A 72,089-nucleotide genomic window follows, 5' to 3' on the forward strand; every position below is an offset into this window, starting at 1 on the left:
TGGAGGAGCTAACCAGGAGGTGCCTACAAGGCAGGGACAGGATGTGCCTCCACTCACAGCACCTTAGACGCCATCCTCTGTCCCATGGACAGTCAGCCCTAGACAGAAAAGCTGCCCTAAGTGAGCTTTCTTGAAGAGGACCTCTTGGCCTTTTTTCCTACCATGATTGACAAGACTATAGAAACCGTGGACCTGCTTTTAGATAAGTGCTTTATTAATTAGTTAATCTACCCATCAATTTTCATTTATTGATGCCTAGTCCTGGGCTAGGCTGTGGGAAGAGAGAGTCACATAAGTTGCTCCACATCTGGCTCGAATGCAGAGGAGGAGGAACAAAGAGTGAAGCTTCCTTTCACTAAGAGGCCGATAGCAACAAGCAGCTGTGGAGGTGGCCACGCAGTGCTGTGGGGCAACTGAGGTGGTACCATCACCAAAGCAGGGGTCGGGGAAAGTTTTCATGGAGTGAACTGGGATGTCGATCAGGCTGGAGGTCGGAAGGATGTCCCAGCAGAAGGATCAGTTTGAAGGAAATCAGAAACCTGAGCATTAGTGGGTTGATGCGACTGACCTTGACTTCTTAGTGGTGAGTGACAGAAAGAGGCCATGGAGATGGACTGAGGTGAGAAGGTGAGGGGTCCTAAAAACTAGAGTAGGTCTGGACTTTATGCAGAGGCAGGTGAGAATCACTGCGAGGGTGGTGATACAGGCAATTATAATAGTAATTAAAATTTTTTTTTTGCTGCAGCATGGAGGATGAGTTAGAGGGAAACAAGACTTCAGGATGTAGCAGTTGGAAGACGAAGGCTAAAACTTGGGTACTGTCAGAAACTGTGGGCGAGGACAGGAATGCATTTGAGAGGTGGTTAGCAGAGAGAATTGACACGAGTAGAGATAGATTTGGTGTGTCGATGGGTGAGAGGGGGACAACTCTAGGCTAATATCCTGTTCCTGGTCAAGGGAAAGATATTGCCACTCATGAGAAGGAAGGCATGCAAGATGAATCTAGTTAGGCCAGGTAAGTCAGAGGGCCCTGTGGTGGCATTTAACAGGCAGAAGGGAATAACAGTGCAGTGTTTGAGCACAGGTGCACACTTCCAGCCCTGAAGGAACCTCTTGCTGCCTCTCTACCCCTCTTGCAATATCAGCTCGAGATCTGAGAGAGGATGTGGATTAGCACCGAGGAGGTGTTCTCAGCTGCCCTGCCAACCTCTGTCTTCGTGCTTCAGGACCTTCATCTCATGAGCTTAAAAGGTCTGCTTAGGCAAGAAGGGGAGAGAAAAGAGAGGAGCGACTTGCAAAGCAGCTACAATTAAAATCAAGAATTAAAGACTAATGCCCTTGCCTGGCCTGCCAAGGGAAAAGAGGAATAAGTTCAAATTAAACCTCAGTTGATCCGGATCTGAAATAGATTTCAACAAACCAGGGCAGGTTTTTAAATCAAAACCTGTGCTTCGAGTCATTTTTGTTAAAGAAATGCCCTTATTTGATGAAACACCAAAACCTCATTAAATTGCAAACACTGGACTATAAAAGATGGAGAATGAGCAATTCCACTTAAACGCTGCAGCTCTCCACACGTTGCCCCAGAAGGACAATGAGTTGTAAAGGTCAGGATTACACATGGCATGGTAAGTGTTTTTCTCCTTCTAACACTCAACAGGCTTGGAAAGTGGCCAATGCAAGGGGGAGGTGGAGAGAGAGAGAGAGAGAGAGAGAGAGAGGGAGGACGCACACAGGAGAGAGGAAAGAGAGTCTGCAGTGAGTCTCCTTCAAGAGTGAAAAAATAAACTTTTTCTCCCCTGCAGAAAAAAAACAAAAATAAAAAAACCCCTGAAGAAAAGCAGACAGCTGCTAACTAGTTGTCTAGCTGTCTATTTGTGGATATTTCCTTTCATCTTGTCATATCTTTTGTGCTGTTTGAAATGTTTGGAGCTTAAGAGTGGAAGAGCACTCAGTGGAATCCAAACTTCTATTAAAAGACAGGGAAAAGGAGACAGCAAAGTTCTGACCACAAGTGTGTGTTTAAACGTCGGGGCCACGTTTGCCCAAGTACCAAGCAGAGGAGTGAGTTATTTTTAGCGAAACGAAGCCCAAAAAACACACTTCCTTTAAAAAGTACACAAGAAGATAATAGAAAACCAACCTATTTTGTGGGGAGGCTGCAGAGAGATACAAATGGACCTTAAGCAGGGGCAGGAGGAAAGGGGCCTCCTTCCCTGGCTTGGCCAAGGTCCCTTTGTGCTGGTTCATTGGAATGCTAATTTCTGCTCCATTGTCCCCTGAGAAGCCACTCTGCTTTCTCTCACTGGAAGCCCTTTCTGACTCTCTTGTCTTTGGTGGTCTTCACCAGCTGCTCCCATTAGCTTAGAGCCTCAGGAGACTCTATTTCCATGAATGTCGTTTTGCCCAGACCTCTTTCCTTTTGATTGATTCCTCGATTTGATTTTCATTCCTTCTTGCTCTTCGTCAGGGGTTAGACCACCAGATTATGGTTTCCTTGTCAAAATTAGAAACCCAAAGTGGACTGTCACAAAGATCCTGGGGTTTTTGCCTTTGACATCCATTTCGGAGGAAATAGAGATTGAAATCTTAGCAGGAGAATCTCTTCAGGGACTCTTTGATTTTCCTTTAAAAGGAACCAAGTCCTGAATTAAAATAAATACCTAGGCTTCAGATGCGGCCGCGGTGAATCAACAGAGGGCCCAAGCCTTTGTTTCTCTGGCTGTCTGTGTGCACCATAATTAGGGGGAAAGAGCTTAGGGAATTATCTACAGCTCAGCTTTCACAGCCAGTTTTCTTTTCAAACTGATCCTTACCACAACGCTCAGAAAATGTATTTGAAGGACTTCTCTGGGTGCCCATGATATGCTGCAGCAATGACAGATGGTCAGAAGCAGGAAAGATGGGCTCTGCTTGTTCATGTCCTGAAATACCAACAGCTTTCGGTCTGCACACCTCTGCGGTACTTACAGCTTTCCCCTGGCATGAGAATGAGTCATGCTCCTCTCTAATTTCATCTATTGCACCTGGAGGCAGCTGGTAGAGGGTGACAACGTGATATGATGGGAAGTGCCAGGACAAGGGTCAGCCAGATCTGGCTTCTGCCACACCTCCTCGCTGACTCTCAGTCTCCTCATCTGTAGAATGGGGGTGATCTACTCTGTGCTTGTAAGGATTCTACGAGATCACATATGTAAAGTTCCAGGGACATGGAAGGCATTCAAGAAATATTAACCATGCCTTTGCTGATGTGGCTCATTTGGTTGGAGTATTGCTTCATATACCAAAAGGGTGGGGATTTGATTCCAGGTCAGGGCACATACCTAGGTTGCAGGTTTGATTCCCGGTTGGGATGTGTATGGTGGGCAACCAATTGATGTTTCTCTCTCACATTGATGTTTCTCTCTCTCTCCCTTCCTTCTTCTCTAGCTAAAACCAATAAACATATTAAAAAAGAAAAAATTAATCATATTCTCCTCTGTTCTCCCACACCGCCCCCATGGAAGATTGAGGTATGCTTCCAAACTTAATAAATGGTTTGTTCCTGTTCCTTAAATGTGCTAGGCTTCTTCATGTTTCAGTGATTTATTGAACATGGCTGCCCTTCTGACTGGAGTGGTCTTCCCCAAATCCTCCCATGGCTGGCTCCTACGTTTCACTGAAGCCTTAGCTCAAAGGTTAGCTTTTTCAGAGACCTTTCTTGACCTGGCTAAGGAAACCCTCACTGGTCCCTTTGGAATAGATTTATTTATTTATTTATTTATTTATTTATTTAATAGCACATACAGCTATCTGAAACATTCTTATTCTTTTGTTTGGCCTTGATGTGAATTATCTATTTCCCTCTACTAGAACCTGTAAGAACCACAAGGATATGAACTTCATCTGGTTTCCTAGAATACTACCGGCATAGAAGTTGATTCTTTGGTCTAATGCTGGCTGGGTATATAGGAATGAATGCGATTCAGATCCTGCTTGGCAGGAACTCACAGGCATGGAAGCGAGTAACTACAATGTGCACAGGATTCTTGTGACAACCTGTTTTTGGCTTTCACGGAGGAGACTGACGTATACATCCACAACTGTTTAGTATTCTATGGTCAGTGTGTCGGTAAAAGTGTGTTCCAGGTATTGTTGTGACACAAAAGAAAGATCTGATGATTCTGCCTGGGTGTTCCAGGTAAGGATTCCAAGGGGGGAAGATAATTCAGGGGGAATTTGTAGGATAAACAGCCCATCCTGGCTAGGCTGGCTCATGTGGAAGGCATTCTACTCAGGGGAATAGCCTGAAACATGGAGCTACAAAGCAGTGTACAGCTTATATTGGGGCATACCTTATTCAGGCTTTTATGTTAAACCTGTAAAGTGTCATCATGTTGGCTTCTGCTCTGAATTCCAAACAGTTAGGGTTATTTCCAATTCTTCATCTCAACATCTGTGATATTAATAATCTCTTCTGACTTAGAATCATATGGAATATGACCATAAAGCTCTATGAAACTGACCAGCAGGGGGAGATTTGCCCAGGAAAGGGATAAAAATGAGCCAATCACAGTGAGGTGGAAGGGGCGGTGGGAGGAGCCCAAGACCTGCAATTGGAAGACTTGGAATGGATCTCTTTTCTGCCACTTCTTGTGTAGTCTGAGATGGATCATTTAATCCCTCTAAACTTGTTTCTTCATCTGTAAGAAAAAAAAGGTATAGCTACTAATACCTAGTAAAAACTGGGAATCATAGAAAAAACTTTGAGCTTCCAAAGAATCTTCACCACAATGGAAGTGGTGCCAATGGCTAGGAGAACCCCTGGGGGTGCCAGGATTCCCCAGGCTTTCAAAGCTGCTCTTCTCATTTAGTTGCTTCTCTCCCCAACCACTTCCAGGTTTAGGTTTATATGGCATGTTTACTTCCTTTTTCCCCCAATCTCCCCTACATTCATTTGTAACCCAGAGTACTGGTGATTTTTTCCACTGTATTAATCAACAGTTCAGCCATGGGCAGATTTCTATCTCAGAGACTTCTCTAAGAAGCAGATCAAATAAGACTCATTTTTTGCACATCTTCTCATGGAGATGTGGGTGGGGGTTTGAGAGAGTCACTAAGCATCTTTCCTTAGGTCAGCATGTTAAATCTATTTTTCAGATTGCTCAGGGTGTGGGTCTCTCTGTTGCTGTATGAGCTGGGATTTTGCCCTCCACTGGCTGTGCCATCAGCGTGTACCTGTGAGCTTTAAGGAACCTTGGGCATCATCTAACCTGTCTCCCTTGTTTTATAGAAGAGGAAACTGAGGTCCCAAGAGATGAAAGGATTTTTTCAAACTTTGATATTCAGTGAATGAGCCAAAACAAAATAGACAACAAATGAAAGAAAAATCACCTGTGGTACAAACCTTACTATTCTATTCATATTTAAAATCTATGTGAAAACTATCAATATACTAATTTATCTCAAAAAGAATCACTTTTAAAAACATACACTACAAAAATATTTCTATAAAGTAATTGAGAATGAGAAGAGAAGCCATGGATCGGGAGAAAAATATATGAAAAAGACATTTCTGATAAAGGACTATTATCCAGGAATACACAAAAACTCTTAAAACTCAAAACTGAGAAAACAGAAAACCCAACTAAAAAATGGGCAGAAGATCTGAACAAACATTTTACCAAAGAAGATATACAGATGGCAAATAAGTATATGCAAATTACTCAACATTATATGTCATTAGGAAATTGTAAATTACAATAACAATGAGATGTCCCTACATACCTACTAGAATGGCTGAAATCCAAACCACTGAGAAGATCCAATGCTGGACAAGATGTAGAGTAACATTGACAGTGGAAGTGCAGAATGGTGCAGTCTCATTAGAAAACAGCTGGAGATTTCTTTCAAAACTAATGTACTCTTAGCTTAAAGTCCAACAATTCCACTCCTTGGTCTTTACCCAAAGGAGGTGAAATCTTATGTCCAACAAAACCTTACACACAGATGTTTATAGTAGCTTTACTGAGAATTGCCAAAATTTGGAAGCAACCATCATGTTCTAGATATTCATAGTGGGTGAATGGATACATAAACTGTTGTACATGTAGACAATGGAATAGTACTCTGTGCTAAGTAATAATGAGTTATTAGGCCATGAAAAGTCTTTACATGCACATACTAAGTGAAAGAAGCCACTCTGAAAAGGCCATATATTGTATGGCTCTAACTATATGCTGTTCTGGAAAAAGCAAATCTATGGAGACATAGTAAAAGTATCAGTGGGTGCTAGGGTTTGGGGGTTGGTAGGATGAATAGGTGGAACGCTTTGATAAATATCTTTAGGGCAGTGAAACTGTTCTGTATGAAACTAAAATGGTGGGTGCATGACATTATACATTTGTCCAAACCCATAGGACATATGATATTGAGAGTGGATGCTATTGTAAAGTGATTTTGGGTAACACTAACATGTTAATGTGGATTCTTAGATTATAATGATTTGCCATTCTGGTGAGTGATGTAGATGATGGGGAAGACTGTGCCTGTGTGGGGGAAAGAAATACATGGGAATTCTCTACTTCCTGCTCAGTTTTGTTGTGAACCCAGAATGACTGTAAAACATAAAGTCTATACATAAAAAATAGCTGAGGAAATGATGGCAAAAGAAAAACAATGACAGGGAAACGAGTTTGGAACCTGGCTGAGGTTAATAGACAGAATGTAGGTCTTAAACTTTTGTACATTTCCGAGAGGTGGGGGTGCATATTTAAGTTCTGAGCAACTAATCCAAAAAGAGGAGTTGTAGTTTGTATCCATAAGTGAGAAACAGTTTAACACAGTTAATCCTGGGACTAAGAGCACAGAAGAATGTCTGTTGGGTTTCTTTGTACAGGGACAGGGTGAAGCAGTGGATAATATTCCCAACAACAGGATTCATGGGTCAGAGGTTTTGGCTTCCTCCTGCAGTTCCCCCAAAGGGTGTCTAGTCCCAGTGACCACTTGGGGTGATGTGGCCTGGAGGTGTGGGTTGACATGAATAAGAGGTTGGCAGGTGTCCTGAAAGATGTGGCCAACATAAGTGCTGGGGTGCTTGTCTAGGAAGAAGAGGATGTCCTCAAGTTCTCAGACAGTGGACTGGACTGAAGATTGTATGAGGATTGGCATTGACCCGCCATTCCTTCAACACCAGGATGGCAGAGTGTTGGTTATGGGATTGTGATTGTGTTGGCCTCCTTTCCTCTAAGGAACTTGTTTTAGTTTTGGAAAAAATATTGAACAAAATTGAAAGAATGAGGAAATTTTTAAAAATCAACTTTATGGAGGTGTAATTTGCATATAATGAAGTGCATGCTAGAGTATAGGTGACTGGCCTAGGTAACTACCACCTAGAGAAGATATAACACATTTCCCTTAGACAGTTCTCTTTATGTCTCAGTTTTCAGTCGATCTCTTCCTCCTGCCTCCCTGCCCTGCTCCCCACCCTAGTCAAATGCTGATTTGATTTATATTACTAGGATTGTTCTTGTCTGGCTAGTAGCTTATATAAATGGAATCATATATAATAAGTGTTCTTTTTTGTGTCTCATTTCTTGCCCTTCGTGTAATGACTGCAAGGTTCACCTGTATCACCGTGTTTATCAGCAGCATGTTCCTTTTTATTGCTGACTACGATTTCATTCAATATCCCACCATTTATTTACCCATTCACACATTGATGAACATTTCTGTTGTTTCCAGTGTTGGGATGTTCTGTATAATGCTTCTATGAAATTCGTATACAAGTGTTTGTGTGGATGAGCGCTGTCATTTCTACTATCATTGTCACTAGTGGGTGGTGTCGTGTGTTAAAGATACTTACTGCTCATGTGCAGTATCTCTTCCTGCCTGTTCCTTGCTTCCTTTTTACCTTTTTTTGAGCTCAACTAAAAGGGCTCCTCTTGTGTTCTTATTCCCAGGTGGTAACACACGCTCAGGTAGTGCCTCTCCTTCATGGGTATACTTGCTATTCTCTCTGTTCCACCTGTGATGGACTTTTTCATTGAAGCTCCAGCGTGATCTCTGGAGGCACGCCTGAGCATGCAAATCCTCAATTTTGGCTTTAGGGCAAACCTTGTTCTGAAACAGCTTTTCCCAGGGAGAACAACACTGGGGGTTTGTAGAGCTTGCGCTGTTTAATAAACCCACCCTCCTGAATTTTCTGTTATGAAATCCAGTTACTCGCCTTCATGGCAATTATCACAGTTGATAATTATATACAGTTTATTTGTGGTTTATTGATTAATGCTTGTGTCTTCCACTAGATTGCTATTTTATTAACCACTGTGTACCCAGCACTTGGCATGGTGCTTGAATTGAGTAGGCACTCAAAAATGTTTGTTGAATGGATACAGGGGTTCTAACCATCACCCTGATCAGCCTTTGATAAATGTGTCTATGTTCCAATCTCTATTATTGCACATTTCAGGCTAGGGTGGCTAAAGGTCTGTCACTACATGTAGGTGTCACTTCCCTGACCCTGGGGGAAGGTTTGCCTGAGTTGTTAAAGGCGTTCAGATCTTTCACTCACTCTGTACAGGGCTGAAGTCTTCAGAGCACCCCTGGCTGATGTGATGTAGCTTAGTCCTTGTGTTGTTGGGGACTCGAGACCCAGAGGGGTTTTTCTAAGACATCAAGACCTGTTCATTTCATACGTCAGTGGGATTTGGGATTTAAAGTGATGAGACTTGAGTTTGAATTCCAACTCTACCACCAAGTCACCATGTGATTTTGATCAAGCAACTTAACCTTCCTGAACCTCAGTTTCTAGTCTGATGGGCTCTTTGATATTGACTGCAGCTCTTACATCACTTCGAACCACCTCCAGTTCTTGTGCCCTGAGTCTGAGCTTGCTTACGCTATGGGTACTTTCAGCTGAACACATCTGGGTTTTATATTCTTTTCTTAGAATGTGGGGTTCAGAGCTGAGAGCAGGTGCCAGTCAAAGTGTGGCCTGACTACTGCAGAGATGGGCAGGGCTGTTTTTCCCTTGTTCTGGGTATGTGTGTATCTTCACAACTGAAGGTCATGGCAACCTTCATGGCAGACACATTGTTCTGCTGATTCAGGTCTAGCTCTTCATTAGCAAATACCCCTACTTCCTCTCTTCATGTGGGCCACTATTAATACTGTTATTATCTAAAATTTTTAAAGTCCCTTGTCCCCTTGCAATCCTGGTCAGTCTAGAGATAGAGTCAAACCTCATTGGTTGTTTTTTGGTTGGTCCGCAGTTTATCCTACTGGCTATAGGTGAAAGCAGAAGCCCACATTATTGCCCTGATGTCCATAAAAATAAGACCAAACCATTAAATTGTATTATTCTCCCTCTCCCCCTACACACACACTTTAAAAAAATTTTGCCCTTTTATCTCCATGGGAGATCCCTCAGGGCAAGATCACTTAACAACATTCTTGAGTTCTTACCATGTGCCAAGTACTGTGTCACATTCTCTAGGGAAGATAGAGAGGTGGGACAATACACTGTGGCATAATAAGTTCATTGATAGAGGGAAGTGCAGGGGCTCAAACCACAGAGAAGGGACTTCAAACCATGAAGCCTGAACAGCAAGCCCACAGTTCAGTGTGCAGGCTAGAGAGGTATTAACAGTTGATCCCTGAGGGATTCACGTCTAGTTCTCCAAATCCTTTGCATTTTGAGGCCTGTGCTTCCCAGTCTTCCCATGCCACAAGCCAGCACCACATAAAAGAGGAATTGTACACCCTGATAATTCATCCATTTATTCATTCAGGGGACACTGGAGGACCTTCCAGGTGCAGGGTTATATAAGGGAACAAAAGAAACAAAAGAAACAAAATCTCTGTCTCATGGAGATGGTGTTTGTCGTCTTTGCCCTGAACTGCTTGCTTTATGCCATTTTGCTCCTCTATTCCTGACTTGTTCCCAATATCCTGGGTTTCTGACATCATGGTTATTTGTCTATTTATTGTTTCACTCTATCCTTATAGCAGAGACTTAACACTACTTCTGGAGTTTCCCCATTGATATGACTCATACTCTTTCTCTGGCTGTACATATGAGGTCTGAAAAAAAATTGGCTTGGTCAGAGCGCTGAGACCTGTTACCCTCACACACATGCCTCTGGGTGCCAGTGGGTGGCACAAAGCATTGGGTGTGTTTTAGCTACAGAAGGCACAGTTAGACAACTGAGAAGCTGAGGGGGTTCAATCAAGGGTGATTCTTGATGTCTGAGTGTGGTGTGTGTGGTTCCCAGGGATGGGAGCAAAGAGAATAAGTTGAACCTTACTGGGAAAGGGACCTGGCAAGAGCCTTGCCCCATCTAAATCTGGTCAGATGGGCTGAGACTTTGGGCAGAGATCTAGGAGGGAAATGCTAGAAGCCCTTCATATAGCCTATGAAGAGTGGTAAGGTGATAGGAAAAAATAATAATAGTAAAAAAATAACTTATTTACTAATTTAATCTGGAACTAATTTGGTTTGGGACTTTTCTGGGGATCCTATAAGGATGCCATTCAAAGGGAGCTCAGGTCACTAGATGGTACCAGTGAGGACAGATATCTCCACATTGAGAGGAGCTAAGGGCTCTCAGTGTTCCTTCTATTTCTCCTGAAAACATACCTATGCTTATCATGCTTGACTGCTACGATGCTGGGTGAGGATATGGGAAAAATGTCATTATGGTGTAGTATAGTGGGAAGCAGGTATGAACTACTGTAAACCTTTGTTACAGCTGCTCCTGGCAACCTGGCAGGAGGCTGGCATGACCAGCTGCTATCATGCCAAAAAGCATAATGAATCCAATCAGAATTCTTAACAGCCCATGAGCCAGACTAGTTTTTGCTCTTCTCTTTGTTGTCCTGGAACCCCAGGGAGGCCATTGCAGCCAGAGGCAGAGCTGGTAGTGGAAATGCTAGGAAAGGCATAATGTGAGCTGATGCGGCTGCTTTTACGCATGTGCAAGGGGTCCTACATTTACATCCTGCAGCATCTTAACCTCCTGGAGAACAAGGGCCAGGGCTTATGCTTCTTGGTATCTTCCATGGTATCTTGACTGCAGGAAATATTTGTTAACTTGAGTTGAAGAGTGGGCTGCTCCTCCACGTGGGAATGAGTAAGATGACCTGAGGGATTCTATGAATTTCTCTGAGACTGAGTTCAGGTGGGTGAATGAAATGAAACCTAACACTCAGCACATGGTAGGGAGTCATTAAATACTTGCTGAATAAAAGCCCTTTTCCTGACTGGATGTTAAATGATAAAATCAGGGTAAAAAGGAGCTCTGAGAATTCTAATGTTGAAGCAGTATTACTTTTAGCATTTTTTAGACAATGAGGAGAATCCTAAATCCTTCTAGCAAGCAGTCACACAATCTGAGAAACTGGGCCCCTGGCATCAAAGCACGTGGGCAGGGTTCTTCTTGTGAGCAGGGATCCTTGTAAGCAGAGCTGCTTCTTGTAAGCAGGGGTGCTTGAGGACCTTCCCAAGGATGTCTGGACCAGCCCATCAGTAGAGTTCCTACTACAGAAAAAGGCGCATACACAAAGACGTTGCCCACAGAGGCTTAACTCTCTCCCTTTATTCCTTGTTGAACTGTGAATCCCCCAGGCTTCCTGACTTGAGGGAAGCATACACTGAATCCGCAATCAGCTCTTCATTCACAGGTCTACAGTTATGGTCTTTACTGATCTAAGAACCCCTTTTTCCTTAACGAACATTAGCCTCAATATTTTGTACCTTCGGGACAACTGCCTTGCTATGTTCAAGAGGTTTGGGCATGGAGTTGGACATATCTACCTCTGAATCTGGTGCAATGTGACTTTGAGCGAATTATCCTTTGTGAGCCTTCATTTTATTATCTCAAAAAGTGGAACCTTTACCATCTTACTGAATTGCTGGGGAGAAAAAAGAGATGATATGTGGTATTGGGCACCTAGTAGGCATTCAGTGAGTATTTGTAATAATAAATATTCAGTCAATACTTCTTTCCTTGTTGCTGCCTTAATTTCAGCTTGCCATTCTGGCTTTCTGCAACTGTCATTTTTAGGCAGCACTGAGCATAATGAGCCTGTGTAAAGCCCGGTAGCCTGTCTTTGGCTCCAGATTGCTTTTGCCTTTTTCCCTATAAAAGAAGCATCACCTCCTGGTTCCTTGTTGATTTTCAGAGGCACGACTGTTTGACAAACCATTTCAGGTGCTGTCTGCAGGCTGCCTAACGAGTCCTCATCTTTCACATCACTGACTGTTCAACTGATTTAGGGAGAAGTGCCCCCCGCTGATGTGTAAGAAACAGATGCCGCATAATTGTTCCATATTTTTCCTCCTTCCCTTTTCTTCCGTCTCTGCTTCTGTATAAGCTTTCCCTGGGGATCGGATGGTTTCCCTTACCACTGCTCTACTGGGAATTTATTCTAATAATGCACTTTATTGCTAATTAAGGTATTATGTTAATTAATATTTATGAGTATTTTTTCTCAATTTCATGTTTGTTGCTGTCTCATCTAGTGTTTATTACTTAATGGCCTGGTTTTTCAGTTCTAGATTACTTTAAAAGTTGCAAATGCCTCGACTATCACCTCTATTTCTCCTTGGTTTGGTGGCTCTCCCCCTTCCCCCATTCCTTCTTAAAGTGGTAAATAGAAATGCTTGTGTGCTTGTAGTTAAACTGGTGTGTAAGTGTTTACGCAAACTTCTCTAGCTGTGTGAGTCAAAGCAGTGGCACCGGAATAAAACTTAGACATTTTGTCATCAATCTAGTTTCCTCCATAGACTTGTATGGTTTGTGTTTTGGAATAGCAATATACATATTTGAATCATGGGCTCCCAGAGCTGCATGAGACCTGAAAGGAGGTCTAGTCCCAATCGCTTTCTGATGCTTTGCTTGACTTCCTTAGGCAGCACAGAGATATCAGAACCTCTTCCCTGCTCGTGTGCTCTGGACAGGCTAGAAAAACGGAGTGTGGTGCTGAATTCAAGCAACTAATTTATTATAGCGAAGAAGTCTGCAGTTGTGCTAATTTTTTTTTGTTGTTATTGTTAAATTAGAATGTGTTGACTATTACAAGCCAGTGAGAATTGGTGGTCCCTTGGTGATTTCTGGATAAAGCTTTAATACTCTGTGGCAGATGCATTGCATGCTCATGGTAACAGACTTCCCCAGACCTGGAAGCATGAGGAACTTGGTCATAGTGACTCAATTAACCCTGTGTTATAACTTGGATGGAAAAATTCCAGTGCCTCTGCTAAAATCCAGAAACTTGATGTTAGAGCTGCGTAGTTGTGGTGGTTATAATTACTTAAACCTAGGATTCCCGTCTTCTTTGGAAATGCATGTCTAGCCTGACCTATTCCACAAAGGATTTGTGGCTGCTCAAATATTTTACTTCATTACTACACAGCAACCCTTCTCCTCAAAGAGCTGAGTGAAATATATTTATTTTTCAAATTAACATAAATTAAACTAAATTGTGTTTTGAACATTTTTCAAAAATTAGAGGGGAAATGCAGTAGGCAAAGCTCTGGAATTGGAATCAGGCAACCTGGGCTCCTCTCCCAGTTTCACTGATTGACAAGTGTGTAACTTTGCACAAGTCATCCTGATTTTGCACTGGTAAAGTAGGGGAAATCATATGGATATAACAGTAACTGCCTCCATTTCTTAATCATTAATATGTGTCATGGATGCATTACAGCTCTAAATCCATCTGTGTCCCTGTTATGGTGTCCTTGGTTTAAAAATGAGAAAAATGGAGGCTGCATGAGGTGGTATGATTTATCCAAACAAGTCCAAAGAAGCATGTAAGTGATAAACAAACAAACAAACAAACAAACAAAACAGGGTGTTTGGCTCTTTCTGTGATGCCAGGATGGTTCTATGTAGAAGGAGGACCCAGGTGAATGAGACTCTATTCATCGTATGTTTTTCATGCTCATGTGAGGGGATTCCGGTCAATGAGAGCACCTGCTTTAGTTGTTCCATTGAAGGTGTGGGGCCCCTGACTCAGTTAGGTTCGTATTTTATGAGCTTATTCTAGCTACATAACTTTTCTCTTGCTGTGCAAATGAAGAAATAAAGGTTTGTGATAGGATAACCTAGGTTTGAGTCCAGCTCTGCTTGCATTACTTGTCTAAACTCGGTGGCTTAAACACAGTGTACATTATTATCTCAGTTTCAGAAGGTCTGAAGTCCAGGCAAGGCTGAATTGGACTTCTGCTCAGTCTCAGAGGCTGCAATTGAAGTATCTGCTAAGCTGTGTTCTCATCTGGAGGCTTAACTGGAGAAGGATATACTTCCAATCTCATTCAGATTATTGGCAGAAATCATTTCTTTGTGGCTTACAGGAGCTGGAGACCTTGGCTTCTCACTAGCTATTGGCCAGAGATCCCCCGAAGGTTCTAGAGGTCACCTGCAGCTACCTGCCAAATGACCCTTCCCATAGATGGTTGACAGCATAGAAGATTACTTCTTCAAGGCCATCAGGAGAGCCAGAGTGCGTGGCCAGCAAGGTGGAATCTTGTATAAAGCAATGTAATCACAAGATTAACATGCCATTTTCTTTGAGGTATTCCGTGTGTTAGAAGTAATACACAATTTGCATCCATGTTCAGGGAACTCCCAGACCAGGTTAGGAGTTTTCTATGGGAGATGTACAGATTTTTGTCTTTTACTAAAAGGTAGTCATTTAGCTGGGGAGCTTCAAAAGAGCAGAGATAGAGGAAGCAGGCACCTGCCCAGTGACCCCATTAGCCAAACCCGTTCGGGCTGTCATTGTGGAGCCAAATCTTGTTACACTGGGAAGTCACGGACTCTTTTTGAATTTTCTTAGTTGTTAAATTGGAATCCTAATTACTTACCTTATAGGATTGTGGTAGGATGATGAGTGTCAAAAAGTTATTGCAAACAATACCATAATGCACTTACTAGTCACCTTCCTGCCTGGATTCTGGGTCCCCACCCACATCAGCTACTCAGAGATGACATAGCGCCAACTTCTTTTCTAGGAATTCATCTGCTTCTGCCCCACAGAAATAAAAATGCAAACACTTTCTGGCATGATGAAAAATAATGCAATGATTTGCACATTTTGGGATGCTTAAAAATCAACAGGGGCCATTGTAAAGAGTCTTCCAAGCATCTTTTAAAAGGACTGACATGTCATCATTTTGCTAGGAGTTTTCATCTTTTTTTTTCATTACACCTTGTAATTTTCCTTCTGGACCAGTTAGAAAAAAAAAGTTTAAAAAGCAGCAGTAAAAGAAAGCCTTAAGAAAATACCCCCATAACCCACAGTTAGCTAGAGGTTTCTGAAATGGTCACTTCCTGCCTAATTCTGGCCTTGCATCCTTATTCAGGTGCTGGGTTAGGAATCTGTGGTTAAGAAAACAGAAATATAATGATATCTTCTGTAAACATATGCTTCCTTCTAAAGGAATTCTTATGATCGCCAGAATATTTATGATTTTCTCCTCAAGGATTGACTGAATTGGATGGTTTAGTTTTTGATGGCTCCAAATCTCAACATGTTTGCTCTGACAAATGGTGGATGGACTTGCCTTTAGCAGTAACTCTCTATGCTTGTGAAATAAGATGGGTTAGTTCAATTTTGACTATTACAGTTTTTAATATTCCTTCTGGGGTTCTCACGAGCAATGCTTAGCAACTTTTAAAACAATTTTTATTGTATTTTTGTGTATAATGATAGCTAACTGTCACTATTTCTGGCTCACTTTTGCTTTCAGATTACCCATTTTTGAGGAGGACATCGATAGCTGCCCTTGGCTTCTTCAATCCTTCTATCATCCATAGATTTACTGGTCTGATTTCTTTATGCATGGATCCCCATTAACACCAAGTCTAGTTATCTAATTGCTGGGTTTGATTTCATCAGGAGAATCTTAATGCAGTCACTAAATCAGGAGAATTTCCAAATATACACAAGGGTATTTTAAATGAACCTCTTAAAAAGAATTTGCATTTTGGAAACTATTCTCTTAGAAAACTTTTTCTGAGATCCTATTGTATGCCTGGCATTCTGTTTGATGACGGAGTACAAGAAGAAATGTAGTCACAGTTATGTTGGTTGTAAGTTCCTGTTTTACTCATCCTTGAACACACCAAATACAAGCACTGAAAACATGCAGATAATAATGGAAGAATTAGGTAATGTTGTTATATTAGAATTACTGATAAAATGGTCTGGGACCAGATGGTTTTAGTGGAGAGTTATTTCAGATTTAAAAGGACAGATACAGATACATACATTTTTTACAACTCAGAAAATAAAGGAATTATTTATGTAGGAAGCATTTTCTTTGTGTGTGAGAGAGGTAGATCTTCTAGATTCCCTCCATGTATTTGGTTGAGTTCTCAAAGGAGGCATAACCCCCATGCTGTAAGATAAAATGGCCATGTAGTTGCTATATTTTTAAACTTAGAAACTGGGCCTTGTGCAAGTGGCCATCCCAGGGTTTTGAATCTGAATGAATGAAGTGAAGAAGCAGGGTCAGTTTAGAAAGAATATTCTGGAATGGTGGGAGTGGCACCTGGGGACCAATGATGGCAGTGTCAGTGCCCATGACAATATGTGGGCTGTGGTCAGGTACACTGTTTCCCTTGGTTTATGGGCATGGTCTTCTAGCTTTGCTGTTAATCCTGTGGTCTATCTACCATCTTACTTTATGGGCACACAAATGGAAGCCCCAGGAACTATTCTGTTCTCTAAGACAGTACATTCAAAGCAATATCCTGCCTTTGGGGAAATTTACAGTGATTAGTGTCTGCATCAAAGATGTGAACAATGTAGAGTTGGAGATTCTTATAATATTACATTTAATTACCCAATGTAGTAAATGCACGATATAAATAGATCTTATGAAATTTTTGAAGTAGGACGATACTAATAGTATACAAAAGAAAGCTGTGTATGATTCTCACTAATCTGTTGATACAAAAATCTTAAGAAATTGTAGCAAACTGAATACAATAATACATCAAAAGAATCACCCATCATGACTAAGTATGGTTTATTCTGGGAATATGAAGGTAATTTTTTTATTAATTCCAGGATAGAAGGAAATTGATTAATATAATAAATCATAACTCTAAGTAAAAGGACAAAGAGCTATATGATGATCTTAGTAGACATTGAAAAGGCATATAATAGAATGCTATCCCAGATTTAAAAATATAAATCTTAAGAGACTACAAGTTTTTCTCAATGTGCCAAAAATAAACTATTTAAAAATAAACATTGTGATACTTAATAAGGAAACAGTAGGCTCATTGCCACCAAAATCAGAAACAAGATATTTATTTTTTTAAGTTAAATTTATTGAGGTAATATTGGTTAGTAACGTGATATAAGTTTCAGGTGTGGAACTTCATAACATAATATCTGTATACTCTATTGTGTGCTCACTTCCTGAAGTCTAGGCTCCCTTTGTGAACTTGTATTTGACCCCCTTTTTCCTCCTTGTCCTACCACCCTCTTCTGCTCTGGTAACCACCATTCTGTTGTCACTATGTATGAGTTTGCCTTTTGTTTGTTAGTTAGGAACAAGATTTTTAATATAACTTTGTTCTCGAAGTTCTGGGCCATACCATAGGACAGAAAAAAGAAGTAAAAAGCTGTTGCAAAGGAAGACACAAAGACATCACTATCTGATTATGTTTATATTCCCAGAAAGCTCAAGAATATCAACTGTAAAATTTAAAAGTAGAGTTCAGTACAATATCTATATATGAGATAAATATTTTAAAATTAATAGATTTTTCTCTTTAAAACAAGCAAAGTACTAGACAATATGATATAGAAAACATTGTAGATTGCTGGGGAAGGGGGTATGAGTATGAGGGGATTAAGTGGTAATGGGAAAAATACAATAAAGATTAAATTTAAAAAATGTATTTATCAATCTAAAAATATCTAAAACTGCAGTGACAATAATGAAAGTAGTAACAATTTTAAGGCATGAAGAAATTATTTAACCCATTATACAGTGTAATATAACAATATTTGGATTAATGGAAAGACACAACATGTTATATGAGTATACTCTTGGGTGAGAAGAGTGACTACTGTGGAAATGTCTTATCTTCTCATAGACACTGAGCTCAGTTCTTTCCAAGCCTTGTCAAATAGGAGACCTGTAGTGGGACCTGATCGTAGACTTGCCATCATTACCTTGTTGCAGGACAAGTGCCATATCAGAGCTTATGGACAATTGAGCACTGTGGCTCTGCTGGAAGAGTAAGAAACTGCACTCAGGGCCTAGACCCGAGAGTGGGTCCCACTTGGGTGTTTTCATGCTTTGGTTGTATGTCAGCATGGACAGGCAGACAACCACTCCTGGCACTCAAGGAAACTGGTAGGGAATCAGGAAGGCCCAGTTGGCTTGATGTCCTTCCAACATTGACATTTTACCACATTTTAAAAGTTGTATCACTCGGAAAGGTTTTTAGCAAGGAAGCAGGTCAATGCAAATGATATGGAAAAGAGACCAGAGATAGAGAGATGGATGGAAAGGTGATCAATTAAGAGGCTTTGTCCATATTACACACAATACAACATGAGCCCCAAGTGAAGAAGGATTTTCTTGGGTCCGAAAAACTCATATTACAATATTTACCCCCCAAATCTTTGTAAAGATTGTTTTATCATCTTCTGATATTTTGATGCCCAAGAGTAAAAATTTTTGGCCAGTTTGAATTTTGTTTCTTTCAAGATAACCACTTTTTAAAAATGTTTTTAGGACTTTCTCCTCTAATTATGCAATCAACAGAAATTCCAGATATCTGGGTTTAGTGTGGTTTTTTTTGTAAATTTTATGTATCAAACATTTAAAAATGCTCAAAACAAAATCTTTTGGCTCTAGGAAGTTTTCTTTAGTTATGTCTTTGGTTATTTTTCTTATTCAAGATTCCTGGAATTGTCTATTCTTAGTCTATTGTCTATTCTTAGATTGCCTCATTTTTTATCTCTTTTATTATCTACCTAATTAATTAAAAACTTTTTCTCTTCTTCTTTGAGTTCTTAGAAACCTCAGTTTTCCCTCCATGTCTATGTCTTTATTTTTCAGAGTGCCCATTCCATTTCTAATAGAGATATCATTTCTGTTATTACTATCTAACTTTGCCTGGCTCCTACTTTAATCTTAGCTTATTGTCTTACACCTCATCTTATTATACTTTAACTTTTCCTTTCTATTATTTCTTTATTGTATTTTTATTTCTTTCTTATTATAATTATTTTTGTTTTCTAAAAGTCATGCCATCATGAATACTATCAGAAATTCATTATAATATAAAGCTCCCTTTTAGTTTGCATAATGTTTTTCAAGGATATCACATCTCTGAGTCTTAGGATGATGCTATCCTTCTCTCTGGCTGCAATTTTATTTCATATACTCCATATTGGGTTTATATTTTATTCATCTGCAAATAAAGGAATATCTCTATAGACACATTATTTGCATGGGCATGGTACATAGATTAGTTTTGACCTTATTGTTTTCTTGGTATAGATAATAAAGTCTTTCTGACATTTAGAACTGGGGGCACATTTCTGTGAACATTTTCTGGTCCAAATACCAGTGGGTATTGGTCTTCTATCAACAGAAATAAAATCACTTTCTACACAACTGACTGATTCTCTAATACTCTGAACTAATGAAATATATTAAAAATGGCTATTCCTATCACTTGCTGTCTGTGTTCATCTCATAGAACTTTTCTCTCCCAAGAAGCAGTGGATCTCATGAAAGGAAGCTTGATTATTAAGCTGAAATTCAGTGACCACATGTAGTACTACCACCATAAAGATGAGGTGAGGCTTAGTAAATATGGATGATAATTGACGTTGATTGTGTAACAGCTCATTTCCACCACATATGACTTTAACCAGGCCCTTGCATTTATGATTTATGAATTTCACATTTCTTAACATGTGCTAAGTCTCCTTAATCTAACACCATAGGGGATTCAAAGGTCAGGAAACAGATGCCCAGTGGGAGAGATTCCTACTTCTATGCTTTCTGCATGTGGATATTTTCCCCCAGCATCTCAATCTTAGATGTGACGGAAGATTCTGAAGTGTGTGCAATCTTGCCGATAGCCAGCATTAGGATTCTGATTGATTTCAGCAGGCCTGTCTTTTTGTATAGGTATCAGACATGTCTTGGGAGTACAGCCCATGTAGTGGGTGTTGGGGGTGTAGAAAACTCAGGGTGTAGGGGTCCAGGAAAAGAAAGGGACAAGCCTTAAGGGAGCATATGTCATTTGGTTCTCAGAGCACCTGGTGTTCATTTATCTTCTGGGACAAGGAAGACGTAAGGAAAGACAGTAACAGGAGGCAAATATCTTTAGAAAATATAGCAGCTCTAATTGTTCTTCCATGTGGCTACCTAAAGAACTTTGTGAAAGAATGGATTACGTTAATGTGAAGATTAAGATATCTTCCACAGTTCCCCATTTCCTAGAGTACAAAATGAAAACTTTGTAGCATGTTATTTATGGTTCTTCACAGTGGGCCCCACCCATGGTTCCCCTATGCAACGTGCTATGCTTCAGACATTCTGGGTATTCTTTTATCCTTGATACCTTTGTTCATGCTATTTCTCCTGATTGGAATGCCTTCTCTTCTCACCTCTATGAGGAAAATCTCTGCTCATCCTGAGTCAACAAACAGTCACATGAACACCATTATTTTAGTAAAGTCTTCCATTATTTTTACAGTTAGAATTATTTATTCGTCTATGCTTCCATAATATAAGACTCAGTTACAGTTGGGAATATACATTCATCTTCTCCAATCACTTGAGTGTAACTATAATGCCATTTTGAATGTATACTATATAGGACACAGGTGGCAAACACAAAACCCATGGGCCAAATCCCGCCCCCCACCTTGGTTTATCCGGCCCGGCACCTTGTTTCTACCTAGCAGCAGCACCAAGCTCTCGCTTAACTGTTAAGGAGTAGTTACATTTATTCAGTCCTAAAATTACATTCTGCCCTTTGAAGGCAAAGGCAGATGCAGCCCCTAGTGAAAATGAGTTTGACACCCCTGATATAGTTACAATAGCTGGTATTCATTCAGTTAACACATATTTGTTGAAGAAGCACTCTGTAATAAACATTGTGCTAGGTACTTGGAATACAAAGCCTGTCCAGAAAGGTATCCAGTCATGTAATATGAAAAAAGACACATGTATTAAAAAAGATACAAGATATGAAACATTGTACATAGAACAATGACGCCTCAGTCCGCTTCAAAGTAGATGCCTTGAGACCTCACACAGTTCTCCCAACCACCATCAATTGCTCTTGTCGATTTTCCTGAATCTCATTGATGGTCTGAAATTTCTTCCCTTTCAAAGGTGATTTTAGTTTGGGGAAAAGCCAGAAGCCACAGGGCACTAAATCTGGGCTGTATTGGGGCTGAGTCACCTGGGTGACCTGATGTTTCACCAAAAAAGCTCTGTGCAAGATGTGATGCATGAGCGGGTACATTGCAATGAAGTTGCCAATCACTAGTTGCCTGCAGCTGTAGCCTTCTGAATCATCTGAATAATTTCCATGGAGGAATGTTCAAGCTTAAAGCAAAATTGCATGCAGATTCATTGCTCTACTTGCCCAGTCATTTTGAATGTGGTGGTCACACAGTACACATGCTCAGTGGCATCTAACTCACCCTCCACTGACAAGTACAGTGAAGTCGTCATTGTCCACACATGCACATTCCAGTCCACTCTACCTGGCTGCCATGTTACATCGATGTCACACAAACAATTCTCATTATGTTAACAATGGCTGGAATTTTTCTGGACAGACCTTGTATGGGGATGAAAAAGATAGACAAAGTTCCTGACTCATAAAGCTCAAAGTTCAGTGAAAGGATGATAAATGACTAGTAAACAAATAAATTCAAATTATTTACAGTGATCCTTCACCTATTGAGGGAGCTACATCCCAGAGATTCCCGCAATAGGTGAAAATCCGCAAAGTAGCGGCATTATATTTATTTTACTATTTATATATATTTTAAGGCTTTATAAACCCTTCCTACACCCCTATAAACCTTTCCCACACTCTTATAAACACTTCATATGCTCTTAAACACTTTCTACACTCTTAAACCTACATAATTTTAACAACATAAAAAATTCTATATGGGTACTCACCAGTGAAGTATACAGTGGTCCCTCACTATATCGCGGTTCACTTATTTTTATTTTGGCTTCACCCGTGATACAGTGAAGCCACAATAAGTGAACAGCAATATAGCGAGGGACGACTGTATTTGTTAAACATTAAATTAAAAGAGCCACTTATAAAATGATTGATGAACTAAATTTTTTGAATGAATGTTTGGTGCTAGCATAGAAGAAAGAACAAGGTTTTCTTTTGCAGCAGTTTTCTTTGGCTTCAGAGCATTCAATAACCACAAAAATCTCAGCGTTAACAGTGATTAAGTATTATTTATTTATTTTTAGCTCACATGTCTATGGGTCAACTCAGTTAGTGTAGGCTGGACTCAGCTAGGTGGCTGAGCTGAGTTCGTGTCTATGATTGGCTGGGGTTAGCTGATATAGGCTGGGTTTGGTTAGGTTAGCTCATCTTTCTCTTGCAATCAGCAGGATAACTCTGGTATAAGGTATAGGAATGCAAACCCCAATAAGCAATCCTATTCCAAGTGTTTGCTATGTCATACATGCTATTATTCCATTGACCAAAGCAAATCATATGGTCAAGCCCAGAGTCAAAGGATGAGGCGGTACACCCCACTCAGAGCAGACAACACTGCAAAGTTACATGTGTATATTTATAATCCTGTTTGTTTGGGGGTGAGGAACTAAAGGTTGGGACAATAATCTAGTCTGTCAGGGGTCTCTTCATGTGTGTGGCATCACATGAGAAGGATTGGAAGTCTGTGAGCAGAAAGCACCCTTGAAGCACACTCTAATGCTAGTAAGTGAATCCTGAGACATTGTGTTATTGCTGATTCAGTTTACAGAAAGAACTCAAATGGGTGGCAGGGAAAAACAGAGGCTTTGGAATCAGACCAACCTGGGCTCCAGCACTGTCTCTACAACGTACTTTCCTAACCTTCCTGACTTCCCCCATCTGTAAAATAGAGATAATAATGCCCATCTCATAGTGTGAGGACACCAACATGTAAAGTGCTCTCTACAATGCCTGTCATATAGTAGGTATTCTTACTAAGTTATTATTTAGTAGGTAAGTAATAACTATCTTGTTGTCAAGGTACCATTTCTGTTTAGATAATGACAGCATTTATACAACACCCTGAGTAGGCATTATCTCATTTAATCCTCACTACCAGTGCGTGGGGCAGGTTTTCTTATTATTATCAGACCCGTTTTACATAAAAAGCAGCTTAAGGTTAGGAAAGCCAAGAAACACACCCAGGATCACTTAACCAGCACCAGGCATCCAAAACAAATCTCCCGACCTCAAGATCCATATCCTTACCATTTTACTTTATCTTTCTCCAGCTATCTTGGTTATTTATTCTCCGCCTTGCCTCGTATAAGTTCCCCAAAGACAGGAATAGATTTATTTTCCCCATGGATTCTTGGGCTCCACTCAGGGAACTTGGTTATTGAGAGAGGAATTAAATAATTGTCAGGGGAAAAGACAGCTTGTAGGAGAATGTGATAAATTCAACTGAGAAAGTGCCAAGGGCGAAGACACATGCAAAGCTGGCACCAGAGCGCAGGCCTTTAGGCTGTTGCTTAATAGTATTAACAACTAATATTTGTCTAGCATTTTACAGTTGTCAAAGTACTTCCTGGTGTTTAGTCTCACTTGATTTTCACAACAGCCCTGCGCTCTGAGGTGACTTTTGTTGTCAATATTTTTACTACAGGGAACTGAGGCTCAGATAGGATAAGGAGTTGGCTTAACATAGCCCAGCCAGTAAATGTTAGACCCTGATGATGTCGGGGGGAGGTCTGGAAAGCAGATCATAGGCTGCTAACTGCTGGGGTTTGAGAGAGGGAGAACATTTTCCTACACTAATAACACCTAGAATTTGCAAAGTGTTAAGTAGTTAAAGCACATTCACAAATACCTCAATTTCTACAGCTATGAAGACATTATACTCATTTTGTGGAGGAGGAAGCAGGGTTCAGGGGTAAAAGGACTTGCCCCAAAATATTACTGGCACTTGCCTGAGTCAGGATTCGAACAGGGATCCTTCCACTATAAAGTCTTCACCAGTCTACCCTTCTGGATCCTAAAAGCAAACTCCCTAATCAAAATAAAGAAGTCATTTCTCTTAACCTATTCCCAGCTTCTTCTCCGAGAAAACCTTCCTTTTTGCCTCTTTTCTGCCTTTAGTCCTTAGACAAGATAGGAACAGCCCTTACGAGGGGCAGGAGAGAGGCCAGCCAGAAGGTCTTGGCAGGAGCACAGCCTGTCCCATTTGCTAATGAAGATCAGCTGGGGCCTCTGGTGCTCCCTGTCTCTGCCAGGAGCAGGGAGGCATCCACTGAGTTAAAAGCGCAGCTTCGGAAGCAGAGGTTTCTCACAAACCAGGACCTGATGTGGCTTCCTGGGCAGGATGGAGTCCCTGGGTCTCCTGGGCTAAGCATTCTGTTCATCTCTTGCCCATTCACCTCAGTCTATCCACAGAGAAAGATGGCAATGAAGATGGGGCTGAGGGCAGGGTGGGGGGAAGGGGAGCAGGGGGCGGGTGAGGAGGAGGCTCTGCCACACCTCTTCATAATGAGAAACCTCTCCCTGCTTGTAAACAGTGGAGGATCTGGGGGAAGCCCAAGCTTTGGTACACATCAAGCCAGGGAGCTTCCACATCAGTTGCAGAATCTGGGTGTTTATTTTTCTTTGCTTGTATTGCAAATTTATAACAAGCTGAGAAAAAAACACAGCCCCCCCCTTTTTTTCCAGTTGGCCTCTCACTCTTTTCCAGCAATGTCTGGGTTTCCCTCAAAGCTACCAAGTGCTAATTTGAAAAATATGTTGCCGACAAGTGGGAGAAAAGCAGGCATCCAATGTCAATGCCCTCTGGGGCATGGAGGAGGAGGAGGAGAGAGAGAACAAGGGCCAGGGTTGCATCTCTGAGCAACAGGAAGGACTGGGAGCAGGAGGAAATGTGGACTCCTGGGGGCTAACACATGGGAACCCACATTTAGCTAGGTGATGTCTTGGGCTGCTGGATGAAACCCTCCATTGCATTTACTACACAAATCCCATTCTTGATATTGTCTGTTGCATTTCTCAGAGGCACCTGTAGGATACTTCATGAGAAAAACATTATTCTAGAGTCAACTACTAGGAAATACTAACTTCTGCTGATAAACTTGTATGTTTTCTCCTTATGGGTAAAGAGACCTGTGCCATCCATTAGGTTTTCAATTTTGCTTTGGCTGCCAGGAAGCTTGAATCAAAATTTCCAGTACAAACCAAAGCTGTGCTAGAGATCCTATCACCCGCTGAACCACATCCTGTTTTTCCTTTGGCTTGTCTCTCATATTCTAACGTGTTTTCTCTTTTTTGTTGTTGGTATGATAATTTAAAAATGAATATTTTACCAGTCTATGAACTTTATATGAATGGCTTCAAATTTTTTTGTGGAATGAGGCAGTATATAAGTAGTAAATAAATGTATATATAAATGAACCTTGCTGGAACAAACTTTGGATGAGCAAATTGAGGGAAAGAAGGAGCAAGGGAAGGAAATCCTACAATTGACTTCAGGCTTTTTCCTCATTTACATCAAATCCCCTCGACTCATTCCTACCAGTGTGTACCCTTAAAAGAGGCACCATCGGTATGGAGAGAACTTTCAAAAAAGGGCTAAGTGGAGTGACTTATGGTGAGTGGTTGTAGACCCCTTACTTTTCCTATGTGCAGAGCACCAAAACTCAGGTCATAGAATTCAATTAAATTTGGGCATTTCAGAGAGTCTTCCTCTGGGTTCTTCCCTTTCCAGTCTCCCTGTGTCAGTCTGATTTTTTTTGAAGGATTAGAAGGAGTATGGGATTTAGAGACCAAAGACTATAACATTTCTAGTTCCAGCTATAAGGACTTGGACCTAACTCCTCTTACCTTCTAAAAAGAGTGGAAAATAATAACTCTATAGGATTAACATAAACATCAAGTGAAAGTGATGCTCAAAGCTCTATGTGGATTATGAGGTACTACACACAAATCTCATCATAATTGTCAGGAATTCTGGTTTGTTTTTTTTTTCAATATTGCCCTTCCCCCATTAGTGATTGATTTCATGGCATTCCCTCCCACCCCACTCACCATATCCAACATCTCCATTTGTTTCAGTCATTCCTAGGCTATGTCTCTGCCTGGGATTCCTTCTTCTTCCCCTTGTATCTGTGGTAGACACAGCCATTGAAGGCCAGCTCAAATATCACCACCTCGATGAAGTCATAGCCTTGCCATTCACAATGAATAATACTTTTCCTTTACTCTTAGTCACCAAAAACTTGGTTCATACCATTAATGTTATATTTGGTGTATTGTAGTTGGTTGTTTCCTGCCTATTACTCCTCAGTGCAGCTCCCTAATGCAGGAACTGTTTGTTCATCTTTAAATCACTAGTACATTGTAGGCACATCAAGCTTCAAAATGTTCAAACAAATTACAAACCGAAGAGAAGATGAATTTCAAGACCTGTGAGTGGAGAACAAGATTTTCCCAAAATCCACCTACACCTTAGAAATATTGTGCCACAAATAGCCAAGCTCATAAAAATTAAACACCAAGAAATAACATTACAATGGACTATTTTGTGTCTGTCAAATGGTGATGGATGGATGTTTTCAAGTTCCTCTGAGAAATCCTGATTTCCAAGTCTGAGACCACATCAATGCTGGACTGGGACTTTAGGGGGCTGTCAAGAGTCTTTGCTGTGCTCACCTCTCATCGAAAGTGTTGACTCACATCTGGATGTAGCATTTAGAGAGGATTATAGACAAAAAGAATGTGTTCCCAAACTTATTTCCATATCTGTACGATGAAGATGACAATCCTACTTTGTATAATTTCTGGAGAGAACAAAAGACATGAAGTATGTCAAGGTGCCTTATAGACTGAACAAGACTGTCTGTATCTTTGTATTATTATAATGGGTCAACATAAGGTTAAAATCAGCCGCATGGACAGAAACATTCAAAACAAATTTGAGTGTGCTTGAATGGCTAAATACCTTGTATTATCAGTTGCCAAGCTCATGTGTATAGTGCCAGTCCTGGGAGAATGGTAAGAGAAGACAGATTGCAATGATGCCTTTCAATGCTTTGTGCTAGGTGTGGATTTTATCCAAATGAAAAAGTGGAGCAACTCTTCCCGGCTCTGCACGAAAACTTGGAGTGATCTCTCCCAGTTGACAGGAAACCACTATCACCTCTGCTGACCTAAGAGAGCTGCTCCTTGGATTATGGAAGATTGTCACAGAAATATTGCATTCACTTAGCCAGGGGAGCTGTGTCAGCATTTTAGAAGATTGCTGAACTCAACTATTTAGAGAGCCCTACATCTTCTCCCTGACAGTCCACCACAGCAGTGATGAGGACGAGAGGGAACAAGACTCTCCTGGCAGGGGCACGGTGATTTACTCAGCCCCTCCTCACTCTGATAATGGGCATCCAAGCAGGGGAAATCTTGTTCTAACTGTGAGTGTTCCTCATTTGGGCAATAGCTGTGCTCCTGAAGATTTATGTGCAAGGCAGATTTCTGTAAATCAGATCATTTACAAGCTGTTCGGGAAGATCACCATTTGATGAATTTCCTTGAGAAGTCTGAGAATCTTTTTGTGATGGCAGTTATAGATGTTTTATATATAGGAGGTTTTGTAAGTTAGATTGTTTTTGAGATGTGGGTAATTCTTGTAACTAACAAAAATGCACTTGTTTTAAGCTTTACTACAGATTCCGTAAATATTGCAGCTTGCTCATATTACCTTGCATTTGTACAGGACTGCCAAATGTTGTGAAGCTCTGGACTTTATTGGAAATTGATTCTATTGAAGTAACTGGACAGTTTTCTCTGCTTGAGGCACTCTGAAAATCTAATTTTTTTGGCATTTTAGGATACAAAGGTGTTGGAAATTCATGGCTCTCCCATGTATCTACAACACTCATATCTCTCAAATACCCTCTTGAGGAGAGACGGCTCTTCAGCATTCACAAAATGTTTCCATGAGACAGCTACAGAACATGGGCATTGCATTTATGCAACATTACTTAATTTTATACTTTGGGAAACAGGCTTGCCTATCAGCTTGCTCTGTGCCATCAAAAATTGCACATCTACACTCTGCCTACTGTTACATCAGGCACTTATATGCTCATTATTTCATTTTCTCATCACAGTAGATGTTACTTAACATATTTTACAGGTGAGGAACTTGAGGCACAGAAAATTTAAGTGACTTGCCAGAGGTCAAGTGGGCTGCAGACCTAGGAGTTAAAACTGGAGATTGTGTACTACATCATGATGTACCCAGTGAGCAAAATGGACAATGATTTAAATCAAGATTGAAGATCAGGGGAGTAGAAGGGAGAATTTCCAGCTCGTGACAAAGATATAGTTGCAAAGAATGGAAAGCCTTCTTAATATTCATATCATAACCGTATAGCCATCTCTTATCGAGTGCTTATCATGAGCCCGGCATTGTGCTAAGTGTTTCTCATTGAAAGTCTCAGAATTCCCATGAAGCACTGTCTTATTATCCAATTGTACAGACGAAAAAATTGAGGTGCTGAGATTGAAACTGACTTGTTGCAGGCCCTCTAACTTAATAAGCTGGAGCATTTGGACTCAGATCCATTTCTATCTCCCTCTAATGCTTACACTCTTCCTATAATATTCTATTGCTCCCTATCCAAACTCTTGGACAGTAAATGCTTTTGCCTATTAATAACAACTGGAATTTAGGTCTCAGTTCAAGACTTGTTCAATAATATACAAGTCAAGGAAGCCATACAGTAATGTACCTTGAAATTTAAAGACCAGCGTTTTCTTACTAGTAGAAAAAAGAACCTTCTTTGATGCTGTGAAAGTAGTAAAAATATAGAATTTATCTTCCCTAAGATGCAGCAGAGGTTTAAAACATGGTCAGATAGCTTTTTAAAGATGTATTTTTATGAAAGTTGTAAGTACACATGGTTTAAAAAGTCAAGTACTTTTACATGACTTTATAATAAAAAAACAGCAGTCTCCTGCCTCCTTCCTTCCCCTTTTGGCCTTACTCCTACTTACTACCACTTCCCAGGGTGCCCACTTGCATTTATGGTTTCTTCCATGTTTAGAATGTCAGGTATATATTGTTTTTTATTAATTTATATATTAAGCTATTGCAGCTATTTTGGATCGGTATGCCACAGCACACTGGTATGCTGCAAGCATTTTTAAAACGTGCAATACCTGACTATTCAGTCAGGGGCACTGACCTCTTTTGCCTTAGATTGTCAAATAAAACAATGACAACAGCCAACACAACAATAGCCCCCTGGTATGAAAGAATCAAAATTATACCTATTTTTTTGTCAGATTGGCAAAAAGTACTATATATTTTTTGGTGTGCCACAGAATTTCAGTGATTAGTTTATGTGTGCCATGAGATGAGAAAGGTTGAAAATCACTGAGCTATTGCATTAGTTTCCTAAGTCTGCTGTAACAAAGTGCCACAAATTTGGTGATTAATCATCAGAAATTTATTGTCCTACAGTCTGGGAGCTCAAAGTCTGAGGTGGGAGTGTCCACAAGGTAATTTCCTTTTGAGGGCTGCGAGGAAGAGTCTTTTCCAGGCCTCTTTTAGCTTATGGTGGGGCTGCTGGCAATCTTTGGGGTTGGCTTGTGGGAGTATCACCCCTATCTCTGCCTTCATCTTCACATGACATTTTCCTTGTGTCCTTACAAATCTTCCCTCTGTGCATGTTTGTCTTTGTGTCCAGATCTCTGCTTTAAAAAAAATGTTTTTTTAGGAGTATTTATTTATTTGTTTTAGAGAAAGGGGAAGGGAGGGAGAAAGAAAAGAAGAGAAACACCAATGTGTGGTTGTCTCTCATGCACTCCCTACTGGGGATGTGGCCTGCAACCCAGGCATGTGTCCTGACTGGGAATTGAACTGGCAACCCTTTGGTTCACACACTGGCACTCAATCCGATGAGCCACACCAGCCAGGGCCACATTTCTATTTTAATAGGACACTACTCATATTGATTAGAGCCCAATTTAATGGCCCCATTTTTACTTGATTACCTCTATAAAGACTATATTTTCAAATATGATCACATTCTAAAGTATAGGGAATTAGGGTTTATATATATATATATATATATATATATATATATATATATATATATTTTAGGATACAATTCAACCCATTAGAGTTATGTGTTTTTTTAATATAAAAAGTAAGGATTTAACTCTTACCCCTTTATATCTTCCTTCCATTTACTTTTACTGTTCTCGTCTCTCTGGTAGTAACTTTTTGTTATATTAAGATTTGGTGTTTGTGTTATTATGACTACGCAAATATTACTTACACCTGAGTTATATAATGAGTCATGTACTGTACAACTTTGTCTTTTCATGAATTTATTAATGGTATTGGGTTCACATTTACTTAGTTCTCTAGATTAAAAGAAACCAAGTTCTATACTGTAAATGGAATTTCTGCAAATCAAATACATAAAAGTAGGAAACTAGTAAAAACATGGGCAAAGGTTTGAACAGGTAGTTCAAAAAGGAAAAAACCCACATGGGTTAACAAGAGGATGAAGAGATGCACAAACCCATTCATGATGAGAAAAAGGAAAGCATCAAAATATTTCTTTATGCTTCCCAGATTGGCCATAATTTGGAAATATGGGTGGTGCTAAGCATTGGCAGGTATGTGGTAATACAAGAACTGCCAAGTACCACTGGTGGAAATGCAGAGTGGGCAGCAGTTCTGGAGAACACTGCCACTACTGCCATTGCTTAGCCAGCTCTGTCATACCCCAGGATCAAAATCATACAGCCATTGCTTACTGCGCCTATGGTGGCAGGAAGTTGGAGGCAATCTATTTGTTGACCAGTACATATGGTGGATGCATATTGGGGAATACTTGTGACTTAGAAGTGATGAGTTAGCTGTATACATAGCAATATGGATAGATCTAGAAATCAGTACTGAGCAAAAAGGATGAAAAATAAGATATTTAGCAAAATCGACTTGTATAAATTAAAATAATACAAATAGCAAATAATACAATACACATTTTAAAAGAACTCATAGAAATGAGATGACACCCTTCAACCATATGTAAAGAGTGCTTCATAATTAGGACTAAATAAATATTTCATTTGGGTCATGTAAGGTATTATCATTACATTTCTCTTTTTGGGAGTAGAGGGAGGTATGGAGTTTTTCATTTCCCCAGATACTGAAATGAGGTTTGTAAGGATGCAAAAAATTTTTTGTCTTAGTATGTTTTCTGTACATATATCACTAATTCATCCTTAAAGTCTTTGTGCCAAGTGAATATACCTCTTCCTTTTATATACAAATTCCTTGGATAATCTAGCACCTAACTTATATTTATGTTCTCTGCCATGTGAGGACACATTTGAAAGGCAGCCATCTGTAAGCCATGAAGAGAGGTCTCATAAGAAATTGATCTGTCAGCTCTGGGACTTCCGTCCTCCAGAACTGTGAGAAAATAGATTTCTGTTGCTTAGGCCACCCAGTCTGGGGTATTTTATGTTAGCTTAAGCAGACTAACACAGACTTTGGTATAAAGAGGTGGGGTGCTGCTGTAACAACTACCTAAAAATGTGGAAATGGCTTCAGAATTGGCTGACAAGTAAAGGCTGGAAGAGTTTTGAGGTGCATGCTAGAAAAAGCCTAGCCATGAAGGGACTGTTGGTAGAAATATGGTGATTATTTCAGACAAAGGGGATTCTGGTGTGGACCCAGAGTAGGAGGGAAAAACCTTTATCTTCCCAGAGAACACATAAAGGATAATGAACAGAGTGTTGGTAGGAACATGGATATTAAAGGTAACTTTAGTGAAGTCTCAGCTGGAAATGATGCCCATGTTATTAGAAACTGGGGGAAAGGCAATCTTTGTTATAAATTGGCAAAAAACTTGAGTTTCTAATGTTTTAAGAAGCTAGAAATTGTGATCAATAGAATGAGATATTTAGCTGAGAAAATTTCTAAGCAAAAATGTTGAAGATATATCCTGGGTTCTCTTGACTGCTATAATATAGTGTGAGAGGACAGAGATGAAAAGAAATTGTTAAGCAAAAGGAACGAGAACTTGAAGATTTAGAAAATTCTCAGCCTATACATACTGCAAAAATAAGAAAGCTTGTTCTGAAAGGTATGGTTGAACAACCATTTGATAAGGAGATCGCTGTAAACCACAAATTTAATCAGACATTTCACCAGAAGCCAGAAATAGAGATGTGATTTTATCAGCAGAAAGTGGGGTTAGTGATAAGATGAAATGAAGGAAAGGGAAGAATAGGACAATGGAGCTATTTGGCTGCAATCCTGTGCTATTCTTCAAGAAGAGGGAAGAATAACCCTGAATTTTCTCTACTCTAGTTCTTTATTCTCTTTTTCTAGAACTCACAAACTGTGGCTCTAATTTTCTTATCTTCCCCTCACTCACTGTCATCACTTTCTTTATTTTATACTTCCTGAGCAATTTTCTCAACTTTATCTTCTAACTCTTCTATTAATTTATTTCTATGCACTTATTTTTGATTTCAAAAACTTTCATTGTGTGCACATCAAATCATTTAAAAAAATAGATGTATACTCTTACTTTATCCTTAACCATATTTTCTCATTTCTGTGAAGAGGTCAGTTTTTTGGGGGAGATGTTTTCTTCTGTCCCTGCCTTATTTTTCTTTCTTCTAAGATCCCTTTACTTTTTGTTTTTGTGGTCTCTTTCATATTGGAAGCTTTCCCTCAAGCATCTAGTGGTCTGGGGCTGTTTGCTCAAAAAGAAAGACACTAAAAACTTAGGGAAATGAACATTCTGGAAGCATGGGCAGAATGCATTAACTGGTGGGTTTTACTTCAGGATTGTGCAAGGGTGAAAGCAACTATGAGCTCTTTTCCACCAGGCTGATCACTTTACCCAGTGGTAACTCTTTCAGCCTCTCTCTTGGAGAACATCTGCTTGGCTTCTAGCCTTCTTGCTGCTGAGCTGATGTTCTTACATATTCAGTAAGTAGAGCTCTACCTAATTCTCCAGTGTGCATTATGAAATCCCTCCCTTCAGCTCTGTGTAAGGACCCTAAGGCCAGAGCCTCTGGTTCAGCCTTATTATACAGTATACATCTAGCCTTCTGCTGGGATGGGAGGAAAGGTAACCCAGCTGCAAATTCTCATTCACACTTCCAACTAAATCTACCATTTCTATCCTATCTACACCTCTACTTTTAAAAGTACACTGAGCCATACATTCCTCAGCCTCTTCAAGTTCTTCCACATGCATAGGCTTGTTCCTGGGTTACCCTCATAATCAGTCTAGGATTCAATCTTCAATGGTCTGATGAGTCATTTACTACCTTTACATCTGTTTTCTAGTTTCAAAAATGTTGTTACCATCATCTTCTTCCCTGTTCTTTTGTCATTAGGTATTATATCTTTTTGTACCTTTATATCATTTTGATGTTTTGGGAAAGAGAAATGCTAAGGCGCTTCCATTGAATCTTCAATTTGACCAGAAGTCCTATAATAAGTTTTTGAGAGAAATAATTAGAGATATTTGGGACACATTTATTATTTATTGAAATCAAGGATTTCAGAGCTAGAAACTTGAATTTTAAATCCTCATTCAGATTCTCCATGACCATGTGGCCTTGGGCATGTTACGTCACCTTTCTTGGTCTCATAGGTAAAAAGGGGATAATAACACCTACGTTACAGAGTTGTTAGAGTTAGAAGCATACGAAAAGTATATAGTTCAGAAAAGCAGATATATGACAAATACTGAATAAGTGGTAACTTTTGTTATTTTATTGTTGAAGGACAGGGGTGCCATTTACTTACTATTTATCTTTTTTAAGGAAAAATAATGAGAAACAAAAAGGAAGTCTCATTAGCAGTGTCAGGAAAATGTCAAGAAAAGCTCCCTCCATATTTATCAAATGCAGAGCTCTCTAACAGCAACTAAATTGAAGAGCGGTATAAGGTCTCTCATTTTCCAGCTAGAATAAAGAGCTGTTGCCTATGTCCACTAGAAGCAACTTACTTTACTTCCCTTATTGCAAGTAGGTGGAAAAGCTGGGAAGCAGTTAGTTTCCTCCGTGCTCCACAAAGTGTCTGCTGAGGAACTTTTACCTTCTCTGGAGTCTGAAAGTGCGAATAGAGTGCAGTCCATGTAAATGCAGGCACTTTTGAGAAGAAGCATGACAGAAGACACATCTCAGGCCCCAATGGCCTTTTGAATGAATGGATTCTATTCTGTGGTAAAGCTACAGCCCATTGAACGACAGACTGTTACCAAACAAATTAGTTCCACAGTGAGTCTAATGGTTCAGAGAAACTGGAAGAGTTTACTCCAGATCCACCTCCCAGGCCTGTCCCAGAGGGAGGGTAGTGAAATCCCACACCCATGATAAGGACAGAGGAAGAAAGGTTCCCTTCTGAGAGAACTGCTGACATTATAAAGGCTGAATACTAATGCTCTGTCATGCTTCGCTCCATGTTCTGTCCCCTTCAGAATATGGTTCATTATTTCTTTACATAATTTTTTGTCTGACTCTCATTTCTCTATAATTAATTTATATTGTCCATAGCCTAAAATATATCTGACTTCTTCATGTTCTTGAGGTAAATAATGCAAGAACTGTTTTTTTCTCCAAAGTAATTTATTCATATCAAGTTCCCCAAAAGAGTGAGAATTTCAGACACATCAAGAACCACTCTTTAAATTATTGCTTCCTTGACAGGAATGTGGTCCACAGAAGTCCAGTCTGGTAATAGAAATCACACATCCCATCTTCTCCCTATCCATGCATTGATGTGAAGCTTCTTTCTTGAGGCAAGATCATACCATTGAAGGGTCCTTTGAATTCTTACAACTTCTCATGCCTTGGTCTTCTAATCTGAGATGAAGGAATGCTGTCCCTGTGGGATTGGAATGCAAATAATCTTCCCCACTTCCTTTCTTTATAGGATGATTATTAAATCTGGACTTTTGGCCATGTTTAGCATTTGTAAAAGTGAAATTCCTATACAAGAAAGATCCCTGTTGTGAAAATAATGAATATAAAACAAACAGATAAAAGACCTATTGCTATGGAGAGGTTTCTACTCACTGCCATGATAGAATTTCACACATCCTACTCCTTCATTTCCTTCTCCTTTATACCCACTTCTTCCTTTCTCTTTTCTTTTTTGTTTCTCCTTCTTTCTTTACACTTTTTGTCTTACTTAGTTTTTCATTCTTCTGCTCCTCTTTGTCCTCCTCTTCCTTTTCCTCCTTGTTCAACTTTATGTTTCTTGGATCATCACCATTCGTCTGCATTAATTAGGTAGGAAACTGAGCAAAGGCTTTCCAGAATTACCGAAAAAAAAAAAAGTGACTTCTATTTCTTATGGAGCTTACATTTGTGAACATAAGGGGGCATAGTGCCAATTTAGAGAGGAATCTTGGACCAAATCTATAGGTTTCTGTTGGAATTGTTCATCCCTGAGAAGCCCATAGGTATCAATCTGGGGTAGTGAGTGCAAAACTGTGACCTCCTCTGGGACCCCCAACTCATATCTCAGAGGGCATTGAGAACCCAGCAACCACCACAACTTGGTGCAACTTTCAACCTCAGACAAATCTGAACTGGTGACCTGAGGGTGAGAAGTTCTGTATAACTTGATTACATTTTTTAAAAATTCCATTTGTCTCATAAAAAGACACCTTCAGAACACAATGTCAGTTTATCTCTGCAATTTTAGACATCAAACAGCTTATTTTTTATCTCTCTCTGGGTCAAAGAATGTTATTAAGAAGAAAAATGTAAAAAATATTGGTTTTGTAACAATTCAGTATCTAAACTGAAGGCTCTAATAAACTCACAGAAATGTTCTTGCTTTGAAATTCTTTATAGTACACAAGAAAGATAAAAATATTATGCAGGGCAAGAGTGTCTAAAATGTACAATACAAAATAAAACTAAGCAAATAAAATAGTCAACAGATGCAGAATGTTAATGTGCCAAAATACCTACTTGGTGGGAATTATCATGTAGGTTCTAGATGACATGAATATGCAATTTGACTACTTGACTCTGTGGGAGGTCACTTCAGAATCTAGAGTGTAGATTTTGCACAAACAGGAAAGAAGGAAATGAGAATTACTCCTTAACAGCTCTATTCCATGTAACAATCTGTCAACTGAGAGGTTTGCCCCATTTCTCAGGACGGACAAAAGACATTGGGTTTTGTTTGGGACCCCAGAATTAGAACTTCATCTCCAGATATTGTGAGGTTGCTTCATCGAAACAGGCACTGAGAAATTAAAACAACTGGCACAATGTAATGACCATGAACAAACCATCCTTTGTTTGTTTGTTTGAAGTGCATGGAAAGAAGTTATTTTGTCTTCAAGTGCTTACACCCATGCAGGAAAGAGAGGTGAAAAACTGAATTGTTCCATCTATAATTTCAAGCAGGGAAAATGAGTTACAAGCATATCAGCAAAATACAGACAGAGGTAGACCCAGTGAAGCAGAAGGAAAATGACTAACCACCATTTCCTCTTATTCCCATAACTGACTGGACATAAACAAAACATTCCCCCCTAAATGAAAGGCAGAAGTCTGATACTGAGCAGTGGCTACTTCTCAAGATATCTTTGTCAGCAAGATGGGTTCAAGTTATGATTTCACCGTTCCTATGATTGACGTTGTTACGGTTCTTAGAGCAGTTACCATGGAAACAGAAAGGCCTTGCATGTATTTGAAGTAATTCACCTGACCTAGTGCTCAAAATGAGGGAGTGCTGAGCGCTAGTATTTCTCCCAAGTATTCCCCATGATCTGGCCAAGGCAGGCTGCAATCTTGGCTGTGATCTGAAGAGGCTGTTGAGCAGTGCACACGAGGAAGGATAAGAAAAATGGCAAATTTCTGCATGTGCTTAGACAAATTCCAGCCTGAGATCTCCCCAAGGGAGTGATGATGCTGCCAGTATTCTCTGGCCCTTTCTCTTTCCTGTATATGGACTTGATTTCTTCCCTTTCACTCCTGATATCTGCTGGGGAGGCTTACAGGAAGGTTCTTTCAATTTGTAGCAGACATTTGTGGCACCTCTGGGCCACAGGAAAATGGGAAGAGAGGTTGAGGTTGAGAGACATTAAACAAGCTTAGGTGGTTCTCTGCCTTGGAGTAGATGCATCACATGCTACTAGAAATGGTATTTGGATTATGTTAAAAATTAGCCTGTTTTCCCCCATTCCTTTTAGAGCAGAGGTCAAAACTCCGGAAGTCTGAGTAACACACCATCACAACATCTGTTCAACCTTGACATTAGTCAGATCTGCTCAAGGCCCAAACACTCTCCACATCCTGCTTCCCCTTTCACTAATGTATTCCTCTGGACTATCCTATGTCTCATCTCTTGAAGGAAGCTCCCGTTTCTTTTAACTCATGAGACTGAGGAGTGCTGGCAATTTTTTCATTCTTCATTGCTTCCTTGGGTAATTTTTCTACCAATACTCTTCAATCTTCTTTTGACAAACCCAGATTATCACTTGGGCCCTTTCCTTCCCATCCTCATTGCTGTTCTTGACTGACCTTTGGGATTTTCTACTTTTCTCAGTGACTTTAACACCTAGCTTGGCATATTACTTCCTGACCTCCCCACCTAATGCACAAGGAATTCAATTTCACACCAATAACTCTTCTAATGCATTGCTCCTTTCCTTCTCTTGGCTTTCTCAACTTTGATCACTAATCACTCTCATTTGTCCTTTAACCATTAGAAATAATTTCATTTGATCTTACCTTCACACAAAACTGAGATGATTTTGTTATGGCTACAACAGAATCCTTCCTATTCTTTTACCTGATACATTCTCACCCACAGTGTGCCTCTTCCTGAGTTTATCATGGCTTCAGTCTTGGGAACCACTCTGTTCTCTGACTCTTAGACACTGTTGGCCCCTCAGGCATATTTACCTAGCTGTGTCATCATAGTTAATGAGTTCAACTTCTTTCTCAAACACAGTTTGGGTGTTCTCTTAGGCCTTACACACTGCATTGGGTATGTTATTCGTTAATTCTTTCTTCCATTCATCAAATATTGACTGAACAGTTGGCCTTCTTATAAGTACTGGGAATATGAGGTTGCTCTCTACCCTCTTAGAACTTATGAATACTGGGTGAACCAGACAATGAACATCAAACACAAAAGTACAAACTCAAGTGTTAAAAGGAAGTGAACAGGGGGCTATGGTGATAATGAATACATAGTGAGTGTTTTTAAGGACCAGATCCTAGTATAAGTTTCCTATACCTATTGATTCATATTTAACTATCACCACCCCTTCTGAAAAACTACTTTATATCATTCCCACTTTACAGCGGAGAAAAAGTAAGTTATTTATGTGGGGTCATACAAGTTATGGAGCTGGGATTTGAAATCAGGCAGGTCCCTTAGTTTACCTTCTTCACCAGTACATCCATGTTTTAGAGCAGTGGTTAGGATAGTTTTTAGAAAAACTGGTTATTAAAGGCCTTTCTGAGAAGAGAGCATATAGCTTGAAGCTTCGGGAAGGAGAAGTAGCCCTCCACACAGACATAAATAAATGAAAGAGCCAGGAACGAGCATTTCAGTGAGAAGAAGGGCCTGAGTAATTAGGGGCATGGTTAATTGGAAAGCTGGAAAGAAGGTCAACATGACTGGACTAGAGAGAGAGCAAGCGAGTGACAAGTGGTTAGGCTGGAGAGGAGAGCTGAACCATATGAACTAAGACAGGTTTGGCAGAGTAAGGGATTTTTATTGTATTCAAAGAGCCATGGGGAAGCTGGAGTTCATTTTCACTTTTGGAATCTCTCTCTGGCACATGTGTGAAGAATGGATTGGGGGTTCATAGGGATGTGGGCAGAATAGCTGGAAAGCTTTCTCAGAGGCTCAGACTCAGGACCTTTGTGTTTTGGATTGTAGTGATGGCACTGGAGATAGAAAGATGTGGCTCTGTTGAGGTAGTATCTATACTTTGGAGGTAGGATCAATAGGACTAGGTAATGTGGACACAGGGCATGAATGAAGGGAGAGAAATGAGAATGAGTCTCAGGTTTCTGATTCAAACCAGTGGACTTGACCCTCATTTTAGGGAGTAGATGAGACCATCAGGTAGCCCAACTGTCAGCTCTCTTTTGTTCACCCTCTGAATTACTATGCATCTTTTTTTCTCCCTTTTCCCTCTCAGGAAAGTTGCCTTCTTACTCGATTCCCATGTAACATCTCCAATCAGCAATTCTGAGCTGCTCTTTGTCTTCGCTATGATGTTGCTTGATCTCTTATTCTGTCATATGTCTTTAAGTTTTCCTCCTCTGGTGTCTTCCTTAGCTTATACAACAAATTCAAGTTTTATCTACTCTGAAGAATAAATCCTGATCTCTGAAGTTGCTATCTTAACCCTCATCTTCCTTTGAAAGCAAGTTGTTTTAGTAAGTGGCCCATATTTGTCATGATTGTTTCCTGGAATAGACGTTATTAGCTTGATGTCACATGAACAAAGAGTGATATTGGGCCATTTTGGGTACTATCCAGGCATGTGATTTAGCCAACAGCTCTTAATGCTTTGCCTCATATCATGAACTCCCCCTCCTCCTGAATTTTCAAAGTCTTTGTTGGAAGAAATTTAACAAAGATAAAAATTGCCCAATGCAAACACATTGAGAAGGACCTAATAGTTGCTTCCTTGGAATTTTCTCTCATGGAATTTCCTAGAATCTAGAGTTTCCAAAATGTATTAAGCTGAGCATCTCTTTTATTTGCTTCTTACTTCTACCCTGCATAAAGTGTGGGGAAAATTGGGTGATGGTTTTATATTGAGATAATGAATAAATTGTAGTGTATTCCTCTCCTGATATGGCAAAAATGTGACTTTATTACACATAAGGCCTGGGGTTATCGTTGGGTGGTCATCCAAGTAACATCAAACAGTCGGTGTTTTGAAGCAGCTTGTTTATCCAAGATGAGTAGTTCCATGGTTATCCTTCACAGGATATTTGTTCTGATGAATCAATAAAAAGTTAGCTATGGAATTAGGGCCAAAGAAGAAGGCAGAGGGTTGGCTTTGGAAACACAGAAAGGGTCACTTAAAGGAACTCAACTTTAATAAAGTAGGTGGGAGAGAATATTAGTGAGGCTAGTATAAAAGGCAGCTTTGTCAGCCTTGGCTTCTGTCAGTTTTTGGTCTATCCCCCGTTTTGGCTATCTCATCTTCCTTTGAAAGCAAGGAAGTTATCTTTAGATACTGCACTTCCATACCCTGGTGCATGCTGTTCCCTCTACACTCATTCTCATGACCCTCTTTTCTGGCTTGCAAACTGCTTATCCTACAAGTCCTGGTTCTAGTATCATAAAGTATCTCTCACCATGTTCAGTACAAGGTAGTGTTTTAAGTGTGGGTTCTGGGTCCAGAATGCTTGGATTAAAACCCTGGCTCTGTTATATTAGTTGTGAGCTTGGACAAGAGACTTGACTTACCTGCACCTCAGTTGCCCAATGTGCACAATGGAAATAATCATAGTAACTATTTCATAGTATTGTGATGGTCAACAAGTTGACACATGAAAAGTACTTAAAATATGGTTTGGTGCATAGTAAGTGCTCAATGAACATTGGCTAGTAGTAGTTTTCCCCTAGGGAGAATTACTCATTTCTTCTCCTGAACTCTCACAGTATATTCTTCTGTGGTAATGATTGTTCCAGTGCGGTGATTTGTTTATATGCTTATAGGCTGTGGGCTTATAAAGCGAAGAAGAAGCCAGAAACAGCATTGTTCTTTCCGTCTCCCACGGCACTTCATGTGACACATGGCCTGTAGTTCAAATTCAATAAATGTTTTCTGAAGTACTGAATGGTGAGAAATTTTGTGGCTCATTTAAAGATGAATTAATAGGAAACCCAAGGTGAAGTTATTGCTAATAAAACCAGCTATGGTGATTAACCAGATTACATAGTCATTTGTATTTTGTAACTTTAATCTTTTACTATATTATGATCAAATCCCTGTATGTATTTGCACTAAGGTGAAAGAAGGCACCAAAGATTGATTGAGCACGATCTACGTGCTATATGAGTCATAATTACTATCCTCCTTTAAGTTATATTATTAGCATTCTATAGTTGAAGAAATTGGTTTAGAGAAGTTTAGTGATCTTTCTAAGTTCACAAAACGAATAAATGGCAGATCTAGGTTCCCAACCCATAGAACCAAACTATAGACTCTAAAGTATCTTCTCTTTTTACTTTTCTATATATTACTTATTGCGTTCCATTGCTGGTATCTTCCCCCCATCACCTCTACCTCCATCAAAGATTTTATAAGTTAGTCATCATTGCCCTCAGGTCACTGAGGCTTCTACATCACTTTTATTGGTATCTTTCTTCAAAGAAAGAAAATCATTGCACCTGCTATTGTCAGTCATTGGTAGTGTAAAAATGCTTTTGTGACCAGATAAAGGAATTCTAGGTATGGATAGGGAATTGAGGTGTTCAGTTTTGTTGAGGTGCCAATAAAAATATCAGCCTTCAACTGTCAGCTCTATTTAACTTCACAGTCCTCTGTTGGCATGGTACAACCTCAGCCACAAAAGAGGGCTCTCCTTGAAGCCTCTTCTAGTTTCTCCAGCGCTACCATCAAGTTCAGGTTGGACTGCCCTCAAAGCAGCTCCCCGGCTCTGGACTGGCAAAACTGCCTTGGTTTCTTGTACAAAGAAATCTTTGTTAATTGAATCTTTCTCTTTCATAGGCACTTGTCTGCCTGAACAACTCTGCAACTGTGACTGTTCTCTGCTCCCAAGTTTCTTTCTAAAGACGGTTAAGTTAGTTCCTTAACGTGTCTGCATTTTGGTTGTTCCTGATGCCTTTCACACTGGAAAGCCATCCCATCTCTGAGACTCTCTTTTTGTAAACTAGGATTCCTTTCACCCTGTATCCCTCCTGTCTTGCAGAATAGTCCCAGGATTCAGGCAGCCCAAGCTTTATTTCCACCGGGGTGGATTTGGCTCCTTCATTCTCTGTTTTTACATTTCAGAACTTAGTCATTGGGAAACAAAGCCGATTGCCCATCACTGGCGGGGATTTGTTTTTCTTCTCTTTTAAGTTACAATGCTTTGAGGTATGAAAAACATTGTATAGTGCGGGGAAGCAAAAAGTTGAGGGTAGATTCCTACTCTTACAAAGGTATATCTATGTCAAAAGATCTGACAGGTTAAATAGTTTACCTACTTGCAGATAACAAAGATACAATATCTCAGGGATAGTTATTAAATGACAGACTTTTGTGCAGAGGTTCTTTCCCTCTCTCCAACAGTTTTTGAATGATATTTTTAGGTGACAAAATCAATGTAGAGAATTATATCCTAGGCAGGTTTTCACTAATTCCTCCACAGACTCCATTGTAATGCTGGGCAAATAAATCATTCCTAAGTGCTCAGCTTTTTTATCAGTGGCAACTGGCAGTGGACTCACAACCTGTCTTTTTGCTTCCACTATTATTGCCCTCTTAAATACAGCAGCCAGAGTGGTCCTGTTATATATAGTGTAAGTCAGACAATCTCAACCCTCTGCTCAAAACTCTCCCGTGACTTCCCATTCCTTACCAAGTGAAGGCTAAACTCTTTATGACGGCCTATAGAATCATCCGTGATCTGGCTCCATGTCTGACCTTAGGTCCTCTTAGTCTTTTCTTTCATCCCTCTACTCCAGCTATGCTGGGTACCTTGCTATTCCTTGGACTTGGCAGCCATTCTCTTGCTTGAGGGTCTTTTCAGGCTGTTCCTGTATCTATTTCTAATGTCTTTGGGGCTCAGTTCCTTCCAAATGTTTATAACTTCTGTAGGAGCTTCCCTGATCACCGTATTTAAAGATCATAAACCCAGTGCTTCCATCGCTTTTCTAATTTGTTTTTCTTCATCATCAGTTGTAGTATTTATTACACTCATTTGAATATTTCATTTGTTATTCCTCACTAAAAAATAAATTCAACTTGGGTGGAAACCTCATAATTTGTTCACTGCTGTATTCAGAGCATCTAGAATAGTGTGTGGCACATTAAATATTCAATAAATATTTGTTAAATTAGTGAGTGGTACAGTCTATGATTTGCCATTCGTTTCATTGATTTCCCTTGAGTTCTCTGATAAGGCTAAACATAAAGGCATCAGTTTGGCGTCTTTTTCTCTTTGAAGAGACTGCCAGCAATTTGAATCTGTCGCAAAGATCTGGGAAGTACCCAGATCTGGACCCTGGAGGGCTCTGTGGGGTGGGCCCTCATTCTTTAAATTCCTTTCTTCTTACATTTTCTTTTTTTCTTCTTATAACATCCTACATACAAATGGCACTCCAGTCCATCTGCAATGAGCTCATTCAATCTTCACATTAACCCTGTGAGACAGATTATTTGAAAAAAAGCAATGAAACCAGCAATAATTGAGCATTACTTTGTGCCTGGAATAGAGCCAGGAACTTTCACAATCGTCATTTCGTTTATGCATCAACCTTAGCATAGAGGTATTTTCCGATTTTATAGGTATGGTTTAGAGACTTGGTGACCAGTAACCTGCCTGAGGTCGCAAGTCACTCATACCTAAGCTTCTTATCTAGCCTCTATCCTCCCTCTTTCATGCACCCAAACCCTCTTTTCTGGGGAGGTTGGTTTCATTTAAGTCATATTTTAGTTTTGCTTCTGTTATAAAGCCTTTCTGGCTTTGATTTAAAAAAAGAGCTGTTGTAGGTTCTTCGTTTTGGTTACTATTTGTCCTTAAGCATGAACACAGGGACCACAGCAGTGAGACAATTTAATGAACTGCAGATAATAAATGAAATGCTTAAGGTTTTAACTAATTGGAAGAAAGTTACCCCATCAATTCAGGGCACTGTAGGTTGCAGAAATGAGATTGCCTTCGACATTTGACTTGGCATATTGACAATGAGCACTGGGGGTTTTATTTGAGAAGCACACTGAAGGCTCTTCATTCTGTGAAGGAAAGGTTTAAACTCTTTCAAGGCAGCATCTGAGTTTATTTTCCAAAAAAGAGAGGGTTGATAGGGAGGAAACAGATCTTTCCCCAGCAAAAGTGCACACAACTTAAAAAATAAAACATTTACTTCAGCCAAGTTTTCCCTTTGGCAGAGTTTAAGACATATCCTCATCTTATAATCAGTCCAGTCCTGGGAGAACTTCTCAAAGTAAAAAAAAAAGTCCCCAAATTATCCAAATAGTGAAGCTTGAAAAGTAGCCAAGGGGAATTGCATCTTTCCTATTACTACCATATGTGCTTCCCTGAACATACCACTTCACAAAGAGCTGAATGTGGTGCAGTGTCTCCCTACCAGCAGCTCGGCCCCACATCATCCCGTTGGCATGACGGCGCTCCAGAGCAGAAAGCCGCAAGCCCGTGGGTTTTCTTACACAGGGTTCCCATCCTCACTCACTGCCCGTTTCATTCTCACTCGGCTCATGTGCTTTGAATTTAAGTTTTTCCCGTTCAGGCTACATGTGTTATGTTTACACATAGTGAAGGGATTTATTTTTTTTGTCTGAATAATATTGCTTTAGTGCTTTCAGAATACATGCAGACAAATAAAATGATTTACCACCCAAAAGAACATTTAAAGAAAGTGTATAAGTACAAGCATATCTGGAGGAGCCTTTTATAGGGAGCCAAAGCTGGCTACTGGGTGTGCGGAAAGATTGGGGTTGGTTTTGCAAAGTGTAGAAGGCATGAGGCTTGATGCAATGTGCTTTGTGACTTGTCATTTAGCTCATGGTTGCTGTGATTGTGGGTACTTTGTATAATCAAATAAGAGGGAAGGAAGGAAGGAAGGAAGGAAGGAAGGAAGGAAGGAAGGAAGGAAGGAAGGAGAGGAGAGGAGAGGAGAGGAGAGGAGAGGAGAGGAGAGGAGAGGAGAGGAGAGGAGAGGAGAGGAGAGGAGAGGAAATGCTATCTGATTTTAGCTCCAGAAACATCTGGGTTAAAAATGTCAGCCTTGTCTTCTGTTTGCTATGTTGTATTGGGTATGCCATTTAACCTCTCGGAGTCTCATTTGCCTCATTTGTAAAACAGAAGTGATCACCTCTCTCTTGTAGATTTTACAGGGAATAAATGATATTTATATAACCACGATGTGTGTAGCATATTTCTTCCCTTCCTTCACAATCCCACCCTACACTGATGGCTTATTGTTCCTCTGGGTATAACTGGGTGGGTTTTCCCCTCCCTCCTGCTTTATAATCATGTTAGATCATTCCCTCCTCATTCTTTCTCCTTGAAGGCGTGCTTTCAGCTATGACTTCTGGAGAGGATGTACCACAGGTTAAATCCTCAGGGGGTCCCAGTCCTGAATGTCACATAATAGTCCACTGTTACACATTAAAACTAATATGTATATAGACATCAGTGCTAAAAAACACTTTGAAATATGCCATCTGTTTAATTCTTAAAAATTATTTTGTGAACTAGTTACTAGTATCTGTTTTTATCCTGTTTTCCGGGTGAGGAAATCAGGGCTCTCAAATGTTCAGGGACTCGGCCACAGTCATGTAGCTGGTGACATGGGAGTAAACCTGGCTTCCCCCGGGGTACCCCCATAGTAACCAGGGATATGTTTCAGGTGCTGACCTACCTCTCTCTTCTTTAACCTCCATTCCTAGCTGCCACTGTCTCCCAGTGCCCTTATGTTTCTGAAGTTCCCGGGGTTCTCTCTTAGGTCCTCAACAGCCATTTTCCTCCTCTCCAGGTTGGGTTTGTTTTGGTGAGGACTATGGCCTGGAAAGAAAACTTGTGAAGGTGCCTCGTTGTTGCCAGGGCTCCTGGTGCCTGCCATCAAAGCAGCTTATATTGAAGGCCCAGGCTCATTGTGTTCCCAAAGTCCCCGGTGTTTCTGCTTACCACTGATACTGCCTAAGCATAGTGGCCTTGCTCTCTGATGTCTCTGTGGTAAAACCACCCAAGTGGGGAGAAACCCTCACCCTATTTAGTGTCAAACTACATTCCTTAAGTCCCAAAGCAGTGCCAACTCACCCCTACTTCAATGGCTTACAAAGTTTAGTGAAAATAGTGATTTTTAATTTTGCTATAACCTTCTTGAACATCCTAGCGAGGCCTTAAATTAGGGTTCCACAAAGAAACAGAATAAGATGGATGGATGATTGGGTGGATAGATAGATAGACAGACAGACAGACAGAGATTTATTATGAGGTATTGGCTCATGCAATTACAGAAGCTGAGAAGTCCCATGACATGCTATCTGTAAGCCAGAGGACCAGGAAAGCCAACAGGGTGGCTCTAGTCCAAACCCAAAGGCCTGAGAACCAGGAGCGCAGATGTCTGAGGGCAGGAGAAGATGAAGGTCCCAACTCAAGCAAAGAGAGTGACTTCACCCTTTCTACGCCTTTTTGTTCTTTTAAGGCCCCCCAGAGATCAAGTGTTGCCCACCTGCATTCAGTGAGAGGCTGACCTATACTCAGTCTTTGAACTCACATGGTAATCTCTTTTTGAGACACTCTTATAGACACATCCAGAAACAATGTTTTACCAGCTATCTGGGCATCCCTGTGCCCAGTCAAGTTGACATAAAAAATTAACCATCACAGGTGTTATTGAGGAAAGATAAATTCAAGGGATAGAAAACATGCTGACCTAGGAATCATCTTCTGACTGCAACCACTAACCATTACTGATCAGCCTGATAGACTATTTCTTATCTTCCAGCAAAATTTTCTCTGTGAATTTCATTAGTTCTTCAAGCAAATAAGCTACCTTCTGTTGGTTCCTTCTTGTTTTCAAATACAACTGATGCTTTGGGTGACCACAGCTTAGGCCCATGCAGGGACCTTGGCCATCCACGTATTATGTTAGTGGTACTCTCTGACTTTTGGGTTTCAAAGACTAGTAACAGTAGTTTCTGTTTCTGTTACAGTAACAGTAACAGAAATAATTTGCAGAAGTAACATTGAATTGCCAACTGTTTATTTTGCCAGCTGAGGAAAATAACAAAACAGAACAATACCCAAACAATAGCCATTTACTAAAACCCTTGCCAGCTCTTTAATTTAGTAACAGGAATACAATTTTAGCACCAAGAAAGTAGGGAAGGTATAATATCCAAATAAAGAATAAGCATGTTATTGAATAAATAGCTTTACCAAAAATTCATACATTGTTCTCCATTTTGCTGCAGACTATAGAATATTTGTCACATTCTGGCATTTCGGAACTATTATATTGCTATATTTGCTGTTCACAGCAATACTGTGAGGTGTTATTGTTATCCCGATTTTACAACTGTAGAAATTCAGGACCAGAGAAGTTGGGCATCTTGCCAAAAGTCACAGAGCTAATAAAGAGAGTAGCTAGGACTTATATACAAGCTCTGCTCTGCCAAACATGTCTTTGCTTGGCTGACTAAGCAGCTGAAGATGAGGGGAATACTCGCTTGGAATGAAGTCTGCTCATGTTTTGAATATTTAAACTAAGTCTCTTTAAGATAGATCATTGTTTATAATTTTCCCCAGCAGGTCATTTTGGCCATGTAATATTTACTAATAGGTGTGCATACGTATCTACAAAATTTGTCACTCTGAATAATTGACATTATAATTTGCTTGCAGATTCTTTTGTCTTCGTAGTTCTTGAAGAATCTACTATAGATAGAAATAAGGGATTGTTATTATAGCTTTAAATATTGCAGAGATCCAGCTCTTTCTGTCTGTGTGCTCCCCCCACAGAAAAAGACAATCTTGAGATCTTTCTAGATTTTATTTTACTTCCCTTTTCCTTTTCTCTTCTGTCACATTCTCCCTGCATCTTTGTATTCCCTAGATTTTTTCCTGTCCTTTTCTTCTTTGAGACTGTGACTGTCTGGTTATTGGAAATGTTTCCAAGTAATAAATTATTGATTAATCAGTCCCAAGATTTTCTCATGTTGAGATGATTCTTTTAGTCCAAATTTATTCTTCAGTTTTTATCAACCATGAACATGTACAAAATGGTTTATTTTTGTTATGAGGGTCTACATGGTTAAGAAAATTACAAGGTGAACTTGGGGATGCACAGATTTAACATCTGATATTCTACTTTTTATGAATAAATCTAGAGGCTAATGCTCTGTAGTCACTTGCAATTTCAACCAAGAGCATGAACTATAAGACTTCCTAAACCTAAATTTAAAGTGGCTTTTATTGTTTATATTTACTACAGTTTATTTTTGTTTTTTAGTTCTTATAAAACATCAGTGATGTGCATCTTAGAAATCCCATTTTGTAGATGTAGAAAATTTGACAAAATATATGTGATAAGCTTATGAGGTGTCAACAGTTGGGTTATTCAGAAAAGTCTTGTCACATCCTCCTCAATCGTGTGTTATATATATTTGAGCCCATTTGTCCTATAATTATGTTGAAAAACTTTGTTTCACTCCACTTTGCTTCTGGAATTATATGCATTAGCCTCTGGGGAGTTCATTGTTCTTCTGAAGCCAAGCCCTTTAAACACATCTTTTGGTTGTTCACATGTTTATTTTTAATTGGGAAAAGTGAGAATTTGGGGTCTAAAGACATGGGAGAGTGGAATATGAATAAGTTCTTTGTTTTAGGGGAAATTGTTTTAGCATCCCACTTTTACTAGGACCTAAGTGATCATGATACAAATATGTTGCTGTTCTGTCCACCAATTCCTTATTTCCTGAGACAAATCCTTGCTGAAGAAAGACATTTCCTTGAAGGTCTTTGATTTTCCAGGTGGAAGGACATCTAATTTTCTTTTAAATTGGGTTCAGAGAACACCACTTCCCTTCTTCTCCTACCCTTTGCCAAGAAGCTTTTTATGATTGCAGAAAAGTTTATGAAGACATTGGTATCTGGTTTTCTCTTCTGGAAGTCTCTCTTGAGACTCTGTGGGATGAAAGATGGAATGGGGGTAGGAGCAGGAGGGGCAGAGAGAAGGGGGAGTATTTTTTTTTTCAGAGCAACTAGAATATAGTAAAATTTTGTGAGTGAATTTTGTAGGGTTTGATAAAGTTTAGTATTTTCTCAGACGTTGTCTGGGATAAGTGGCTAGGGTCCTTTGTGGCAGACTGATAAAATTCTGTCTGATAGGATTTCATTCCATCCTCTCAATTCATAATTTCCTGTTTACACTTGAGGAAGCTTGGGATACTGCCTCTCTGGTGGAGGCCAGGAGAACTCAAAACACAGGTCACTATAACCTCAGAGGTTAAACATCATATATTTATTCTTTCATTCAATCAATCAGTCATTTATTCAACAAATATTTACTATGTATAACTGTTCCAGGCATGATGACTCTAGGGCTGAGTATAAAGTGAGTAACAGCAGATATATGGTCTCAGTTTTTATAGAACATACTGTCTACTAAGAAGCAGAAAATAAACACAAAAATATATAATGAAAATGTTGTTGAGGGCTCTGAAGGACAAGAGGAATGGGAACAAAGAAGAGGGACAAGATCTGAGTCTCTCCTCAGTCTTACCTCTTTATGTTTAGTGAACCTACCTCTTACCACTCAAAGCCCACTCAGCAAAGAGGGCTCCCATGTGCCAGTTCTGGGCCCAGAAACAGCTCTGGACCACACCTGCTTTCCTGCCTTGTTCCTTTCCTCCTATTCATTCATTCACTCATTCCTTTATCCACATTTGTTGAGCCCTGAATCACTTTCAGGCCTTGTGCCAGACACTGGAAACATGACGGTGGAAGACAGATGCAGTTCCCAGCTTAATGGTGGTCACAGGCTAGTGGGATGTGATGACACATTATCAGACAATTAAAATGCAGTGGATATTGGCTGTGGTAGAGACAAGGGCAATGGAAGGCAGATAACTCTGACCGAGGGGGGTGGGTAGAAACCATGTATAGAGGACTCAAGATGAAGGGGAAACAGGCTGTAAATAGTATTCCATGCAGAAAGAACAGCATATACAAAAGGGGAAAGAAAATCAGTTTTTTCCAGTAAAATGAATAGAGAACTATGGCGTGAAGATATGAAGGGACAGAAAACTGGAGAGGGATGTATGGACAAGGTAATGCAGGACCTTGAAGGTCATGTTAATTAGTTTGCATTTACTCCACACCTGCTATCTAGGCATCTTCTCTTGGTTTGACCCTCATGCCCTTCTTGCTTTATTTTTTTTCTGAGAATGCTGCTAGCTTGATTATACCTCAGTCCCTGGAACCCAACTCCATTATCCATCCATTTTCCTGGTATTCTTAAATGGTCTGCCCTGGGGAAAAGGACTGGATAATAGGGTCTTAGAGTAATGGAAATTTTTAAAATATCCCTGGGCTTATGATGTGGTCTTGATTGCTTTTATGAGATAAATATACTGAGCAGCATCAAAAAGGATGAAGAGTTGATCTTACCTGAACTAGGGCAATAGGATGTAGGAATGCAGCCCTGGAGATGACAGCATTTCCAGAAATAGGTGGCCAGGAAGCTTGTGCTAACTGTGACTTCTTGTGTTTCTGCCTCTTGCTTTCTGAAGATAAAGCACCTTGGAAAAACTGAGGCAGCTCAAAGGATAAATGTTGGTGAATTTTGTTTCCTTAATTCCCTTAAATCCCCATCCTTGAGGAAAGGATTCCTTCAAGCAAGGGGTTTTATTTAGGTGCATATTTGTCTACCTGAAATGTTTGGACCCAATATATTCCATATGCTAAATGTTTATGATTTGAGAAAAGTAAAATGGAACATGTATTTTATGTTTTGTGACACTCCCATAGGGTCTGGAGTGCCATCTAGTAGTCATCTGCAGCAAAATGTATGCATGTCCATACAAAGTTAGGTAAATAAAGACTTAAAAATATTTCTAGAGTGTTCAGGTCAAGTTTTGTCCCCTACAGGTTTTTGCTAGGTGAGTTATGTAAAGATTTAGATTTCAGAGCTGTTGGATTTCAGAATTGCACATTAAAAAGTATATGGATCTGCAGCACATCAATTTGTTAGGCACAATGGAAAAAATTATTCATCATAAAAATTGGAGAAACTCTAGAAGATTCTTAACTAGGGGTGTGTAGTTCTGGTTGAAGACCTACTAAATCAGACCATCTATGAGTGGACTGTGAAAAGATACTTTGAACAAACTCCCTAGGTGACTGGTTCACATCAAAATTTAAGAACCTGTCTGCTAGAAGACATCTCCAAGGGAGATTGTGAAACTCTTCTCTATACATTTAAGAAATGTTGATCTTCTTTAGATCTTTGTGAACTCATAAATGTATCAACTTTACATCAAACACCTCCTGCTGGAGCTAAAATCGGGATTCAGGCAGTTTAAGCTTTTGGGGTTTCCCTGTCCTGTAGAGATAAAGGTTGTCCTGCTGGAAGACGCATGGATGATGCAATGACTCCGTAGCTTTACTACAGTCTCCCCCGTCACTCAGCTGCTTTGACACAGCTTCTCCTGAATGACCAGCCTCTCTCAGACACTGAAGAAAGAATGGTTGATTCCTGTTCTCAAAGAGTTCACTGTTGCCATAAAGAGAAAACACCTGCACATGTTAATGTTAATTAATGCCAGTGCTTTTTAATTCGATACAGTACAACTCCCTACTGTTACCACTTCAGAGGTACATTGACACATGTTCTTTTAGAGCTTTTAATTAATATTTCCTTTTTGACTTTGGGGGAAATAATAAACTCATATGGTAGACATAGTAGAGAGACAGGGAACCTATTAAGAGAAGAATATAGGAGAGACATTTTGCAAATGAATCAGGGTATGAATATGATTACTCTATTTTTTTTATAAACAAGAGATTAATTGGAGGTAGAGTGAAAGAACAAGGACTTCGGTATCAAACCAGCTCTGATTTTGAATCTTACATCTGCCCTTATCAGCTTTATAACCTTGGGCATATTAACTAAATCTCTGCATCTCAGTTTGCCCATGCACAATATGGAGATGCTAACACATCCTTCATGGGCTTGCTGTGTAAGTTAGGCCAGCTTCTCTCTATAGAATGACCTGGAGCAGTGAACATTGGTTTCTTCATTCTCTCTGTCCCAGAGCACTTGGTTGGTTTGTGTTTCTGTAAGTGTTGCTGTGTCCTGTGCCATTTACGTGTTGTTTCCTGATCTCTCACACTGGATTGTGAGCTCTTGGAGAACAAGGACCTCACATTTCTAATTCTTTCATCCCTTGTGTTTGGCATGTGGTAAGCACTCAGCAAAATTTTATTGAGAAGGGAGGGAGCAGGATGGATTACAGATTTTGTGAAAGAAGTGAGTTTGGAGCAGTGGTATATTTGTAAGTGTTTAATAGCCAGCTTGTCAATAAAAGTCTATGTGTATATGTGGTATTTCCTATTTTAAATTTTACTGATATAAAGGATTTACAAATCACAATAAAATAGATAATACTTTCCATTTTCAATTCCATATAGTCAATTAATTCTCTTAGAATACTTCCCTAACTTTAGGTCAGGAATTGGCAAATTGTGGTCCATGAGAAAAATCTCACCCACCACCTACTTTTGTAAATAAAATGTTACTGAAGCAGAACCACATCCAGCAACTGCCATTGTCCTACAAGTGCTGAGTTGAGCAGTTCTAACAGAGACCTTATAACCCACAAAGCCAAAGCATTTACTCCTGGTGCTTGAGAGGAAAGGGGGTCTCTGATTCTTTTTTTAAAAAATATTTTATTTATTTATTTTTAGAGGGGAACGGAGGAAGAAAGAAAGGGAAAGAAATATCAATGTGTGGTTGCCTCTTATGCTCCCCTACTGGAGACCTGGCCCACAACCCAGGCATGTGCCATGATGGGGAATTGAACCATCAACCCCTTGCTTTGTAGGCTTGCACTCAGTCACACCAGCCAGGGTGGCATCCTTGTTTCTTCTTTCTTCTTTTTTCTTCTTCTTCCATCTCCTTCTCTCCCTCCTTCTTCCTCCTCTCCTTCTTCTTCTCTCTTTTTCTTTCCCCCTCCTCTCCCTACTTCTATAACCCTTTAAAAATGTTAAAACTACTTTTAGCTTTTGAATAATAAAAAATAAGCTAAGGGCTGGATTTGTCCATTGAATTATAATTACCAAGTCCTGGTCTAGAAAATCAACAGAACAATAAATCAAGCCCTGATTTGTAGTATTTTCTGCTACAAATTATACCTTCTGTGCTGTAATTACTCCCATGACAGTGATTTCTAGCTACCAATGTGATATCACTGAACATGGAAATAGAATAGATGCACAACAGTGTATTCTTAAATAGTATTTCAACCATACAGAATCAAAAGGTGTAAATAACCACAAAAGCATAGATAATAGAAAAGAGCATAGATAATGTGAGATAATTACAAAGTGATGAGTTCTGAATATTTATTATATTTGTTTTAATATTGCATTTAATTATAAGTTTATATAATTTTTATTAATATCTGTGATTAGCAATTGGCTTGCAAAATTCCTGAAAATTTAATTGTTGGCTTTTGCAAGCTGATAAAAAATGGCTCCATCACATCCCTAGGATTTTGATTTGGTTCATATTGAAGGCCTGGGTTTTGATCAGTGACTGTAGTTGAAGAGAAGAAGGCATTCCAGCCTGTACCTCCTTCTTTTGTCCTATGGCTTCCACCGAGTTAAAATCCTAGTGGCACTAGTGCAGAATCTCATCCAAGTTGGACTTGCTCCCTGCAAAGATCTAACCTAGACTAGTAGAGGTGAGGACGGGGTGAAATTCCATGAAGGAGGCACGTGGAGGCTCAAGTCGCTAAAAAACCGAGCTCTTTACCATTGCTCACTCTTACCAGTCCTCTCAACATTTCTGATCATCCAGATGACCCTCTTATGAATAGGCTTCACTTGACTGTGTAAATGGAGCTTTTAGGGGAAGAAGATGAATTTGGGGAGTTGTTTGACCTCATTTATTATTGAGTACATATTAGTAACTGGGCATTTGACTTCTGTACTTGAAAGGCTTATCTTCTTCTCTAATGGCAATGTTATGTCCTGTTATTTGCAATATTGCATTTTTAGGAAGAGTCAAAGCCAGCTGACACAGTCATTATGATGAACCAACAACAGCACAAAGCCACCATCATACCATGTTTCTCAGTGGAACTCATTAATGGGTGTAATATTGCTACTCTTGCCAGAAGGATTCCTTAGGTCATTTACACTATGAGAAGCAAGAATGAAGAGCTAAGTAACAAGGTTTTCACCTTCCTGACAGAATATTCAAAGGCTTGCTACCTGGAGAAATTAGAATAAAAAGGGGGGGTCAGTGCTGGAAGCTTTTCCTTTTCTCCCTATTTTACTTTTCTCTATTCAATAGAGACTTTTGGACTAAAATATGTCTAAGGAATGGACAAATAAAAAGAGAAAAGCCACATTTCTTCAGCCTTTTTTTTGAAAGCTACACATGAAGAATCTGTGGCTTTTATGGAAGGGGTGAGGGGCTCTGTAGCTCTCAATGACATTACCAAGGGGAATCTGGGGCCATGGCTGTGCAGGTGGGGCTGTCAATCAGAGACAACATCAAGGGCTCTTACAAAAACAAAAGGTAAGAAAATGGATGTTTAATCAATACAGTTGCTCTCTGCTTAACCTTTTGTGTTTTAGCAACATTCACTGGAGCCCAACAACAGAGTCCAATATTTAACACATAAAAGGTACTCAAAAAGGTGAAGCCTTGGAGAGCAACTACAAAGTAAAGATGGAACTGTGGGCTAAGAAATGGAAAGAGAAAGACTTGGAGGAGCGGGAGGTCAAATGGATGTTTAAAGTCTGGAATCTATTAAGACAGGCTGGGGACCTCTAGAGGGACAGATGGGAGAGGCCAGTGTTAGACTGCATGAATGTTGGGCACCTGGTGATCCCATGGTATACCCAGTTTACCTTTCCTTATGCCTGGAAGGTAATCAGAACAACGCAAGGTTTGGCCTAAAAAGAGGAAGAAAAAACCATGGTAGACTCAAGTTATCATTTAGTCTACTGTTGCTTCTGATGGTACCTGGTCAACTCTCTATATCCCTTCTGTCTTAGAATACATACATAATTTATGATGGTGAATGAGGCAGCCTCAAGCGAGGGTCAAAGAAAAGAGCTTGGCAACAGCCTTTGGCTCTTTGGCAATACCCAGGTCAGGCCTCTCAGAATCTGGACTATTGAAACAGCCTCCAGTCTGTCAGCCCGCTTTCATATTCACATCTATACTTCACCCCATCACCAGAGATATATGTGAAGAGGGAATTAATAACCTTCCATTTCTCATCCACTGCATTTTAATTTCCTTCTTCCTTTTGTCTTTTTCTTCTTTCCTTTTTTCAACATTCACTGACTACCCATTATGCGGCAGGAACTGTTTTAGGAGACACAAAGATGAATATAACTGACATCTTATATATAACTGACATCGCAGCCTGGAAGGAAAGATAGGTAGGTAAATGATGGCAGGACTTTGTCTCAGCATATGCACATATTTTAATTTTGTTTTATTTTTGTAATCATTTTGATTTTTTACTTTGATTAAGACATACATGAAAACAGAATATAATTTGAAAATTGCAGAAGGGCATAGAGATAAGTCCATCTTCTATTCCTATCTCCTATCCCCATCCCAGAGACAACTATAGGTACCAGTTTCCTATTTTTCTTTCTCTTTTTTCTCTCTCTCTATATACATATATTTATAAGTGAATATTGTACATATACACATTAACCTATGTATATTATATAAGTATTACCCTATATGCTTTATTTTACATCTTGCATATTGTACTTATCACAATTTGGAGATCATCAACACATAATGAACAACTCACCTTTTTATTGGCTGTATATTGTTTAATTTTGTATATATTAAAATATATATAAAACATAAATGTTTCACATATATGAATTTATACCAATAATATGTGAACATAAACTCATATATTCATAATATATGAATATAAATACATAGTTTAAAAGTCTATACTTCAGTATTATATTTAAGCCCTCCAGTAGAAACTGTTGAGTTTTTTGTACTCCTTAATTCATGCAACATCATCAACAATGATCCTTGCAATGTTTTCTCTTACTTTTCATTCTGTATTCTGATTTTAGATCTACTCATATTGTTTTGTGCATTTATAGTTTATAGCTTCTAAAATGCTACGTATTCCATAATATGTATTCAGTATATTTTACTTATCTCTATTTGAGGTGATAGGCAGCTAAATTACCTCAAACTCACCATTATTATAAATAACTCAATGAAATATCCTTGAACATGTTCTCTTATTGACCTGTGTGATTTTTTACATGTGATATAAACCCAGGAGTGGAATCGTTGGGCCAAAGGATATATGTACATTTAATCAAAGTATTGCCAGATTGCACACAAGAATATTGTGCTTGTCAACATTCCCAGCACCATTGTAGGTGGTGTCCTGTATTGTGATGTGATTTCTACCACTTGGTACTAGCCAGCTTTCTAATTTTTTAATTTTTTTATTTTATTGATTAACTTTGTTAATAGTTCATTTTTACTGTATATTTTCCATTGCCATTTATGCCTTCTATACCCTCATACACCCCCACCCACCACCCCTTCCTGCAATCATCACACTGTTGTCTATTTCTGTGACATATTTCCTTTTCTGCTTGACCCTCTACCTCACAACCTTCACCTCAGAGCTGTCAGCCTGCATTTATCTATGAGTGTGTCTCTATTTTGCTTGTTAGCTCACATTGTTCATTAGATTCCACATATGAATGAAATAATATGGTATTTGTCTTTCTTTGACTGGCTTATTTCACTTAGTGTAATCTTTTCCAGGTCCATCCATGCTATCACAAAGAGTAGAATTTTCTTCTTTTTTATGGCTGAATAGAATTCCACGGTATAAATGTACCATAGCTGTTTTGTACACTCATCTAATGATGGATACTTGGGCTACTTCCAAATCTTGGCTATTGTAAATAATGCTGCAGTGAACATAGGGGTGCATATATTCTTTTAAATATGTGTTTTGGGTTTCTTTGGATAAAATCCCAGAAGTGGAATCACTGGGTCATAAGGCAGTTCCATTTTTAAATTTTTGCAGTAACTCCATACTCCTTTCCACAGTGGCTCCACCAATGTGCACTCTTACCAACAGTGCAGAAGAGTTTCCCTTTTTCCACATCCTCACCAGCACTTGCTGTTTGTTGATGATAGCCATTCTGACAGGTGTGAGGTGATATCTCATTGTGGTTTTGATTTGCATTTCTCTGATGATTAGTGACATGACCTGAGCATCTTTTCATATGTGTACTGGCCATCTCTATGCCCTCCTTGGAGAAGTGTCTATTCAGGTCCTTTGCCTATTTTTAATTAGATTGTTTTGGGTTTTGTTTTTGGTATTGAGTTTTATAAGTTCCTTATAAATTTCGGATATTAACCCCTTATTAGATATATCATCAAATATTTTCTGCTGTTCAGTGGGTTATCATTTCATTTTGCTGATGATTTCCTTTACTGTGCAAAACCTTTTTAGTTTGATGTAGTCCCATTTGTTTATTTTTTCTTTTGTTCCCCTTGCCCAAGGAGATATATCACATAAAATATTGCCATGAACAATGTCTGAGATTTTACTGCTTATGTTTTCTCCTAGGGTTTTTATAGTTTGAAGTCTAGCATTTAAGTATTTAATTCATTTTGAATTTATTCTTGTATGTGGCATAAGAAGGCGATCTAGTTTTATTTTTCTTCATGTATTGAATAAACTGTCTTTAGCTTGTTTTTGCCTTAGTTTTTGCCTCCACTGTCAAATATTAATTATCTGTAAAGGTGTGAGTGTATTTCTGGGCTCTCTATTCTGTTCCATTGATCTTTGTGTCTGTTTTTATGCCAGCACCATGCTGCTTTGATTACTATGGCCTTATAGTACAGATTAATATTAGATAGTGTGATTCCTCCAAATTTGTTCTTCTTTCTCAGGATCACTAGTGCTATGCAGGACCTTTTGTGTTTCAAATAAATGTTTGAAATATTTGTTCTAGTTCTGTGAAATACTTCATTGGTACCTTGATAAGAATTGTGTTGAATCTCTACACTGCTTTTGGCAGTATGGGCATTTTAATGATGTTAATTCTTTCTATCCATAAACATGGTACATGCTTCCACTTATTTGTATCTTCTTCAATGTCTTTTTTCATTGTCTTATAATTTTCCTATGACATGTTCTTTATTTTCTTGGTTAAATTTATTCCTAGGTATTTTATTCTTTTTGAAGTAATTGTAATTAGGATTGTTTTTTAAATTAAATTCCCTTTCTGATAGTTCATTATTGGCATGTAAAAATCAAATGATTTCTGTATATTAGTTTTGTTTCCTGCTACTTTACTGAATTCATTTATCAGTTATAGTAGTTTCTTGGTGGAATCTTTAGGGCTATCTATATATAGAATCACGTCATATGCAAATAAAGACAGTTTTACTTCTTCCTTTCCAATTTGGATGCCTTTTGTTTATTCTTGTCTTATTTCTATGGCTAGGACTTCCAGTACTATGTTGAACAAGAGAGGTGAAAGCAGAAAACCCTGTCTTGTAGTTTTTGCCCATTGAGTATGATGCTGGCAGTGAGTTTGTCATAGACAGCCTTTATTATGTTAGGTATATTACCTATCTTCCCATTTTGCTGAGAGTTTTTATCATAAATAAGTGCTGGATTTTATTGAATGTTTTTTCTGTATCTATTGATGTGATCATGTGGTTTTTATTCAGCATTTTGTTTATGTGGTGTATCACATTTATTGATTTGCAAATATTATAGCAATCTTGCATCTTTGGAATAAATCCCGCTCAATCATGGTGTATTATCTTTTTGATGTATTTCTGCATATGGTTTGCTAATATATTGTTTAGGATTTTGGCATCTATGTTCATTAGGGATATTGGCCTATAATTTTATTTTTTTGTAGTGTCTTTATTTGGTTTTGGAATTAGGATAATGCTGGCCTCATAAAATGAGCTTGAGAGTCTTTTCTCCTCTTGAATTTTTTGGAATAGTTTGAGAAAGAGAGGTGTTAGTGCTTGGAATGTTTGGTAAAATTCACTGTGAAGTCATCCAGTTCAGGACTTTTGTTTGTTGGGAGTTTTTTGATTACTGCATTGATTTAACAGTTGTAATCTCTCTGTTCAGATTCTCTGGCTCTTCCTGATTTAGTTTGAGAAGATTTTATGTTTTTAGGAATTTGTCCATTTTCTACATTTTGTCCAATTTGTTCTCATGATTAACTTTTTAAAGAAAAAGTCAAGTCTTTACTTTTTAGATAAGTTTAAAGTTCTCAGCAAAAATGAAGGTACAGAGATTTCCCATATTTGTCCTGCCCTGACCCATGTATAGCTTCCCCCATTATCAACATGCTCTATCAGAGTGATACATTTGTTACAACTGATGACCTACATTGACATGTTATAACTGCCCAAAGTCTGCAATTTACCTTAAAGTTAATGATTGATGTTCTTTCTATGGGTTTGGACTAATGCACAATGACATAATTTCTTTTTGCGAGTTTTGGCATATTGTGTCTTAAGATATTCATTCATTTTATCTAGATTATCAAATATGTGGGCCTAGAGTTCTTCATAGTATCTTTTATTATCCTTTTAATGCCCATGCAATCTGTACTGATGTCCCTTCTTTCATATCCCTCATTGTTGAAATATGCATTTCTGTAAATAAAAATGAATTTGACCATATTTTCAGATGATTGCTAGGCTGTTGTAATTCTCCTTCTGTATATTGCTAGTTCATCTTTATTCCATTTTTTGGCTAGGTTTCTTGTTCTTTCATTATTGACTTAAGAATTCTTTGCACAACCTGTGAATTCTGGATAATAGTTTCTTGTTTTTAGATAATGAAAGTATTTTCTTCCATATGTCATATGTCTTTTACCATTTTCAAGGGTATTCCCCATTAAGTGGGTATTCATAATTTGTATGTAATAAAACCTATTTTTTATTTCTGCCTTATGGATTAAGCTCTCAGAGTTTCATTTTATATGTTTATCCCATCCCTGGGTATACAGATATTCTCCTAAATTAAATCATATTGACCTTATTGTTATATCTTTCATCTACATCTTTAATCCATCTGCCACCACTGTTGTATATGGTATAAAGTAGAAGTCTAGTTTTTAGGGGTTTTTTTATGCACTAGGCTAGTTATTTCTGATGCCATCTATGAATCTGGCTTTTCTTTTTTTTCTAAGAATTTATTTATTTATTTTTAGAGAGAGGGGAAGGGAAGGAGAGAGAGGGAGAGGGAGAGAAACATCAATGTGTGGTTGCTTCTTGCGTGCCTCTTGCGTGCCCCTTGCTGGGGACCTGGCCTGCAACGCAGGCATGTGCCCTGACTGGGAATCAAAGCAGTGACCCTTTCATTTGCAGGCCCACACTCAATTCACTGAGCTACACTATTCAGGGCTCAGGCTTTTCCATACTGCTTTGTAGTGCTACCTTTATTGTACATAAGTTACTATAAATTCATAGGTCTGTTTCAGAACCATCTACTCTCCTCAATTAATTTATTTGTTTTTGTTATGTATTTTTTTTACAACAGCTTTGTATAAATTGTCATATGTGGAAAGCATGTCTTCCCTCTTTACTTTGTCAAATTTGACTTACCATATTTTGCCATGCATAATGCACACCAATGTTTTTGTGTACATTATACATGGGATTATTATACCCATTATTATACTCTCGGTATGTAATCATTATACCCATGCATAATGGACATCTTTATTTTTCCTTCAAAAATTTGGGCGAAACTACACATTATGCCGGGCAACATACAGTAGTTAATCATAGCCAGTTTTCATTTTTTTAAAAGATTTTTCATTTTCAGAGAGAGGGGAAGGAAGGGAGAAAGACAAGGAGAGAAACATTGCTGTATGAGAGATACATAGATTGGTTGCCTCTCACACACCCCCACTTGGGGACCTGGTCTGCAACCCAGGCATGTGCCCCAACCGGGAATCAAACCAGCAACCTTTCGGTTTATAGGCTGGCGCTCAATCCACTCAGCCACACCAGCCGGGGCACTATTTTTGTTCCACACAAATTTTAGTATAAATTGAGTTCCTTAATGACCTAGCTGAAATATAATTCAGGATTTAATTTTTAGGTTAATTTGAGGAGAAATTGACATTTTATGATATAAAGTATTCTTCCAAGGTCAAAATTTTTCTCCCCTTTTATACATATCTTATGTTATGTATCTCAACACACAAATTAAAGACACCTCCATGAGGCCTCTGTATACTTAAGTTTCATCCCAGAGGAGATGAAACTTTGTAATTTTTCATGTTATATCTAATGATATCTTATATTTGATAATAATTCTATTTAACAAATCCTGGGAAGAAAAATGTTATCTATATTTAATGTGTTTACTTTGTATTGATAACCTCATTGATCTCTTACAATTATTCTGCTAGCTTGTGATTCCAATATTTTTTCTTTTGTATAGATGATCATGGTATTTTCAAGTATTGATTATTTTATTTTTCTTACAGACCTCACATCTGTTATTTCTTTTCTTAATGCAGCGACTATGCCCCAGCATAATAGTAAATGCTAAAAACCATCTTTGTCTTATTTATATTCTTAAACTTCCTTTAATAAGTAAAATATGTGGTGAGTTTTCAGATGTAATATGTTCTATGTTAATGAAGTTCTCATTAATTCCTAGTTTGATAAGAGTTTTTTTTGCCATAAATTGGTGGTAAACTTCATGCTCTTTGCTGTGTCTAAGATTTTGCTCAATTTAGTTCATGTGTTGCTTTTTCTTGAAATATTTTGTTGTTGAACTATCTTAGCATTCTTGGGATAAACCTTATCTGGTTGTGATGTCTTTTGTTTTATGTACACTACTAGAAACTGTTAGATAATATTTTTGCTTCTGTGACATTAATTTGGCCATTAATTTCTTTCTTCAGAAGTATCACATAATGCTTTAAGAGTGCAGACTTGTAACTAGACTACCTTGATTTCAGTTCCAGCTTGGTAACTTTCTAGGTATGTGATCTGAGAAAGCAATAAACCTTTCTGGCTTCATTGTTCCTTTCTGTAGAATGAGATTAATGTTTACAATACCTAAATTATAACTTGTGTTGAGGAATAAATGACTTAAAATATGGAAAACACTTAAAAGAATACCTGGCACATAGTAAGTGCTATCTAAATGCCAACTGTGATTATGATACCATATTTATTTTGTATGGGAATTAGCATGATATTAGTCATAAAATAATCTATACAGTTTTCTCACTTTTTTCTTTTCTGGAACAATATGTATAAGACAGAATAATTTGTTCCTTAAAAACTCAGTAGGAATAACCAATAAAGCTCCGTAAGCCTAGAATTTTTCCAGTAGAGAGATCTTTTTAAATTTGTTATTTTAACTATTTATGCTAATTAGTCTAGTCAAATATTTTGTTTCTTTGGGAGCCAGTTTTGGCATGTAATAATATTTTTTGCAGGAATATGCTTATTTTGTCTATATTTCAAATTACTTAGTGGATAGTTCATAATATTTTATAGTTTTGAAAGTTTTTATTTGTAGTTATTTTTTTAAATTTTATATTTCATTATTTATATCCTCATCTTTTTGCTTTGCTCAGTCTTGCTAAGAAACTCTACTATTCAATTTTTTCAAGGAATGAGATTTAGTTTTATTAAGCTTGTCTTCCCACAACCTTCTTTCCTTGATTTATACACTTATCTTTTATTGTTTACTGCCTTTGTGTTTCTTCAAATACACACTCTCTTGGGTTTTTTCAACTTTATGCATGAAAACCTTAGCTTGTTTTTTCCTTAAATCATTTTGTTTTTATAATTATTTTTTCTAAATCTTATCATTCTCTTGAGATAAAGTGTATATCAACCTATCTACTTGTAAATGCTTCTTTAGCTGTGTACCATAAATATTGGCATATTATATTTCATTGCCATTCAATTGAATGTATATTCTAATTTCTCTACCAATATCCTTTAAGTTGAAGGATTATTTAATACTATGTTGTTTCATTTTCAGATATATGGAATTTTTAAAATGAAGGCTTTATCTTTTAATTGAGAAAACTTTCATACATAGAACATTTGGTATGTACATTGGACACATTAAATATAAATAACTCCTAATAAACCTCCAATTAAAAAAACATAAGGGAAAAAATAAAGATGACCATTGCCTAGGCTACTCACAAAAAATCTGAAATATTGATTCTGATAATTGTTAAATTTCAGGTTTTTGAAAATAAGTAACCTCTTGACCTTGTTAAGGAAATATTTACAAAAGAAACTTGTGGTTTTTGATGTTTAGGTTGGTAGGAAAGTGAGGAAGTTTCCAAATCATCAACTACTATAATGCATGAATGAACACATTACTATGAGGTTTCCGGTCTAACAGGTAGTAGCAAAAATGGCCACCTTCTGGGGCCGCTTCCTTCTTGGAGACACAAAATTGCAGCTCTTGCCTGACCCTACCCACTCTGGATGGGGAAACTTTGGAGGTCTCAGTCTGGGTAGAGGATCGGAGTTGCCAACCTCCAGCTGCATTCTTGTGAATTTCTAAGCCATGTTTAAGGGCAACATTCAGATAAGTGGGGGAAACTTTTTTTTTTCATTTTCTGAAGTTCCTGTAGAGACCTTATCCTCACCATTGAGACCATCAGGAACTTTTGTACCTGCACATGAACTTCAGATGGAGGTGGCCCAAAGGTGCTGTATAGTGCGATGTAGGCTGCCCACTTTGAAGGCATCTTTGTATGAGGCAGCAGGAGAGATTATGGAGGAATGAACTGCGAAGTTTAGTGCATGGTGGGAACCCTGGCACACTGAGGGAAAAGAGAGGTCCAGAGACTGTAACACTGCTGACTGGATCCAAGGAGCAAATCGTTGGGCATGGGTGAAACTAGTATATGACATTAGTATTTCCTAGAAGCCTTCAGTTCACCTAGGTTTTACCATCAGAGTGTAGGTCTCACATGAACTAGATGATTATGGAGTTTTTCCCTAAGCCTAGGGGATTACTTCGGCAGGCAGCCCTCTCTTTCATGGATACCTTTGGATACACTGCTTAATGAGGCAATCCTTCCTTTGTCTGTCCTCTGGGCCAAAGAAACATGTATGAGCCCAGAACATAAAAGTTCATCTGAATCATGTTTTGAGGAGCTCTTTGGGAGAGTAGAAGAATCCTTTGTTTCTGTCATCATTCAGCATTATCTTGGCACTAGTTATTTATCCAAATGAAAAACTTCTTACATTTCCCTCATAAATTACATCATCCTATTTCTCACCAGGTTGACTAAAGGGTGTGAAAATCAGATTCAGAGAGATCACTTTTCCATTTAATCAAAGTCTTTTAACAAAATCTCAATAGTAAATCTAGTTTGGTTGAAGAATTTGTAATTTTAGTCTATTCTTGTTTAAATGATCAGATTATGAAAAAAGAAATTAACCAGGAAATATTCTTCAAGGTTGTAGAAAATCTTGAAAGAGAAATCAAATACTGCTCACAGGGCTGCCCTAGCCACCATTTCTCTTTAACTAGAGTGATTAGAAGGTTTCCAGTTTCCCAGAAACATCCTCGAAGATTTTTGCAATCCTGCCTTTCATCTGGAAGTGTCTTGGTTTGGATGATAAATTATATGATCATCAGATCTATAACTAGGTTTTAGGTTCTTGCAGATTGAATATTAGTTGCTTATCACTCTGCAGACCCTCAAGTGGCCCCTGAGCCATGGCCACCTCACATGCCAGGCTCTGAGGGTGCACAAAGAAAAATAGGCACATTGTGGGACAATGGGGAGACCAGACATAATGGAACATACAAACTGCTAGATGCTGGCTTCTACCAAAAAGGGTGTCCCTCCGAGGGACAAAGGGTGTGTCAAGCAGCATCTGTGGTTAGAGGAGGGAAGTGTATTTAATTCACACAGAAATATGATGAATCATGATTGATCAGCTAGAAGTTCTTTTGGTTTTGTCTGTTTAAAGATACCTCTGTCCCAGAACTTGGGGAAAATTATCAGAAAGGATTTGAATTGAATTTTTCAACACTGGTACTGTTGAAGTTTAGTCCACATCATTTGTTGGGAAGGGCGTCATGTGCATAATAGAATATTTAGCAGCGTCTGTGGTCTCTAATCACAAGATGCCAATAGAACCTTTCTCCAAGCTGTAAAAGCCAAAACTATGTCCAGATATTGCCAGATATTCCCTGACGCTTGGGGGTGGGAGAGATTGTCTCCAGTTGAGAATGACTGGATTAGAGGCAACAATCTCTAGAGCTCAGCCAAGAACAGGAATAATTTGTGTTTTCACCACTCAAGTAGAAAAAAACACTCTTAATTCATGGAACAGAGTGTAAAGAACTGAGAGTGGTACTGCCTGAATAGTGGAGTATAATTAGCCATCCAGTAAATGTTGCTCTGCTCTTGCTTCTCAAAGCTTAAAATAAAACCTCAAAAATATCACAAAGAACTTAACCGCATCCCAGAGAAAAGCTCAAGAATATTTATAAGAATACAAAAATATCTAGGACTCAACAAGATAAAATTCAAAATGTCTGGTATTCAATTAAAAAAATTACCAGGTATACAAAGAAGCATAAAAATACTCTTCATGAAGAGGAGAAAAAATTAGTCAACAGGAAACAATATATAAATGATACAGATGATAGAACTAGTAGATGAATACACGAAAATAGTTCTTATAACTCTATTTTATATATTCAAGGGGATAGAGGAAAGAGTAAGCATAATATGTGGAGACATCAGCGATCTTACCATTCAGATGAGGACTTTTGTTTTTATCCAAGGCAGGGTAACAGAGGCAGGATTTAGCCTTCACCTAAAAAAATTAGAAATGGAGGAAGTGTATGGAGCAACAGTTTTCAAGATGCTGGGCATGAGGCAACAAAGGGCAAGTAGAACATAAACAAGCTGAGTGCTATGTTTTCCTGATTTACTGCAGTCGGGGGTTTCAGGCTATGGCACAAGGAGGAAGGACCCAGACACAGACGGGCAGACTTCCTGAGTTGAAGAGACCGTAGCAGCCTGTGCTCATAGGGCAGAGTACCAGGGAGAGGAAAGCTGCACACAGAGAGATCTCTGGAGATCTTCAGAAGGTTTCCTTTGAGTGTTCAGTAGAGAATGGATAAGCACGTTGTGTGAGGAAACTATGTGAGGCTGGGTAAAGAAAGCACTGAAAGCATTAGAATAACAGTGTCCAATGCTCACACAAAGCCAGGAATACAGCCCATGTAAATCAGCCAGATGGGAAAGCCTCAACATTCATGGGGCCTTGGGGAGAGTACAGCAAAGGCTCTTGCCTCAGTAGTGGGGAGTAAGTATCTCTAGAATAAGCATTGGTTCTGGCTTGCCTCAAAATGTGCAAATGCAAGACCAGATTTTGTGTTGATCTAAGACACTCAAAGGTTCAGAAACCAAAAGTTCAATAAACTTGACTCACAAGAAATAAAACTACACCAGGGACAGTATAATCAAATTGGCCAAAGTCAGAGACAAAGAGAAAAGTCTTAAAAGCAGCAAAAGAAAAAGGATATATTATGTACAGAGAACAAAAAATGAGAATAATAGCAAAAGAGAAGAAAATGTCTTAATGTTTGTGGGTTAGTTTCCTAGGGCTTATATAACAAAGTCCCACAATCAAAATGGCTTGAAAAAGAGAAATTTATTGTCTCACAGTTCCAGAGGCTAACAGTCCAAAATCGAGTTGTTGACAGGGTCATGCTCCCTCAGAAACCTGTAAGACAGATTCCCTCCTTGCCTCTTCCTAGCTTCTTGTGCTGTTTCTTGCAATCTTTGGCTTGAATAAAACTTCAACTTCTGCCTCCATCATCACATTGCATTTTTTTCTTGTGTGTCTGTGTCTATGAGGACATCAGTCAGTATGAAGTAGGATCCACCATAATGGCTTGATTCATTTGCAAAGACCCCATTTCCAAATAAGGTCACATTCATAGGCACTGAGGATTAGAACTTTAACATACTTGGGGAGGGAGGCAATATGGTTTAACATATGAGTAATGAAAGAAAAATTGCCAACTTATATTTCTAAACCTAGTGGAAACATTGTTCAAAAACAAAGACAAAATGAAGACTTTTGGACAGTAAGCTTTGGTAGTTTGTGTCTTTCAAGGTATTTGATTATTTCATTTGAGATGTGATATTTTTTAGCATAAAGTTGTTCTCTGAATTTGCATATTATCCTTTCAGTATCTGTAGGATTTGTAGTGATGTATCCTCATCATTTCTGATATGGATAATTCATCTCTCTCATATTAGTCTCACTGGAGGTATATTTATTTTATTGTTGCTCAGTGTCTAAAGATTCATGTTTTATATAGTTTGTGCAGTTTCATGCAAGGTTTGGCAAAAGTAGTTTTACAGTTGTTGTATGGAAAATAATACAATAATTAATAAATAACAATACCAAAGTCTTGGCCAGGTGGCTCAGTTAGTTGGAGTGTCATTCTATACACCACAGGGTTGTGGGTTCCATCCCTGGTCAGGGTGTATACCCAGGTTGCAGGTTCCATTTCCTAGTCAGGAGCCTATGAGAGGCAGCTGATTAATGTTTCTCTCTCACAGCAATATTTCTCTGAGAAGTGTGATACTGTGTTTTTCTTTGGTAGGTTATCTGCAACTCCTTTATGGAATCCTTTGTAAAATCTAGTAATCTACCTAATTTTCTTTTTGTCTTTAACAACCTAAAATTTATTTTAATATGTATCAGTTTGGGTTTTTCTATATTTTGTTTGGCACCCTGTTGAGCCTATAAGTTAAACATATTTCATCTTTGTTTTTTTCAGTCTGGAAGTTTTTATCTTTTTTATTTCTTTCCTTATTTTTTCCATATGTTCCTGGGACTTCTATTATTTGAAACTTAGCGGTTTCCAGTTTTCATATGCATGATCTTGACTTTTCTTTCATGTCTTTATGTCATTATTTTTTCACTGCTTTCTGGAAGAGCTTGTTAGTTATATCTTACATCTCACTAATTCATGCATCAACAATACCCACTCTACAATTTATTCCATTTGTTTACATTCTTTGTTTTGTTGGTTGTGTTTTACATAGGTAGTATTTTGTTTGGTTCTTTTTATGAATTCTTATTTCTGTTTTATTTACTCAATATTTTCCTTTGTTCCTTTGAGAATATTTACTATGCTTAATTTAAAATATTTATGTATATGTTCCTATAATTGTGCTACATGTGTCAAGTGAAACTCAGTATGCTTATTTAAAAAAATAAATATTATCAAGTTCAAATGTCTACTTACTTTGGCTTTTGAGCCTATGTTTTCCTTGGAATAGTAACTACTCTGTCTATTAATGTATATTGGGGAAGAGGCCAGTGTGTAACTTCTATGTTACATTCTTCCAGGTGAATACAAGAAGAAGGGAAAAAATTGTTGACTATCCTTTCTTTGTCACTACTCTACCTGGCAACATCTCTGGTCAGAGATTTTTTTCCTTAAATTATTTGGTAGAAATATTATAGCACTGAGGAAAGATAATTGCATTGGATCAGTGGTTAGTGGGACATAACCACTATTTAAAAAATAAGGTAGAATTGAATATAATAGAAAATTTCAGAGTACATCACAGTTAATAGATATAAGTACTGCTCGGTGAAGCTTTTGTTTCAGCTCTACACCTCTATATCATTACACACACAGATCTATGTACTGGGAAAAAGAAGTGCATTTCTTACTGTGGATCAACTTCCAACATTTTGAAAGCCATTGTCTTGGATTATAATCCACCAGTCCTTAAACTGGAGTAGGACAGCTGCTGACCCAGCTCTGCCTTTTCTTCCTGGCCCATCACCCCAACAGAACCTTGGGTCTTCCCTGTTATTGTCTTGTTGACCCCATGATTTTGACCTTATAGGGGTAATATGGAAGTCATAATCCTTTCAAGACAATATTGGGAGCAGAATATAAAAGCTATCTTCTAGTTCACCCTCTACTACACCTGGAGTAGTAATCCACCTAATCTGTCAGCGTACCCCCAGCACCTTCCTTCCTCAGGGTACTACCTCCTTCAGCCTCCTCATGGGGGGTTCTCATAGTGTTCAGACGTTTGCTCTCCTCTCTCTGATTTAGTGTCAGTGTGATGGATTTGGGGGTGCTGGGAGGAAGACAGTCACACAAGTTACTCTTCTACTTTTTCAGGACTTAGAAACTCATACATTTTGAATATTTGACATTAAGTCCTATGTTAAACTCAGAATCCTGCATTTTTAAGTTAGTATTATAACCTGCAATTTTTTATATTGTCATAAGTCTAAATGAATGCTGCTTGAATGGCTACATAATATTCTATCAAATAATTTTGCCATAATTTATTTAATAATTTTTTTTCTGCTGTTGGACATTTAGATCGCTTCTACTTTTTCTTTTCATGATGAAATATAACTCCGGGTTGGGAATTTTTATGCCTAAATCTTTGCACAGGGTTTAGATCAGAATGACCTTTTAAATTTGCACTCCCTCGTTTACAAACAGCTCATATTTTTCCACTGATGGATTGTTACAGGTGAAAGGAAAAATTGCTATTGAACAACAGCAATAAAGTGACTTGAACCACTTCTGTTTTCTAGGGGTGCTGAGAAATTATTCTCAAGGAGAAACTCAATATTTTGTTTAGAATGACACTTTTTCTGTGAAAGTCACATGATTTGAGCTGAGGTGACGAAGAACTGTAGATTAAGGTAACTAAGGTCTTCTGTAAAATAATAAAATGAGTATTAGAAGCTTTTTGGCTGTACAATCACATTGGATTTATCAGAGTGCATTTCTTATCAGTAGTTCTGTAAGGAGCTTTGGCCTTGGAAAGAGGAAAGGAAATGGTAGGAAGGACCTGGCTCTGAGTAAACACAGATCCTAGGAAGATGGCAGGAGTTAGACTAATGAGAGGAGAGGATCCAGCAGGAGAGTCCCTGTGACAAGGTATGCAGGTGGGTAGCTAATGCGAAGAAGGCTGACAATTCAGTCATTCCTCTTTTAATTTTCCTCTTTCCTCTTTCTCCTCTTCACTCATTGCAAAATTGTAACAGAGTTCTATTAGTGACTAATGCAGTATTAGCCTTATACTATAAATGCTGCCTTAAAGAATGAGGGACCCCTCCATGGTTGTGGTGACATCAATCAGAGAGAGCTGGCATGGTGTAGGCTAAAGAGGAGCCCCAAGGGGATTTAGAGGAAATTTGGGATGATAGGAGACAGCCAGGGCTTGTAAGCAGCTGCCCAGGGATTTCTCAGGAATATTCATGCAGTGGCAGGATTTGCAGTCAAATCAGAAAGGTGCGTGTGTTGTTTTATTTAGGTGGTAAAGGATCGGATATTATAAAGAGAAAGCAGTTGGGGAGGTCTGGCTAACAATTCTTTCTTAATACTCTATGCTTCTTTTTCATGCCATCAATCCCAATTGTAGTCAAATAAGTATATATTTTAGTTTTCCAATGTCTGCTTTCCCTTCAGAATGCGAGGTACACAAGGTCAGGAACAGGATTGTTTTGTTTGACTGCATTTAACACAGTCTCTGGCACAAGATAAATGATTGGTTAATATTTGGGAAATAAAGAAATGTAATCAATCATCATTATTTCTATTGTTATTAAAAAGAAGCACCTAAATATCACAATTATTATGTTAGAATATTGGAATGATAGGCAGTATTCCCTTCTATTTTTTATATGTCCTATTGACTTCTTATATTATGTTCACTAAGGGAGGAAAAAAATGAATTGACTCTTGGTAAGACCTCTTTAAAATGGGTCTTACATTCCTTGGAGATTGCCCCTCTGTTTCTGTGTTTTTTTCTGATAACTGAGAGTGATTGGTGAACCTGTGCTAAGATGCCCAGATTTACCCACCAGAGGGCTAATTATAATGATCCAAAGGCGCTCCACTACCTTTTGAATTTCCAGGTTTTGTCCTTTTGTCTATCAGTGTGGAAGTTTACTTTTTGATTCTGATTCTTCTTATGAATGTCTTGATAAATGATGAAAATACTGCCCTGTTAAAAAAAAAACAAACTGTGAATCTAAGATTCTTATAATCATAGGCCTATGCTGCATCCCTAGAAAAAAGGGAAGATTTCCATAAATCAAATAAACACATACTTCCCTCTTTTTTGGTTGCTTTCATTAATAATTAGTTGACCTTCACTTACCTTGAAAAATGTTACAAATTTTTGACCAGTTAATCCCTTTGAGAATTGAGAGAGGATTCCATCCATTGAATGTAATGAGCAGGCTGGTAAATCCAAGTTCTCTTGGATCACTGGCATTGTATCCTAAAGGTGACATCCTGTGCTTGTTCTAGGTCTTCTTCTTGGCTGTTTAAAATAGCTTCCCTTTAATGACATGCTCTGGTAGAAGCAGCTGTGAAAACCAAAGAACGCATATTCTTTTTTGTTGAGACTAGCTTGAGAATAAAACAGAATCCACAGAACACAACCCTACTGGGATGGAATTAGATGGATTCTGCTTCACCGCCCTACTGTATAACAATAGCACTCAATCTCTTTGCTGTTCTTCACTTTCAGACTTTTGATGAATGTAGCCTACCCTTGTGTTCACTCCATTACCTCTCTTTCACCCCTCAACTTGCTGCAGCTGGGTTCTGTCCCACATCACCTTCCTGAAATGCCTAAGTGATTAATAATCTCCTAATTGACAATTGTCAAGTATAATATTTAGTCTGCTTCCAATTTGATGTCTCTCTGCCTTTTATTTTCTTTTCCCTCTGTTGATTTTCTTTCCTAGAGAATCTCTCCTGTGGGTTTCATGACCTTGAAATCTCTTGAATGTCTTCCTCTTTTGGG

The sequence above is a fragment of the Phyllostomus discolor genome, chromosome 3, assembly GCF_004126475.2.
Source record: "Phyllostomus discolor isolate MPI-MPIP mPhyDis1 chromosome 3, mPhyDis1.pri.v3, whole genome shotgun sequence".
Lineage (NCBI taxonomy): Eukaryota > Metazoa > Chordata > Mammalia > Chiroptera > Phyllostomidae > Phyllostomus > Phyllostomus discolor.